The following is a 72089-nucleotide window of genomic DNA, read 5'->3' on the forward strand; positions in this document are numbered from 1 at the left end:
GCACCACCAAATTCAGCACATAGGCAAGGGATGTGCGTCAAACCGGCTAGTCCCAGAGCTGCAACGAGATTTCGCCCATTATCGCACACCGCCAGCGTATCTGTGGTTAGGTGGACCTTGCCACAGATGGCGTTGCGCAGTGCACACTTGATTTTATCGGACACTTGTTTGTGCAGGGAAGGCACGGCTCTCTTAGAGAAGTAGTGGCGGCTGGGAACAACATACTGTGGGACAGCAAGTGACATGAGCTGTTTGAAGCTGTGTGTGTCCACCAGCCTAAATGACAGCATTTCATAGGCCAGTAGTTTAGAAATGCTGGCATTCAGGGCCAGGGATCGAGGGTGGCTAGGTGGGAATTTATGCTTTCTCTCAAATGTTTGTGAGATGGAGAGCTGAACGCTGCCGTGTGACATGGTTGAGATGCTTGGTGACGCAGGTGGTGGTGTTGGTGGTACATCCCATGTTTGCTGGGCGGCAGGTGCCAACGTTCCTCCAGAGGCGGAGGAAGAGGCCGAGGCGGCGGCAGCAGCAGCAGAAGAGGCCGAGGCGGCAGCAGCAGAAGATGTAGCAGGGGGAGCCTGAGTGACTTCCTTGTTTTTAAGGTGTTTACTCCACTGCAGTTCATGCTTTGCATGCAGGTGCCTGGTCATGCAGGTTGTGCTAAGGTTCAGAACGTTAATGCCTCGCTTCAGGCTCTGATGGCACAGCGTGCAAACCACTCGGGTCTTGTCGTCAGCACATTGTTTGAAGAAGTGCCATGCCAGGGAACTCCTTGAAGCTGCCTTTGGGGTGCTTGGTCCCAGATGGCGGCGGTCAGTAGCAGGCGGAGTCTCTTGGCGGCGGGTGTTCTGATTTTTCCCACTGCTCCCTCTTTTGCTACGCTGTTGGCTCGGTCTCACCACTGCCTCTTCCTCCGAACTGTGAAAGTCAGTGGCACGACCTACATTCCATGTGGGGTCTAGGACCTCATCGTCCCCTGCATCGTCTTCCACCCAGTCTTGACCCCTGACCTCCTGTTCAGTCTGCACACTGCAGAAAGACGCAGCAGTTGGCACCTGTGTTTCGTCATCATCAGAGACGTGCTGAGGTGGTATTCCCATGTCCTCATCATCAGGAAAAATAAGTGGTTGTGCGTTAGTGCATTCTATCTCTTCCACCCCTGGGGAAGGGCTAGGTGGATGCCCTTGGGAAACCCTGGCAGCAGAGTCTTCAAACAGCATAAGAGACTGCTGCATAACTTGAGGCTCAGACAGTTTCCCTGATATGCATGGGGGTGATGTGACAGACCGATGGGCTTGGTTTTCATGCGCCATCTGTGCGCTTTCTGCAGAAGACTGGGTGGGAGATAATGTGAACGTGCTGGATCCACTGTCGGCCACCCAATTGACTAATGCCTGTACCTGCTCAGGCCTTACCATCCTTAGAACGGCATTGGGCCCCACCAAATATCGCTGTAAATTCTGCTGGCTACTGGGACCTGAGGTAGTTGGTTCACTAGGACGTGTGGCTGTGGCAGAACGGCCACGTCCTCTCCCAGCACCAGAGGGTCCACTAACACCACCACGACCATGTCCACGTCCGCATCCGCGTCCCTTATTAGATGTTTTCCTCATTGTTCCCGTTCACCACAATTTTGAGAATGGCAAATTTGGGAATGCTTTTTCAACCCAGAACAAAAGGTCTGCTTTGACGGTCACTTCAACCAACTTGACCAGCTAAAACTGTGCAGATTTGGTTGAATAGAGATGTGAGACCTGTTTTTTTTTTGCGCTGTGTGACAGTTATAGGTTTAATCACAGAATGACACTTCTATCAGCACGCTAGCGTGTGTCTTAGGTTTTTCTGAATGATACTATCAATAACTTCAATGTAAGATTTTCTTTTTGGGATAGATTTCAAGTAGGCCTGAAATACCTCAAACTAGTTATTTTCAGAATGGCAAATTTGGGAATGCTTTTTCAACCCAGAACAAAAAGTCTGCTTTGACGGTCACTACAAATAACTTGACCAGCTAAAACTGTGCAGATTTGGTTGAATAGAGATGTGAGACCTGTTTTTTTTTTTGCGCTGTGTGACAGTTATAGGTTTAATCACAGAATGACACTTCTATCAGCACGCTAGCGTGTGTCTTAGGTTTTTCTGAATGATACTATCAATAACTTCAATGTAAGATTTTCTTTTTGGGATAGATTTCAAGTAGGCCTGAAATACCACAAACTAGTTATTTTCAGAATGGCAAATTTGGGAATGCTTTTTCAACCCAGAACAAAAAGTCTGCTTTGACGGTCACTACAAATAACTTGACCAGCTAAAACTGTGCAGATTTGGTTGAATAGAGATGTGAGACCTTTTTTTTTTTTGCGCTGTGTGACAGTTATAGGTTTAATCACAGAATGACACTTCTATCAGCACGCTAGCGTGTGTCTTAGGTTTTTCTGAATGATACTATCAATAACTTCAATGTAAGATTTTCTTTTTGGGATAGATTTCAAGTAGGCCTGAAATACCACAAACTAGTTATTTTCAGAATGGCAAATTTGGGAATGCTTTTTCAACCCAGAACAAAAAGTCTGCTTTGACGGTCACTACAAATAACTTGACCAGCTAACACTGTGCAGATTTGGTTGAATAGAGATGTGAGACCTGTTTTTTTTTGCGCTGTGTGACAGTTATAGGTTTAATCACAGAATGACACTTCTATCAGCACGCTAGCGTGTGTCTTAGGTTTTTCTGAATAATACTATCAATAACTTCAATGTAAGATTTTCTTTTTGGGATAGATTTCAAGTAGGCCTGAAATACCACAAACTAGTTATTTTCAGAATGGCAAATTTGGGAATGCTTTTTTAACCCAGAACAAAAAGTCTGCTTTGACGGTCACTACAAATAACTTGACCAGCTAAAACTGTGCAGATTTGGTTGAATAGAGATGTGAGACCTGTTTTTTTTTGCGCTGTGTGACAGTTATAGGTTTAATCACAGAATGACACTTCTATCAGCACGCTAGCGTGTGTCTTAGGTTTTTCTGAATGATACTATCAATAACTTCAATGTAAGATTTTCTTTTTGGGATAGATTTCAAGTAGGCCTGAAATACCACAAACTAGTTATTTTCAGAATGGCAAATTTGGGAATGCTTTTTCAACCCAGAACAAAAAGTCTGCTTTGACGGTCACTACAAATAACTTGACCAGCTAAAACTGTGCAGATTTGGTTGAATAGAGATGTGAGACCTGTTTTTTTTTGCGCTGTGTGACAGTTATAGGTTTAATCACAGAATGACACTTCTATCAGCACGCTAGCGTGTGTCTTAGGTTTTTCTGAATGATACTATCAATAACTTCAATGTAAGATTTTCTTTTTGGGATAGATTTTAAGTAGGCCTGAAATACCACAAACTAGTTATTTTCAGAATGGCAAATTTGGGAATGCTTTTTTAACCCAGAACAAAAAGTCTGCTTTGACGGTCACTACAAATAACTTGACCAGCTAAAACTGTGCAGATTTGGTTGAATAGAGATGTGAGACCTGTTTTTTTTTGCGCTGTGTGACAGTTATAGGTTTAATCACAGAATGACACTTCTATCAGCACGCTAGCGTGTGTCTTAAGTTTTTCTGAATGATACTATCAATAACTTCAATGTAAGATTTTCTTTTTGGGATAGATTTCAAGTAGGCCTGAAATACCACAAACTAGTTATTTTCAGAATGGCAAATTTGGGAATGCTTTTTCAACCCAGAACAAAAAGTCTGCTTTGACGGTCACTACAAATAACTTGACCAGCTAAAACTGTGCAGATTTGGTTGAATAGAGATGTGAGACCTGTTTTTTTTTTGCGCTGTGTGACAGTTATAGGTTTAATCACAGAATGACACTTCTATCAGCACGCTAGCGTGTGTCTTAGGTTTTTCTGAATGATACTATCAATAACTTCAATGTAAGATTTTCTTTTTGGGATAGATTTCAAGTAGGCCTGAAATACCACAAACTAGTTATTTTCAGAATGGCAAATTTGGGAATGCTTTTTCAACCCAGAACAAAAAGTCTGCTTTGACGGTCACTACAAATAACTTGACCAGCTAAAACTGTGCAGATTTGGTTGAATAGAGATGTGAGACCTGTTTTTTTTTGCGCTGTGTGACAGTTATAGGTTTAATCACAGAATGACACTTCTATCAGCACGCTAGCGTGTGTCTTAGGTTTTTCTGAATGATACTATCAATAACTTCAATGTAAGATTTTCTTTTTGGGATAGATTTCAAGTAGGCCTAAAATACCACAAACTAGTTATTTTGAGAATGGCAAATTTGGGAATGCTTTTTCAACCCAGAACAAAAAGTCTGCTTTGACGGTCACTACAAATAACTTGACCAGCTAAAACTGTGCAGATTTGGTTGAATAGAAATGTCAGGTCTATTTTTTAGGCGCTGGGTGACAGGCTCAACTTGCCCCTGATGTAATATATGGCCAAAAAATAACCAGACTGTTGATGGTTAAATGCACTTTTGTGACACAGGCTCAGCCTGCAGCTGATGTAGTATATGGCCAAAAAATAATCAGACTGTTGATGGTTAAATGCACTTGGGTGAAACAGGCTCAGCCTGCAGCTGATGTAGTATATGGCCAAAAAATAACCAGACTGTTGATGGTTAAATGCACTTCGGTGACACAGGCTCAGCCTGCAGCTGATGTAGGATATAGCACAAAATAAACACACTATCGATGGTTAAATACACTTGGTGATAGCTCGTGCTGGCGCACCATAAGTCACAAAATGGCCGCCGATCACCCCAGAAAAAAAGTGATCTAAAAACGCTCTGGGCAGCCTCAAAAAAGTGAGCAAGTCAATAATAGCACTTCAATGATCCACAGCTGCAGATCGATCACAGAATGAAGTCTTTTGGAGGAGTTAATCTGCCTAATCTCGCCCTAACGTCGCAGCTGCAACCTCTCCCTATACTGATTATAGCAGAGTGACGTGCGGCGCTACGTGACTCCAGCTTAAATAGAGGCTGGGTCACATGGTGCACTGGCCAATCATAGCCATGCCAATAGTAGGCAAGGCTGTGTTGGCCTCTTGGGGCAAGTAGTATGACGCTTGTTGATTGGCTGCTTTGCAGCCTTTCAAAAAGCGCCAAGAAAGCGCCGAACACCGAACCCGAACCCGGACTTTTACGAAAATGTTCGGGTTCGGGTCCGTGTTACGGACACCCCAAAATTCGGTACGAACCCGAACTATACAGTTCGGGTTCGCTCATCCCTAATCACCAGTCACAATGCTGCACAATACAAATCCACTATAATATGCTTTCTATATTAGAAAGTATATTATAAGTGTATTATACTCCTATATACTGCACACCAATCAATATCACACCTATACCAGTCCTTTAAAGGACTTTTGTGGCCCTATTAGCTAGCGATTTGTGTCACTAACAGTCTGTCCCTGCTCCACACAGCAACCTCTCCCTACACTGACAAAAGTCAGAATGTAAAATGGCAGCCAGATCAGGTCTATTTATAAGGTAGGGGGTATGTCCATGTGCTGTAATGTCTCAATTGGCTGTCCTGTACCACTTGATGGATGTGTCATGCGTAAAAGTTCTTTACAATGTAAAAGAATATGGTGGGCGCGAATATCGCCATATGTTCGCATGTTCGGTGAACCGCGAACGAGCAAAGTTCGGCGCGAACTGACTGCCGGGCGAACCGCAAGGCCATCTCGATCCGTTAACATATAATTTTTTGTATACGTTAAATGGATGGCAAAAACATGATGTGAACTCTTCCTTATTCTTTATTTTATAATTGTGATGGCTCTGAATCTGTCATATACACATAATCCCTTATTGCAATATGAATCAGTCTGACAATATCAAGGGTAAAAACATAAGGAATTTGGTAGTTGAGATAGCAAATTAAGTTTATTACATTTTGTGCCGTACAGCACATAATTCAAGACCCCTATTACTGTATGTGTGTCAATGACATCATAAGACCAATCAAAGCTGCAAGATTTTACAAGCTTCAATGTGTATATATTCTGCATAGACAGCAATTCTGTTTTTCAATATACTGTGGCATAATGCATTTTCTTCAAAGTATATGAACTGTATAAAATTAGATTTTTTTTATGCAGTGAAGTAACTATTTTAATTTCCTACCTGCAATCCTAGGAGAAGAAAAATTAAGCGTACCATAGATCTAAATGGCAGTTCTAAATATAATTAGTGCATTGAGTTGGAACATAAATACCTGTGTATGCTATTTTTCCCTTTACTGTTTAGCTTGAATTTTAAATGAACCCGGCTTGTACAGTAGGCTATAAATGTGGCATAATTAAAGGTGTCATTTAAGCTTTAAGTTCTAAATGAAATCATATTACCTATCAACATTAGACAGTTGAACCTGATAAGGTTATGATCACAAAACTCTTCTCCAAATTTATTTATGTTAGTTGTCAAATATATAATTAATTCTCAAGGTTTAACATCTAAATCTGAGTTAACATTTTGTTAAAGCAAGTAGGTATGTTGTGTCTAACAAAGATAACTTGGAGTTGAGCTGCTATTTTACAGGGCAGTACAACTGTTTCTCCTCAAACATTACTGTCGTTTTTTCTATTCTGTTAAATCACATGACTTTATGGTAACTCCCTGTGTTTTACTGTGCATTCTTTAGCAGCTGGGGTTCAACATGATAACACAAGAGAGTGCACGGCTGCTATGAAGAAGATGAAGAAATAGAAAACTCAACATTGCTGCAGTGTCAACCATGATAAACATGAGGTAGTGGTAGGAATAAGGACTGTACTGAAATAATTCTAATGTATTATTAAACAGTGTAGGTTTTGTATAGAAAGACAATTGTGTATTCAATTCTTCTTTACACATGTGACATTCAGACACTCATATTACTAAAAATGTATTTTAATAATGCTCCTGATCTAATTCAGAAGAAAACATTGTCTTCATGACAAGAGTCTAAAACCCAGGGTTGTGCCATCCTTGAGGCGACTTGAGCCTCTCACATTGCGCAGTGCTTTTAAATTACTGCAGGCAACATAAATTAAGCCTCCAGTCCTTCACTCCTTCCCACCATAAATACAATACTGTACATTGTGGATTTGCTGTGACAAAAAGTGATGCACAAAGATTCTCAAAGACATAGATGTATGCAGCAGCTTCATGTCTGAAGTCTTGATATTCCTGTGATTGAGGACCTGAACAGAGGACACATTACATTATCAGATATCTGTTAGACATTCTTCTCTACCTCTTGCATGAGGTTCTTTGTTTTGGTTTCACTTTGTCATCTCCTTTCCTTCTCCCATCTGTCACCTATTTACACTAATTGTCTCCCTTTATATTCCCTCCCATACTGCCTCACTTTGCGGTTTATACTTCTTTCTGGATGAGTTGTTCACTGCTGGAGGCTCCTACTGCTGATTCCTCAGATAAGTCCTTTTCCTTTATTTGTGTTTCCTTACTGGCTTGATTCTAGGTGACCCTGACTCTGTCCGTATTAAGTGCAGGGAGACGGTGGTCGTGTCCCCTCACTATTATAGGGTTTTCAGGTGTCACACAGTATAAGGTACGTGGGCATGCAATTGTTTACCATAAAGACCTTTGCATGGGCATAGCAGTCAGGGAGAGCGCTAGGGGTTTTATAGGGTTCACCCATATGCTCCTTAGTTTGTGATCAAGCCAGTCGGATGTTTATTTATAAGTTCCAGCTTTCTGCATCACCATCCATGACATTATAAACCGCCATAACCGTCTTAAGAATGGATCCGGTTTCAGCCTTGATTGACCGCATGCAAGGTCTTTTGCTGGAGGTAGCAGATCTCCGTAAAACTGTCTCTCAGTTTTAGGTGACCGGTTCTGCTGGCGTTCATGGAGTTTGTTCCGAGCCTAAGATCTCGCTTCCGGATACGTTCTCCGGGGGTAGTGAGAATTTTGTTCGCTTTAGAGGGGCTTGCATACTCCATTTTCGCCTACTTCCCCATTCCTCTGGTGATAACGAGCAGAGGGTGGGGATCATCATCTCGCTGCTCAGGGATAAAGCTCAGTCTTGGGCCTTTTCGCTGCCGGTGGGGGCACGGCCCCTCTGATCGGTGGATGAATTTTTTGTAGCCCCGGGGCAGATATATGATGACCCAGATCGTATTGCTCTGGCTGAATCTAAACTGCGTCTTTTATGCCAGGGTAAACAGTCCGCAGAGATATATTGTTCAGAATTTCGGAGATGGGCAGCTGATACTGGTTGGAATGATGCTGCACTCCGAAGTCAATTTTGCCATGGTCTATCGGAAAGATTGAAAGATGCATTTGCTTTTCATGAGAGACCAGCTTTGTTAGAATCTGCCATGTCTCTAGCTGTTCGTATTGACAGGCGTCTTAGAGAGAGAGAGGAGACTACTCCTTCCTGTCATATTCAGTCCAAGGACAGTGGGGCTGTCTCATTCAGTGCGCAGGGGTCTCAGTCTCTCTCAATCCCCTCTGAGGAGGAGGCAGTGGCGTACTGCCAATATAGGCAGACCACGCCGTTGCTATGGGGCCCGCGGCACAGGGGGGCCCGGAGGGCATGAAAGACTCCGCCCCCTACTCTGCACAACAAGACAGTGACAGTTTATTCATAGTTTCAGGCGGCATTCTTGAACTTCTCCCTCCGGCTCCAACCCCACCCATTGTTCGGGCTGCATCTCCCTCCCAGGCAAGGATCCTGCTGCTGCTGATTGGCCAGTGTATTAGGCAGCAGGCGCAGCGCAGCCAGGCACACATAGAGACTAGGGTGGCCACTGGCTTCACGGATCTCGCCGGCCACGCCCCCAAAACGTACAAACCACGCCCACCTTCGCAAAGCCACGCCCCCATCGCCTGCCGGGAAACGGGTGAAGGAGAGGTAAGAACTTGTGGAGGGGTCATGGGTGTCGTGGAGGGACAGTAGTAGTTATTAACGGTAACCCCTTTCAGCAGTACCCTATTTACAGTATTTATTAACCCTTTTCAGCAGTCCCCTGAGGGCTTAATAAATACTGTGAATGGGGAACTGCTGAAAGAGGTTAATAAATACTGTGAAAGTGTGAAGGGCCTTCACATAAACCCTTTTCAGCAGTCCCTCATTTACAGTATTTAACCCCTTTCAGTCCCCTCTTCACACTTATTTATTTCCCCCTTTCAGCTGTTCCCAGGACCCACACAGTAGGTATTATTAACCCCTTTCAAAATTACCAGCGCCTGCCCTTCCCCCCTTTGAGCAATCCTCGACGGCCCACAGCACAGACCAGAGAGTACCTCAGCACAGCTGCGCTCCTCAGAGTCTGTTCCTCCACTTCCTGCGTGGCCGCGCCTGCACAAACCAGAATTTACTGGCGCGATGCAGGAGCTGCCGGACGTGCGACTGATGTCGGTGCGCTCTACGCCGTGATGTGAGTGATCCTTAAAGTGCCCCGTACTCGTCGAGTCTAGAGTCGCTGATGACCACAAAAAAGGAGGACTTCTGGTTGTCCGTCCTGGCCTTGTTCCGGACGGAGGACCAGGAGTCTAAAAAGCGGACGTCTGGTCACCCTAATAGAGGAGTGCACCCGGCGTGGCAGAGTTATCCTCTGCGCTCACGTGCTGCCCGCCATCTGCCGCCCGCCCTCAAGACAGTCATCAGCCAGTGAGTGCCCCACACCCCTGGCCCATACTGAAGGACTGGTCAGTGAACACAGAAGTGTGCCATAGTAAGAGGACAGCAGCAGACTTAATATAAAGCTCATATATGGTATTGGTTGGATATGGGTATTCTTGATAGGGGGAGGGCAGCAGCAAACAGTGGGGTTTGGGGGGAAGGGGGCCCTGTAGGATCATAGAGGACTCAGGAGGACAGTGTGCTTTCCTCCTACTCCCCCCCTCCTCACTCCCTGGGGAGAAGAGGGTGGAAGCACACTGTCCTCCCGAGTCCTCTATGATCCTACAGGGCCCCCCAGCATATCAGTCACCTTGCAGGGGCGGGGGGAGAATATGATTGGAGGCTATGTGCACACTTAGCATCAGCAGCAATGAGTTAAAGGGGTTATCCAACCCCTATAATGCCCCCCAAAATACTCGGGGCCAGGCACCTTACTTACCTCATTCCCCAGCACCCGCATTGCTCCTGATGCCCACACAGCCGCCACTGCCTCCCTCCCGTCACGCAGATTAATACATCCAGCGACATAGGGGGGAGCAGGCTAGCAGCCAATAACAGGCCACAATGGGAACGAGCCTCCCTAGCATCGCGGGTGACGCTAGGGAGGCTCATTTCCGACGCAGCCTGCTATTGTCTGCACCCCCCCAATGGGCATAAGTATTAACTGTATGCGGTGCCTGGGCAATTTGGGGGGCATAATAGGGATTAGATAGCCCCTTTAACCCTTAGGATACTAGAGGTTTTTTCATTTTTGCATTTTATTTTTCCTTCCCTATCTTCCTTGAGCCATAACTTTTTTTTGTGGGAAAACCCCACAATCTTTCCACGTTTTTAGAGGTTTTGTTCCTACAGCTTTACCTTTGTGGCAAAACTGACCTGTTCCCTTCATTCTCTGGGTCAGTACGATTACAACGATACCACATATGTATAGGTTTTTTATGTCTAAATAGTGTAAAAATACATTAACACTTTAATAAAATTAAAAAAAATTACTTTTTTACATCACCATATTCTGACCCCCATAACTTGTGGGGGTCATATTCTGACCCCCATAAGTTGTGTGGGGGCACATTTTATTAAATTTTTTGGGGTGAGAGAAGTGATGAAAAAATGGCACTGGTAACAAAGCTGTGTCAGGCTTTACCGCAGTGGGCACAGGCAGGAGGAGTGATATATATGTGGGCTCCTTCCCTGCACTCGTTCAGTTCTGCTCGCATACATATGGCGCCCTGTGCCCCCTCTGCTAAAGCCTGACATCGCCCATTTATGCCCGACTTTACCAAAGCAGACAGGCAGGAGCAGTGATGTGTGCTGTACATGGCTGAGATCCTTACTCCCATACAGAGAGAGTATGGATTATAAAGCGCTATAAGCACCTGAATTCAGCACCTATTTCTTAAAGGTTTCTAACGGTTTCAGTAGAACATGTATACATTTTTTTATTGGCAAATGGGGGTGTGGCAGGGGAGGAGCCAGGAGGTGGGATGGGCCAGCGGTGTGTAGTGGGCGGGGTTGGGGGCCCAATTCAGACTCTTGCTATGGGGCCCAGTGATTTCTGTGTACGCCCCTTGCCTCTGATAGTAGAGAATTCAGCTCTCAGAGGAGGGTTTGTTTCTGTTGTGAGGGTAATAAAAGAAAAACAAAAAGAAAAAAACCCTCTAAAAACTTTCCATTTGCTACTATTGGCAAGGTTGATGCGGAAATTGAAGCTTTGCCGTTTACTTGTAGTTCCTGTTTTCTCCTACCTGCCAGGGTGGCGCTAGACAGCAAGAACATTTTTTGTGAGATTTTTGTAGATAGTGGAACAGCTGTCAATCTTTGCAATAACGCATGGTTTCCAGGTATGCACTTTGGAAAAGGATATACCTGTTTTTGCTATTGATTCCGCTCCACTTTCTCAAAGATCATTAAAGGGCATAGATCACAATATCCGTTTGACTGTGGGTGACGATCATGTTGAGGATATGTCATGTTTCGTCTTAAGCGGATTACCTACTCCTCTAGTGTTGGGGCAACCCTGGCTCACTAAACATAACCCCACCATTGATTGGCAAGCAAGCAAATAAATGGTTGGAGTGAGTTTTGCAGAGAGAATTGCCTCACGGCGTCTCTTTCAGAGGTTTCTACCAAGATTGTGCCATCTTTTCTCTCTGAATTTTCGGATGTGTTTTCCGAGAGTGGTGTCCAGGAGTTGCCCCCGCACCGGGAGTACGACTGCCCTATTAATCTCATCCCAGGCGCCAAACTGCCAAAATCACTTTTATACAATCTCTCCCAACCTGAAAGAGTCGCTATGCGTACTTATATCTCTGAGAGCCTGAGAAAGGGACACATCCGACCCTCGAAGTCACCTGTTGCCGCTGTTTTTTTTTTTTTTTTTTTTAGAAAAAAGAAGGTTCTTTAGGACCTTGTCTGGATTTCAGGGAGCTGAACCGTATCACGATTCGTGACCAATATCCGCTTCCTCTGATCCCAGGCCTGTTTAACCAGATTGTTGGGGCTAAGGTTTTTTCTAAGTTGGATTTAAGAGGGGCATACAACCTGGTCAGGGTCAGGGAAGGGGACGAATGGAAGACGGCCTTCAATACCCCTGAGGGTCATTTCGAGAATTTGGTTATGCCCTTTGGTTTGATGAATGCTCCAGCCGTCTTCCAACATTTTGTGAACAGCATTTTTTATCTTTAATGGGGAAATTTGTACTGGTGTATCTAGATGACATTTTGATTTTTTCTCCTGATTTCAAGACTCATCGAGACCACCTACGTCAGGTCTTGCTGATTCTGCGGGATAATAAAATGTACGCTAAACTGGAAAAATGTGTGTTTGCAGTTCCGGAGATTCAATTTCTTGGTTTTCTTCTCTCCGCTTCTGGTTTTCGCATGGACCCTGAGAAGGTCAGCGCTGTGCTTGATTGGAGCTTCCTGAGAATCAGAAGGCGCTGATGCGGTTTTTGGGTTTTGCCAATTATTACAGAAAGTTCATTTTGAATTATTCCTCTGTTGTAAAGCCACTCACTGATATGACTAAAAAGGGGGTAGATTTTTCTTCGTGGTCGGTAGATGCGCTTAAAGCCTTTTCTACTATCAAAGAGAGTTTTGCTTCCGCTCCTATTTTGGTACAACCTGATGTCTCTCTACCATTTATTGTTGAGGTGGACGCTTCTGAGGTGGGTGTGGGTGCGGTCTTATCTCAGAGTCCCTCTCCTGCCAAATGGCAACCGTGTGCCTTTTTCTCCAGGAAACTCTCCTCTGCAGAGAGAAATTACGATGTGGGAGATAGGGAGTTGTTGGCCATCAAATTAGCTTTTGAGGAATGGCGCCATTGGTTAGAGGGAGCCAGACACCCTATTACCATGTTTACAGACCATAAGAATCTGGCCTACTTGGAATCGGCCAATCGTCTGAACCCGAGACAGGCCAGATGGTCTTTGTTCTTTTCTAGGTTTAATTTTGTTGTCACGTCCCGCCCTGTGGTTAAAAATGTGAAGGCGGATGCCCTGTCATGTTGTTTTCCGGGAGGAGGGAACTTTGAAGACCCGGGTCCCATTTTGGCTGAAGGGGTGGTCGTCTCTGCTCTTTATCCTGATTTGGAGGCAGAGGTTCAGGCAGCCCAGGCAGAGGCTCCTGATCTTTGTTCCCCTGGGAGGTTGTTTGTGCCTCTCGCTTTACGACAAAAGGTTTTTAAGGAGCACCACAATACTGTCCTTGCTGGGCACCCGGGGAGTAGAGCCTCAGTGGATCTCATTGCTCGGAGATTCTGGTGGCCGGCTCTTCGTAAGACGGTTGAGGGTTTTGTGGCAGCCTGCGAGACCTGCGCTCATGCCAAGGTCCCTCATTCACGGCCATCGGGTTCTCTCCTCCCGTTACCCATTCCTTTCCGTCCTTGGATGCATCTGTCCATGGACTTCATTATGGACCTGCCTCGTTCCTCGGGGAAGACTGTGATTCTGGTAGTAGTGGACCGTTTTAGCAAAATGGCGCATTTCATTCCCTTTCCTGGGTTACCCAATGCTAAGATGCTGGCGCAAGCGTTTGTTGATCACATTGTTAAATTGCATGGCATTCCTTCAGGCATCGTTTCTGATAGGGGCAAGCAATTTGTTTCCAGATTCTGGAAGGCCTTCTGTTCTCGCTTGGGGGTTCGGTTGTCGTTCTCTTCTGCTTCAATCAGAATCTGGAGACATATCTGCGCTGTTTTGTGGCGGAGAATCAGGAGGATTGGTGTTCTTTTTTGTCCCTTGCTGAGTTTGCTTTAAATAACCGTCGCCAGGAGTCCTCTGATAAGTCACCATTTTTTGTGCATATGGGTTTGGGACATTCTCTGGAGAGGGGTCTTCTGGTTTACCTGATGAGGAGAGATTTTCCTCGTCTTTGTCATTTATTTGGCAAAAGATTCAGGGTAATCTGAAGAGGATCAGTGAGAGATATATGTGTGTGGTGGATAAGAGACGTGTGCCTGGTCCGGACCTGAATGTGGGTGATCTGGTGTGGTTGTCTACAAAGAATATCAAACTGAAAGTTCCCTCCTGGAAGTTGGGTCCTAAGTTTATTGGGCCTTACAAGATCTTGTCTGTCATCAATCCCGTTGCCTTCCGTCTTGATCTTCCTCAGACTTGGAAGATCCATAATGTTTTTCACAGGTCCCTATTAAAACCTTATGTCCAACCCACTGTACCCTCCTCTTTGCCTCCTCCTCCGATTGTTGTTAATGGTAATCTTGAATTTCAGGTCTCTAGGATTGTGGATTCTCGCATTATCCGCGGTTCTCTCCAGTACCTCGTTCATTGGGAGGGTTATGGTCCTGAGGAGAGGATGTGGGTCCCAGTGGCGGACATTAAGGCCACTTGTCTCATCAGGGCTTTCCATAGGTCTCATCCTGAGAAGGTGGGCTATGGGTGTCCAGAGTCCACCCGTAGAGGGAGGGGTACTGTCACCGGCAGTTCTGTGAGAAGGTCTGTTAGACGTTCTTCTCTACCTCTTGCATGAGGTTCTTTGTTTTGGTTTCACTTTGTCATCTCCTTTCCTTCTCCCAGCTGTCACCTATTTACACTATTTGTCTCCCTTTATATTCCCTCCCATACTGCCTTACTTTTCGGTTTATACTTCTTCCTGGATGAGTTGTTCACTGCTGGAGGCTCCTACTTCTGATTCCTCAGATAAGTCCTGTTCCTTTATTTGTGTTTCCTTACTGGCTTGATTCTAGGTGACCCTGACTCCGTCCATATTAAGTGCAGGGAGCCGGTGGTCGTGTCCCCTCACTATTATAGGGTTTTTAGGTGTCACACAGTATAAGGTACGTGGGCATGCAATCGTCTACCATAAAGACCTTTGCATGGGCATAACAGTCAGGGAGAGCTCTAGGGGTTTTATAGGGCTCACCCATATGCTCCTTAGTTTGTGATCAAGCCAGTCGGATGTTTATTTATAAGTTCCAGCTTTCTGCATCACCATCCGTGACAGTTATTCAAGTCATAATGGACTTAGTATTAACCAATAGACCTGACAAAACAACAGACATGCAGGTTGAGGGACACCTGGGAAATAGTGATCATAATATAATAAACTTCCAATTGAGTATTTTTTTCAGGGAGTTTTGGCCATTTAAACAGTGATGCAGAGTTGTAGAGAGTGATGAAGAGAAGGCAAATATATTTTTTCTTTGTTGTATTCACTGAGTAAAATGAAATGTCAGATGAAATTTAGAGTGTCCCCATCAAATGTGGCCTGTCTTACTCAGGAAGAAGTGCAGTAAAAAAAGATTGAAACAGACAAATCACAGCCTCCATATGGCATACACCCTCAGATTCAAAATTCTAGATTCTAAAATTAAGTAATGTAATATACAGACCCTTTTTTCTGATATTTAAGTACTCTACAGTGACAGGGTCTTTTCCACAGGATTGGCAGTTAACAAATGTGGTGCCAGAGTTGAGTTGATTGTAAAAAGACATGTTTCGGCCCGCCCAGCCTTCGTCAGCTAACATCATAGTATGATTCACAAACTTAAATCCCATGTCTGTGCCATGTGTAGTGACGTCAGACGCCCAAATTGGGCGGTAACATTGAACATATCAATCAAATCCTCATCAGGTGAGTATGATGTACAAAAAGGAATATTACAAAACAAATAGAGAGAAAAACAAAATAGAACAATAATATCAAGATACCACTAACTTGCAGTGGATTCATATGTCATGTAATATCATCTTGAAGTTGCCATCTGTAAGAAGAATAACAGGGGTAAATATTGCAATAATAAATATGAGGCACTAAGACTTTATGCAAGATGTGCAACCTCATACTTCCTATTCAGTCCTTTGGGCTGTAATGTACCTAAAGTGCAGATCCAATAGGCTTCGCTGCGCGATAACTGTTTCTTCATATCACCACCTCTTCTCAGCCTTTTTATATGTTCCAGAACTTGGAATTTTAATTGAGATATGGAGTGGTGAAACCGATGAAAATGAGCTGGTAGTGGCAACAGTAAATTCCCCTTGCGTATAGTTGATTTATGTTTACAAATACGGTCTCTCACCGATCTATGCCAAATACATAGAAGAGGATTCTTTACCGTAAGAGCAATGAGACCATGGAACTCTCTGCCTGAGGAGGTGGTGATGGTGAATTCACTAAAAGACTTCAAGAGGGGCCTAGATGAATTTTCGGAGTGTAATAATATTATAGGTTATAGTTATTAGATTTCTGCAGAGGTTGTTGATCCAAGGAGTTATTCTGATTGGAGTTGGGATGGAACTTTTCCCCTAAAAATGGGGGAAATTGGCTTCTACCTCACCTTTTTTTTTGTTGCCTTCCTCTGGATCAACTTCCAGGATAACAGGCTGAACAGGATGGACAAATGTCTTTTTTCAGCTTTATAAGCTATGTTACTATGGCCAGCTTTCCTTTTTTTTTTTTTAAATGTGGCCACCATCGCAGCTGCTACTCCCTCTACTTCTACTACTATTAGCCCTACCCAGTCACCAGTACTACTAGTATTATTACCCCTACTCAGCCACACAAACATCTGCTGCCTTATCTTTTCCATGCTGTTACTGCTGCTGCTACTATTGCTGCCACATTACCCCTACACAACTTAGACCAAAACTTTTCCAAATCTACACTGTACTGCTGCTGCTCCCAAAACAAAAGGATACGTTTTTTTTCATAATAATCAACTGTTTCACTCAACATTACCATGTGGGCATATAAATACAGACGGGCATTTGTCCCCATTAAGAAATTATTTTAGGACGCTTGTCCCTAATAAGCTACTGTTTTGTGCATCTAAACACCATCTGCCCCAATAAGGTACAATTTTTGTAATATTTTTAATATTTAAAAGCATAACAAATGTGACAGTGTAGTGTGTTTTAAATTGTGCTGTTTCTTAACACTTTGAACCTTGCGTTTATTCATAACTATAAATGTCAGTGTCACTCTGAGATTATTTGGTATTGCTGTCATTGTATTAAACAGCTTAAGAGGAGGAGGATGTGAGGAGAGAGAACAAAAATGTAAAAAGAAAAAAAATACAAAAATACAAAAATATTAGTCCTATGAGACCTCAGATTTAAGGCAATTCGAAGCACTTTTAATTAGGGTAGATTTGTTTCTGACCTAAATCAAATTTTCAGAATGATGTGACGAATCAAATGGAAATTTTTTTTTTTTTTAAATCACTCATAATTGGAAAAATGAAACTTTTCATTTTCACAGCCAAGCATTTCTAATTTCTATGGAAAGCTTGTGGGGTCAAATACCATGGGTTCTCTTCAAATGCATCATTATTCCCAAAAAACATTCTACCAAAATCTGCCCTCAAAATATCAAATTTGAGCCCTGTAGAGTATCTATCTGTACAGCAGTTTATGATAATGTGTGTTGCCATATTTAAGAGAAAATGCACAACAAATTCGGAGGTGCTTTTACTCCTATTAATCTATGTGAAAATCAAACATTTTGTGCTAACCAACATTTTATTTGAATAAATAGAATTTTTCATTTTCACAGCCAAGTGTTTCTAAATTCTATAAAAACTAATGTTGAGCCAAGCATTCAAAGCAGAATTCGATCCGAAGTGTAGGAAAACTTTGATTTTAAACGAATCCGAATTTCCTTGAGCCTCGTGGAAACTAATCAGTTTAACCGAAATGGCAGCTGCATGTGTTAGAAAGTAAAAGTAAGTGTAGAGGAGAAAAGTCTGGAATGCAAGATCACCCATAATGCCGTGCAGCCAGCCAATCCGCAGGTAGCCATCCCCTGTGATCACGCACGGTCTCTGCCATTGTCTGTGAGCTGAACATAGGGATAGATGTAGCAAACGCTCATGCGCTAGGGACAGTGTTGCTGTAAACAATTTTCAAGAACAATATCTGAGAGAGGGTGCAGGTAGACTGTAGAGAGAGTGTATCACCATGTGCAGTGCACCAACATTCATAGTTAATCTGTTCTGTTTGGGATACATTTACTGTGCCACATTTTAAAAGGCAGGTGTAATACATTGTTGTGTGCATCCCTGTGAAGTGCACCTCCATACACAGTTAATCTGTTCTGTTAGGGATACAATTACTGTGCCTCAGTATTAAAGGTAGGTGTAATATATTGCATCACTAAGCAGTGCACTGACATTCATAGTAAATCTGCTCTGTTAGGGAAACATTGATTGTGTGTCAGTATTAAAGGTAGGTGTAATATACAACCATGTGCATCACTGTGCAGGGCACCAACATTCATAGTTAATCTATTCTGTTAAGGATACAGATACTGTGCCTCTGTATTAAAAGCAGGTGTAATAAATTGCTATTTGCATCACTGTCAATTGCACCGACATTCATAGTTAATCCATTTTGTTAGGTATACAGTTACTGTGCCTCAATATTTAAAGCAGGTATAATACATTGCCATGTGCATCACTGTGCAGTGGATCAACATTCCTAGTTAATCTGTTCTGATTGCAATACAGTTGTTATACACTATGGCCAAAAGACAGTTGCATGGGTCCTCAAAAGGAATGGCAGTGGAAAAAATGATTCTGTAGCCATCAGAAGTAGCAGCAGAAGAAGGGGTGGTGGAAGCAGCCGCAGCAACAGGCCAGAGGTTGTGTTTTGGACAACAATCCAGCTGTACTGGAATGGTTGACTCGCTCTTCAACGTTATCTCAAGTGATGACAGATACACACAGCCACCAATCGGTGGGTTCCTCTGACATCACACTTAGTTGGTATAGCCAAGGAACTGCCTCTGTGCCCTCACCTGTCCTGAACCTGCCTCTTGCTTTTGCTGCTCCTTCTGCTAGCAAAGTAATGGTAGCCACCGGCTCTGCTCTGCTTTTCAGCAAGGATGAGCTTTGTAAGGACAGTCAGCAGTGGTCAGCCAGCCCAGTCTTCGAGGAGAGGTCCACTGTGGAATCCTTTTTGGCATGCAACTACCAATTATGACAGTTGGATGGGAGCACATATTCCAAGAGGTCAGGGACATGTGCATGAGATAAGTGAGGGTGACACAAGTGACGATAAACATATCTAGATGATAATGTAGCCAATCCCACATGGGAGTCGGGTGAAAAGGGGGCATCATCATTATCAGGGGGCGAGGGTGGCCTGCCTGCCTGTGAGACAGCAGGGTGGAAGCAGCGAGAGATCTGGAGCCAAAAGTGGGAGAACTACATTGTCTGCTACTTGAGAGAATACCTGTGAGAAACACACTAGCAGTGCACGGGTTCATAAAAGCAACAGCAAGCAGGCATCATGCAGTGGTGGAGGTAAAATGCCATATTCGCTAGTGTGGGAATTTTTCACGAAGTCAATAAGGGAAGTTAGCGTAGCACTATGAAATATTTGTGGGCAGATAGTTAGGCAAGGCCAGGGTGCTAATGTTGGCACGACGGCCCCAAATCAACACATGGAGCGTCACCATAAAGCGGCAAGAGAAAACCAAGCCACTTATTTAGTGTTATAGCCTGACGCGGCAACTGCTGCATCTCCCACCGGCCCGCACCCCCGCTCTAGCAGTCAGGGCTTGTCAACATCAACAGAAGGAAACTGTTGTTCCTTCCCATCTAATTTAATATCTTCCATTGCTTCTGATGCTCCTCCCCCTCATTCTCCTTGTCACTTGTTTCAACAACAATCGATCACCAAGGCGATTGCAAAAAGACAGTATGCCTGCGCTCATCCAATGACACAGAAGCTCAACATGCACCTGGCCTAGTAGCTGGTATTACAATCCCTCTATTTTCATGTAGTTGACTCTGCACATTTCAGAGAAATGTGCTTGTGCCCACTCAAGGTGGAGAGTCCTAAGCGGACATTTCGTTTCCAAAAAAGCTGCACCAGCCCTGCACCCGTACTTTGAGCAGAAGGTGGGCCAGTCCTTGGTCCTCTCAGTGTCTAGTAGAGTTCAAGCCAGCACTGATGTATGAAGCTGTAACTGTGGTCAAGGACAATATATGTTGTTCACAGCCCACTGGGTAAATATGGTTCTAGACCAGGCACACCACCAACAGTTCACAGTGGTTCTCCATCATATTACCTATGCAAAGCTAGGCATTGTCATTGCATTCTGCCCCTCGTCAGCCTGGCTGAATGGAGCCACAATGGGGAGCAACTGCTATGTGTCATCAATAAAGAAATGGAACATTCACTGTCTCCTTGCCAACTGGAGATAGGAACAATGTGTACTAATAACTAGAGTTGAGAGGACACCTGGATGTTCGGGTTCGACGGGTTCGGCCGAACTTCAGAAAAAAGTTCAGTCCGGGACCCGAACTTGACCCCGAACCCGACCCCCCATTGAAGTCAATGGGGACACAAACTTTTGAGCACTAAAATGGCTGTAAAAATGTCATGGAAAGGGCTAGAGGGCTGCAAATGTCATCAAAATGTGGTTAAGAGCGTGGCAAGTACTCTGCAAACAAATGTTGATAGGGAAATTACTTTAAATAACATAAAATACGTAAAAATTAAAAATAATAATCTTGATCTAGGAGGACCAGGTCCATATGGAGTAGGAGGTTGAGGAGGCGGTGGATGTGGCGGTGTAGGTGGAAGTGGCGGTGGAGGAAGAGGAGGTAGCCTACACTGCTTTTTGTTTAAATTTTTTTAATTTTTTTTTAAATTAGGGTACACCCCAAAACATTGGGAAATATAACCCTCCAGTCGTGCTAAACACACGTTCAGACAATACACCGGCTGCAGGGCAGGCCAGCACCTCCAAGGCATAAAGGGCAAGCTTAGGCCATGTGCCCAATTTGTGACCCAGAAGTTGCAGGGGCTGACCCCTGTCAGTTAGTTTGTGTAGGCATGTGCATATTTACTGCCCCACCATGTCGCACGTCCCCGTGATGTTCACGATCCAATTTGATATCTGCTCTATCAACTTTCGATGTTCTTTTATGCGCCTACCATGGTGATCACGGGTGGCGGGGAATCAGGGTTTCAGGCCGGAGAGGGAGCTTAAGAGAGATAACTTTATAATAAAAAAATTGGGATCGAGCAGAAATGTGGGAAAAGCTATTGAGGCACAAATGTGGGACAAATTACAGAAGCCCAAATGTGGGCCAAAAGAGTCAAGCGGAATTGTGGGAAAAGCTATTGAGGCGCAAATGTTGGCCAAAAGAGTATAGCGGAAATGTGGGACAAAGTATTGAAGCTTAAATGTGGTACAACTTGTTTAAGTTTAAGCATTGAATCAAAGGAGGTGGTGCGCATCAATTAAAGAAGCATTTCAGAAATTTTATTCCCTGTTACCTATGCAGAGCGGGGGTTTATTCACATCTAAAATTGTATAATGTCAACCCAAGAATGTAACAGAAAAATTACAGAAATTAATTAACATGTCTACTTGGTAGAGCAGGGGTCTATGACAGAAAACAATTGTTTATTGTCACCCAAAAATGTAAAATAAAAATTATTGAAATTTATTAAGCTGTCAACTAGGTAGAGGAGGAGTATATTACAGCCAAAAATTGGTGAATTTGACCCTAAAATGTAACTGACAAATGTTATTTTTTTTTACCGGTCTAATAGGTATAGCATTGGTACATCACTCCAAAAAATTCACCAGAAAATGTAATAGACAATTTTTTTTTATTGTTTAACCTGTCTACTAGGTATAGCAGTGGTACTTCACACCCAAAAATGGTTGAATTTCAACTGAAAATGTAAGTGACAATTTTTTTTTTGTTAACCGGCCTACTAGGAGTAGCAGTGGTACTATACACCCAAAAATTGGTGAATTTCACCCGAAAATGTAAATGACAATTTTTTTATTTTTTAATCGGCCTACTAAGTATAGCAGTGGTACTATACACCAAAAAATTGGTTAATTTCACAATAAAATGTTAATGACAATTTTTTTTTTTTTTAACCGGCCTACTAGGTATAGCAGTGGTACTATACACCCAAAAATTGGTTAATTTCACCAGAAAATGTAACAGATATTTTTAATTTTTTTTTTACCCGGCCTACTAGGTATAGCAGTGGTACTATACACCCCAAAAAAATAAAAAATATTTATGAGGTGGAGTTCCATATGGAGTAGGAGTTTGAGGAGGCGGTGGACGTAGCGGAGGAGGCGGACGAGATAGCCAACACAGGTTTTTGGTTTTAATTTAATTTTTTTAAATTAAGGTACACTCCAAAAGAGTGTGAAATATCCAAAATACAAATATGAGCAATTGCGCTGCAGAATAACAATGGCTGGTTAGTGCCGGTATACATGTCTATTCTGGGCAAGGTACGGACAAGTCCTGAGGGATCCATGCCTGGTTCATTTTAATGAACGTGAGCTTGTCCACATTGGCTGTGGACAGGCGACTGCGCTTGTCTGTGATGACGCCCCCTGTCGTGCTAAACACTGGCTGCAGGGCAGGCCAGCACTTCCAAGGTGTAAAGGGCAAGCTCAGGCCATGTGCCAAATTTGGAGACCCAGAAGTTGAAGGGGGCAGACCCGTCATTCAGTACATGTAGGCGTGTGCACACATACTGCTCCACCATGTTGGTGAAATGCTGCCTCCTGCTAAAACATTCCATATCAGCTGGTGGTGCTGGTTGTTGTGGCGTTCTGACAAAGCTTTTCCACATTTCGGCCATGCTAACCCTGCCTTCTAAGGTGCTGGCGGTGCCCCAGCTGCGTTGGCGACCTCTGCCTTCGCCCTGTGCTTCCACTGTGCCCCCGCTGTCAGGTGGGAATGCCACCAGCAGCACGTCTACCAGTGTGCGCTTGTATTCGGGCATCTTACGATCACGCTCCAGTGACGGAATTAAGGATGGTACGTTGTCCTTGTAACAGGGATCTAGCAGCGTGGCCACCCAGTAATCAGCACAAGTTAGAATGTGGGCAACTCAGCGGTCGTTGCGGAGATACTGCAGCATGTAATCGCTCATGTGTGCCAGGTTGCCCAGAGGCAACGAAAATCTGTCCTCTGTAGGAGGTGTATCGTCTGTGTCCTCTGTATCCCCCCATCCACGCACCAGTGATGGCCATGAGCTGGTCTGGGTGCCACCCTGCTGTGAACATGGTTCCTCCTCCTGCATCTCCTCCTCCTCTTCCTCCTCATCATCCAGAACTGTGCCCTGGCTGGATAATTGTGTACCTTGGGTTTGTGAGTGCAGGAACCCACCCTCGGAGCCACTTGGGAATGACTGGCCGGAAACCCTACAAAATTATCCCTCTTCCTCCTCCTCCTCCTGTGCCACATCCTCTTCCATCATCGCCAGGAGCGTTTTTTCAAGGAGGCATAGAAGTGGGATAGTAACGATGAGAACGGCGTTATCAGCACTGGCCATGTTGGTGTAGTACTTGAAACAGAGCAACAAGGAACACAGGTATCGCATGGAGGCCCAGTCATTGGTGGTGAAGTGGTGCTGTTCCGCCGAGCGACTCACCCGTTCGTGATGCAGCTGAAACTCCACTATCGCCTGCTGCTGCTCGCACAGTCTGGCCAGCATGTGCAAGGTGGAGTTCCACCTTGTGGGCATGTCGCATATAAGGTGGTGAGCGGGAAAGCTGAAGTTATGCTGCAGCGCTGACAGGCGAGCAGCAGCAGGGTGAGAACGCTGAAAGCGTGCACAGATGGCCCGCACTTTTTACAGCAGCTCTGACATATCGGGATAATTTTTAAGGAATCTCTGCACCACCAAATTCAGCACATGCGCCAGGCAAGGGATGTGCGTCAAACCCCCTGTATGTAGAGGCTGTATCTCACACGGTCTGAACCAGTGTAGGCCTGAATTAAATAGTTCTTTGCCCAAAAAGGCTTTATTTCAAATGGCTGAATCAAACCCCTGTATGTAGAGGGTTGTGGCGAAACCAACCTCGCCACTGGGTTTTGGAGAGGACTGGCTGCTGGCCTCTTGCCCCTGGATTATGGGCCATATACTAACTTTTAAACCCCTGAACCTATTCAAGTGAATTTTGGATAGGTTTGTCCCCAAGTTATACTGTTTAAATTGATGTTAGTTATATGTATGGCCAATGTAAACTCACAAAGTTGTAACAATTTATAATAAGTGTAACTTGTCAGCTTGGGAGGAAATGCTGGGTGTGTTTCTATTGTGCCATTGTCCCATTGTGTGTTTAAAAGGGTGATGTCTGTCCTGTTGTCTGCGCATGTGTATTGGTGACTTCTCTTTGTCTTGAGAGATAATTGGATTACGCCTCGGTTGTCTCCGGGACAGAGAGGAGGGAACCATGATGCATTGTGGGGATGTATTGTCTCTGTGTATCCTACAGTGCTGCATATCTTGTCCTATGTCACAGTCTTCATTCTGGTCCTCTGGGGGTGTGAACGATTGGTTGCTGTAGTTACATTGTATGTGTTGCAAATTACTGATTGGTTGTATTTCAAACCCCTGTGGGCAGTACTATGTTTGTGGTTTATGAATAAAAGAGGCTGTACGTGAAGTACAGTCAGACCACTGCTTGACCCTAAACACGGAGCCTTGTCTCGTTATTGGGGGGATTCACTGTATGCTGTTAGAAGACCGATTGCCAGAAGTGTAAGCTGATCCCTGTTCGTCTGCTAGCAGCTATTCGTGAGGTTCCAGTTTGGAGCGCTATTTTGTATCCAGTTCGGGAGTTGGTGTTCTGCAGTAGCTGTGCCTGTCTCTCAGAAAGGGGCATATCGCCTAAACGGATTTTAACCCCTTGTCTGCTGAAACGGTCCGTTACATTGGTGGCAGCAGTGGGATCGTTCCTACAGCCAGAAGGACAGCTACAGGAGACACCATTTCTGTGGATTCTACAATTTAAGGACAACGCATGTCCCAGTACAGCGTCCCTGACAGCAGCAGGATGGAACCAGCAGTGTTATTACGAGGAGGAGGACCTGGATGGCCGGGATGCATTAAGGAAAGGCATCTGGTACCAGGCACTTGATAATCTACAATACCAGCGGGTTGAGAGTCTCCCCAGTGAAGAGCAGCGGTTGCAGAAGCAAGTGGCCCTGCGGATGCCCTTCCTGGGAGAGCAGCCCCTGGAGGAATGGGTGAAGGAACTAGAGCACCGGGTATGGCAGGAGCTATGGCTGGAGGATGCCTACCAGGTGCTTTGGTGGTATATGGCACAGTATATACCCTGGACAGCCGAACATGACAAGCCAGAGGGAGAGGAGTTTTATGGTCCTGGCTTGTTATGGGAGTCCTTTGCAGAGCCTGACTTCGGGAGCCCTGCACAGTCCAGACTTCAGGACATTTTCTATGAGAGGGAGGCTAGGCATGAGTGGGATGACCCCCATGAGGTAGAGCAAGACCTGGCTCACCTAGCAACCCTGGAGTGGGAACTGGAGCAGGACTACCGAGATCTCTTCCACTCCATTGAGCAGGCTAAGCAGGACGGTAAGGTGACAGACCCAGACCCATTCAGCTGGGCAGATATTGTAGAGTGTTACTGGGAAGGACCCCAGGTGGCCGGTAGAGATGGGACCGAGGTCTCTCCGCCGGTCCTGCAGGGAATTGGGAGCTCAGTCTCCATTCCCCAGCGGCAGTGTGAAGTGCAGGGAGAGGAGAGCAGTGTCCTCCCTCCCCAGCGGCAGGCTGAGTTACAGGGGGCAGAGGTAGTAGTTCCTGACCCCCAGCAGCAGAGTGATATGCCGAGAAGGCAGTGTGAAATGCAGGGAGAGGAGAGCAGCGTCCTCCCTCCCCAGCGGCAGGCTGAGTTACAGGGGGCAGAGGTAGTTGTTCCTGCCCCCCAGCAGCAGCATGATTTTTTGGGAATTGGGAGCCCAGTCTCCATTCCCCAGCGGCAGGCGGAGTTACAGGGGGCAGAGACAGTCTGTCCTGTCCCCCAGCGGCAGAGTGTCCAGCAGGGAATAGAGAGCCCAGTCTCCTTTCCCCAGCAGCAGGACACTGTATTGGGAGCGGAGACGGTCGGTCGCCCTCCCCAGCGGCTGGAAGTATGTATGGGAGAGGAGCTCGTTACCCCCTCTCCCCAGCGGCAGCTTAACGCACCAGGGGGAGACAGTAAGCCCCACAACAGTGCAGATGGGACCGTGGTCTCTGCACTTACAGCACAGGGGGTAGAGACAGTCGGTCTCCCCCTCCAACAACCAGGCTCCAACCAGGCTTCTTCCGTGGTAGCGCTGGCACCAGGGCAGAGTACCGCTGATACCTGCCCACAAAGCAACCTCCACTCCAAGCCAGGGAGCAACACAGAGACCGAGAGTACCAGCTTCCAACATAACCTTGGTGGACTCACTGGACAGAGACAGGCTACCCAATGCAACAGGTCCAGTATTGGGTTGTGGGTGGGCTGCCAGACTAACTCAGGTACCGACCGGCGTGAGGTCAGGTACCTGGTTAGTCTTCCCTGGGCGGGGGAGATGTGTGGCGAAACCAACCTCGCCACTGGGTTTTGGAGAGGACTGGCTGCTGGCCTCTTGCCCCTGGATTATGGGCCATATACTAACTTTTAAACCCCTGAACCTATTCAAGTGAATTTTGGATAGGTTTGTCCCCAAGTTATACTGTTTAAATTGATGTTAGTTATATGTATGGCCAATGTAAACTCACAAAGTTGTAACAATTTATAATAAGTGTAACTTGTCAGCTTGGGAGGAAATGCTGGGTGTGTTTCTATTGTGCCATTGTCCCATTGTGTGTTTAAAAGGGTGATGTCTGTCCTGTTGTCTGCGCATGTGTATTGGTGACTTCTCTTTGTCTTGAGAGATAATTGGATTACGCCTCGGTTGTCTCCGGGACAGAGAGGAGGGAACCATGATGCATTGTGGGGATGTATTGTCTCTGTGTATCCTACAGTGCTGCATATCTTGTCCTATGTCACAGTCTTCATTCTGGTCCTCTGGGGGTGTGAACGATTGGTTGCTGTAGTTACATTGTATGTGTTGCAAATTACTGATTGGTTGTATTTCAAACCCCTGTGGGCAGTACTATGTTTGTGGTTTATGAATAAAAGAGGCTGTACGTGAAGTACAGTCAGACCACTGCTTGACCCTAAACACGGAGCCTTGTCTCGTTATTGGGGGGATTCACTGTATGCTGTTAGAAGACCGATTGCCAGAAGTGTAAGCTGATCCCTGTTCGTCTGCTAGCAGCTATTCGTGAGGTTCCAGTTTGGAGCGCTATTTTGTATCCAGTTCGGGAGTTGGTGTTCTGCAGTAGCTGTGCCTGTCTCTCAGAAAGGGGCACATCGCCTGAACGGATTTTAACCCCTTGTCTGCTGAAACGGTCCGTTACAAGGGTGTATCTCACATGGCCTGAGCCAGTGTAGGCCTGAATTCAATATTGGTGCACCAAATGGCTGTATTTCAAATGCTTGAATCAAACCCCTGTATGTAGAGGGTGTATCTCACACGGTCTAAACCAGTGTAGGCCTGAATTAAATATTTCTTTGCCCAAAATGGCTGTATTTCAAATGGCTGTATTTCAAAAGCCTGAATCAAACCCCTGTATGTAGAGGGTGTATCTCAAATGGTCTGAACCAGTGTAGGCCTGAATTAAATATTTCTTTGCCCAAAATGGCTGTATTTCAAATGGCTGTATTTCAAATGCCTGAATCAACCCCTTGTATGTAGAGGGTGTATCTCACACGGTCTGAACCAGTGTAGGCCTGAATTAAATATTTCTTTGCCCAACAAGGCTGTATTTCAAATGGCTGACTCAAACCCCTGTATGTAGAAGGTGTATCTCACACGGCCTGAACCAGTGTAGGCCTGAATTCAATATTGGTGCACCAAATGGCGGTATTTCAAATGCCTGAATCAAACCCCTGTATGTAGAGGGTGTATCTCACACGGTCTGAACCAGTATAGGCCTGAATTAAATATTTATTTGTCCAACAAGGCTGTATTTCAAATGGCTGTATTTCAAATGCCTGAATCAAACCCCTGTATGTAGAGGGTTTATCTCACACAGTCTGAACCGGTGTAGGCCTGAATTAAATATTTTTTTGCCCATCAAGGCTGTATTTCAAATGGCTATATCAAACCCCTGTATGTAGAGGGTGTATCTCTCACGGCCTGAATCAGTGTAAGCCTAAATTAAATATTTCTTTGACCAAAATGGCTGTATTTTAAATGGATGTATTTAAAAAGCCTGAATCAAGCCCCTGTATGTAGAGAGTGTATCTCACACGGTCTGAATCAGGGTAGGCCTGAATTAAATATTTATTTGCCCAACAAGGCTATATTTCAAACGGCTGAATCAAACCCTTGTATGTAGAGGGTGTATCTCACACAGCCTGAATCAGTGTAAGCCTATATTAAATATTTCTTTGACCAAAATGGCAGTATTTCAAATGGCTGTATTTCAAATGCCTGAATCAACCCCCTGTATGTAGAGGGTGTATCTCACACGGCCTGAACCAGTGTAGGCCTGAATTCAATATTGGTGCACCAAATGGCTGTATTTCAAATGCCTGACTCAAACCCCTGTATGTAGAGGGTGTATCTCACACGGTCTGAACCAGTGTAGGCCTGAATTAAATATTTCTTTGCCCAACAAGGCTGTATTTCAAATGGCTGAATCAAGCTCCTGAATGTAGAGGGTGTATATCACACGGCCTAAACCAGTGTAGGCCTGAATTCAATATTGGTGCACCAAATGGCTGTATTTCAAATGCCTGAATCAAACCCCTGTATGTAGAGGGTGTATCTCACACGGCCTGAATCAGTGTAGACCTAAATTAAAAATGTCTTTGCCCTAAATGGCTGTATTTCAAATGGCTGTATTTCAAATGCCTGAATCAACCCCCTGTATGTAGAGGCTGTATCTCACACGGTCTGAACCAGTGTAGGCCTGAATTAAATAGTTCTTTGCCCAATAAGGCTTTATTTCAAATGGCTGAATCAAACCCCTGTATGTAGAGGGTGTATCTCATATGGCCTGAGCCAGTGTAGGCCTGAATTCAATATTGGTGCACCAAATGGCTGTATTTCAAATGCTTGAATCAAACCCCTGTATGTAGAGGGTGTATCTCACACGGTCTAAACCAGTGTAGGCCTCAATTAAATATTTCTTTGCCCAAAATGGCTGTATTTCAAATGGCTATATTTCAAATGCCTGAATCAAACCCCTGTATGTAGAGGGTGTATCTCAAATGGTCTGAACCAGTGTAGGCCTGAATTAAATATTTCTTTGCCCAAAATGGCTGTATTTCAAATGGCTGTATTTCAAATGCCTGAATCAACCCCCTGTATGTAGAGGGTGTATCTCACACGGTCTGAACCAGTGTAGGCCTGAATTAAATATTTCTTTGCCCAACAAGGCTGTATTTCAAATGGCTGACTCAAACCCCTGTATGTAGAAGGTGTATCTCACACGGCCTGAACCAGTGTAGGCCTGAATTCAATATTGGTGCACCAAATGGTGGTAATTCAAATGCCTGAATCAAACCCCTGTATGTAGAGGGTGTATCTCACACGGTCTGAACCAGTGTAGGCCTGAATTAAATATTATTTTGCCCAAAATGGCTGTATTTCAAATGGCTGTATTTCAAATGCCTGAATCAAACCTCTGTATGCAGAGGGTGTATCTCATACGGCCTGAACCATTGTAGGCCTGAATTCAATATTGGTGCACCAAATGGCGGTATTTCAAATGCCTGAATTAAACCCCTGTATGTAGATGGTGTATCTCACACAGCCTGAACCTGTGTAGGCCTAAATTAAATATTTCTTTGCCCAAAATGGCTGTATTTCAAATGCCTGAATCAAACCCCTGTATGTAGAGGGTGTATCTTAGACGGCCTGAACCAGTGTAGGCCTGAATTCAATATTGGTGCACCAAATGGCGGTATTTCAAATGCCTGAATCAAATCTCTGTATGTAGAGGGTGTATCTCACACGGCCTTAACCAGTGTAGGCCTGAATGAAATATTTCTTTGCCCAAAATGGCTGTATTTCAAATGGATGTATTTCAAATGCCTGAATCAAACCCCTGTATGCAGAGGGTGTATCTCACACGGTCTGAACCAGTGTAGGCCTGAATTAAATATTATTTTGCCCAAAATGGCTGTATTTCAAATGGATGTATTTCAAATGCCTGAATCAAACCCCTGTATGTAGAAGGTGTAAATCACACGGTCTGAACCAGTGTAGGCCTGAATTAAATATTTCTTTGCCCTAAATGGCTGTATTTCAAATGCCTGAATCAAACCCCTGTATGTAGAGGGTGTATCTCACAGGGCCTGAACCAGTGTAGGCCTGAATTCAATATTGGTGCACCAAATGGCGATATTTCAAATTTCTGAATCTAACCCAAATGTATTAAGGGTGTATCTTACAATGACATCTGCATCAAAGGCTGCCAACAATTTTTTTTTTGGCCCAAACGAGTGTTTGTTTAACAACTGAATTTGACAGCAGTATATAAGCCTGTAATTTCACACGTGCTGATGCTGCAAGGCCTGAAAATAGTGGTTTTTGTAAAAAAAAAGTGTGTTTTTAAAACCCCAGAAAATGATGGGTGTATTTCTAGCTTAAAATGCACACTGACTAATCCAGATGTAGTAGATTGCCCAAAAAGTGTTTTTTTTGGTAACAGAATATGAAAGCTGTACATATTAAACTTGAATTTAACACTTGCAGAACAGGAAGATACTGTTTTCTGACAAAAAAGTGTGTTGTTAAAACCCCAAAAGATGATTTGTGTATTTCTATTTAAATTGCACACTGACTAATCCAGATGTTGTATATTGCCAAAAAAGTGTTTTTTTTTTTTTGTAACAGAATATGAAAGCTATATATATTAAACTTGAATTAAACTCTTGCAGATCAGGAAAATACAGTTTTTTGGCAAAAAAGTGTGTTTTTAAAACCCCAGAAAATGATGGGTGTATTTCTAGCTTAAATTGCACACTGACTAATCCAGATGTTGTAGATTGCCAAAAAAGTGTTTTTTTGGTAACAGAATATGAAAGCTGTATATATTAAACTTGAATTTAACCACCTCAGCCTCCCTAGCTTAAACCCCCTTAATGACCAGACCACTTTTTACAATTCTGCACTACACTACTTTCACGGTTTATTGCTCGGTCATACAACTTACCACCCAAATGAATTTTACCTCCTTTTCTTCTCACAAATACAGCTTTCCTTTGGTGGTATTTGATTGCTGCTAAGATTTTTCGTTTTTCCGATATTAATCAAAATAGGCCGCAATTTTCTAAAAAAAAGTGTATTTTTAAATTTCTCCTGTTAAATTGTTCAAATATAATTACATTTCTATACAAGTTTGTGTCAGAATTTATTGTGCTATATGTCTTTGATAAAAAAAAAATCCAATAAGTGTATATTTATTGGTTTGCGCAAAAGTTATAGCATTTACAAACTATGGTACAAAAATGTGAATTTCCGCATTTTGAAGCAGCTCTGACTTTCTGAGCACCTGTCATGTTTCTTGAGGTGCTAGAATGCCAGGATAGTATAAATACCCCCCAAATGACCCCATTTTAGAAAGAAGACACCCCAAAGTATTCACAGAAGGGCATGGTGAGTTCATGTATGATTACATTTTTATCACAAGTTAGCGGAAAATGACACTTTCTGAGAAAAAAATTAAAATAATAAAGTTTCCATTTCTGCTAAATTTTGGCAAAAAAATAATAATAATCTCCCACAGACTCACTATGCCCCTTAGTAAATACCTTGGGGTGTCTACTTTCCGAAATGGGGTCATTTGTGGGGTGTGTTTGCTCTTCTGGCATTTTGGGCGGGGCTAAATTGTGAGCCTAAAGGTACTTGTTAAACTTTCGGCCCTTTTACGCACCTAGGCTGCAAAAAAGGGTCACACATGTGGTATCGCCGTACTCAGGAGAAGTAGGACAATGTGTTTTAAGGTGTATTTTTACATATACCCATGCTGGGTGAGAGAAATATCTCTGTAAATTGATAACTTTGTATAAAAAAAATAAAAAAGTTGTTATTTACAGAGATATTTCTCACACACAGTATGGGTATATGTAAAAATACTCCCCAAAACACATTGCCCTACTTCTCCTGAGTAGGGCGATACCACATGTGTGACACTTTTTTGCAGCCAAGATGCGCAAAGGGGCCAAAAGTCCAACGAGTACCTTTTAGGGGGGCATTTTTAGGCATTTGGATTCCAGACTTCTTCTCACGCTTTAGGGCCCCTAAAATTCCAGGGCAGTATAAATACCCCACATGTGACCCCATTTTTGAAAGAAGACGCCCCAAGATATTCTGTGAGGGCATGGCGAGTTCCTCAAAGATTTGTTTTTTTGGCACAAGTTTGTGGAAATTGATTTATTTATTTTTTTCTCACAAAGTCTCCCTTTCCGCTAACTTGTGACAAAAAGTTCAATCTTTCATGGACTCAATATGCCCCTCACGGAATACCTGGGGGTGTCTTCTTTCCAAAATGGGGTCATTTGTGGGGTGTTTGTACTGCCCTTTGCGGCATTTGAGGGTCTCCGCAATCATTACATGTATGGCCAGCATTAGGAGTTTCTGCTATTCTCCTTAGGCCTCATGCACACGACCGTTGTTTGGGTCCGCATCCGAGCCACCGTTTTGGCGGCCCGGATGTGGACCCATTTATTTCAATGGGGCTGCAAAAGATGCGGACAGCACTCCGTGTGCTGTCCGCATCCGTGGCTCCGTTCCGCGGCCCCGCTAAAAAAATATAACATGTCCTATTCTTGTCCGCGCTTTGCGGACAAGAATAGGCATTTATATTGCCGGCAAGTGTGCGCGCAAGATCAGGCCTGATCGGGCGAACACTGCGTTTTTTGTAGAGCCTAAGGTGATCCTAATGTACTGATATAGATCTGATTGCGATCAGTCTTGATCACTTACAGATACTATATAGTACTAGTGCTGATTAGCGACAGCGATGACGGTAATTAGCGACTAATCAGTGACTGCGGTGCGGTGGGCGCTAACTACCTAACAAGTGGCTAACTAACTGGCGGTGATAAGGGACCCTTAGGCCCCATTCGCACGTCCATAATTCTGTTCCGCATTTTGCGGAACAGAATTGCGTACCCATTCATTTCTATGGGGACAGACTATATTCCGCAAAAATATAGAACATGTCCTATTCTTGTCCGCAATTGCGGACAAGAAAAGGCATTTTCTATATAGTTCTGGCAATGTGCGGATCCGCAAAATGCGGAAAGCACATTGCCGGTGTCCGTGTTTTGCGGATCCGCGCATTCGTGGATCCGCGGATCTGCAAAACACATACGGACGTCTGAATGGAGCCTTACAGGGGGGTGATCAATGACAGGGGGGTGATCAGGGCATCTATATGGGGTGATCAGGGGTTAATAAGGGGTTAATAAGTGACAGGGGGGTGTGTAGTGTAGTGTGGTCATTGGTGCTACTTACAGAGCTGTCTGTGTCCTCTGGTGGTCGATCCAAGCAAAAGGGACCACCAGAGAACCAGGTAGCAAGTATATCAGGCGCTGTTAACAAAACAGCGTCTAATATACCTTTCTGAGGTTAAAAAAAATCGCATCTACAGCCTGCCAGCGAATGATCGCCGCTGGCAGGCTGTAGATCAACTCGTTTACCTTGCGATCCTGTGAACGCGCACGTTCACAGGAAATCTCTACTCACGCAAGATGACGCATCGATGCGTCCAGGAGGAATAACCCGGCCGCCTGCAGGACGCATCCCTGCTTTAGGCGGTCGGGAGGTGGTTAAAGGGATTCTGTCACCAAGTTTTAGGCTATATAGAAACAGACATGCACGGCTAGATCGCCACAATATACCTGTCCTATAGGGCTGTGTGCTTTTATTTCTTTAAAAAAGGATTTTAGAGATATGTAAATTAGTCTTGTAAGGTGTCCAAGGGGCTGTACGAACCTTCCTGGTGCCCAGCCACGCCCGCCTGTGAAGGAGCCCAGCACCGCCTATGTCCTCCGAATCTCCTCCTTTCGTCACCGATAGATAGCCGTAATCTCGCGATGCGCGAGCTCGCGCATGCGCAGTTCCTTCCCTGAGGCTGATGCCAGCACAGGGAAGGAACACTATACCGGCACTGCGCATGAGCGAGCTCGCGCATCGCGAAATTACGGCTATCTAACGGTGACGAAAGGAGGAGATTTGGAGGACATAGGCGGTGCTGGGCTCCTTCGCAGGCGGGCGTGGCTGGGCACCAGGAAGGTTCGTACAGCCCCTTGGTCACCTTACAAGACTAATTTACATATCTCTAAAATCCTTTTTTAAAGAAAATAAAAGCACACAGCCCTATAGGATAGGTGTATTGCGGACATGCTAGCGGCGATCTAGCCGTGCATGTCCGCAACTCTATAACCTAAAACTTGGTGACAGAAACCCTTTAACACTTGCAGATCAGGAAAATAGAGTTTTATGGCAAAAAAGTGTGTTTTTAAAACCCCAGAAAATGATGGGTGTATTTTTAGCTTAAATTGCACACTGACTAATCCAGATGTTGTAGATTGCCAAAAAAGTGTTTACTTTCGTAACAGAATATGAAAGCTATATATATTAAACTTGAATTTAACACTTGCAGTTCAAGAAAATACTGATTTTTGGCAAAAAAAAAAAGTGTGTTTTTAAAACCCCAGAAAATGATGGGTGTATTTCTACCTTAAATTGCCCACTGACTAATCCAGATGTTCTAGTTTGCCAAAAAAAATTGATTTGCAATGTCCCAAAAGCTCAGATGCAGTGCTGGTGCACTGAGCTTGCATAAAATGGTCGCCGCCGCCGCCCACCTAACTAACAGAATTATAAAAGTTATTTATTTTTTTGTCAATGAGCTCAGGGAAGGGTAAAACGAATCGGCCCTGCACCCACACAACTATTTCTCTGTAGATCGCTGAGTTAGATTCTTTCCTATTCTCTCCCTGAAATCACAAGTCCAGCAGCATCCTCTCCCTACACTTGTAACAGCAGAGTGACGTGCAGCACTATGTTCTATTATAACTATTGCACTATTATAGCTTGCTGCTTTTCCAAGACTGCTTACCAAGAGCTGATTTACAAGAGCATTGAGATATTCAGGAGACCAACTTAGTCTAAGGCCTCCTGCACACGACCGTTGTGTGCATCCGTGGCCGTTGTGCCGTTTTCCGTTTTTTTTCGCGGACCCATTGACTTTCAATGGGTCCGTGGAAAAAACGGAAAATGCACCGTTTGGCAGCCGCATCCGTGAGCCGTGTTTCCTGGCCGTGAAAAAAATATGACCTGTCCTATTTTTTTCACGGCCAACGGTTCACGGACCCATTCAAGTCAATGGGTCCGTGAAAGAACACGGATGCACACAAGATTGGCATCCGTGTCCGTGATCCGTGGCCGTAGGTTAGTTTTTATACAGACGGATCCGAAGATCCGTCTGCATAAAAGCTTTTTCAAAGCTGAGTTTTCACTTCGTGAAAACTCAGAACCGACAGTATATTCTAACACAGAAGCGTTCCCATGGTGATGGGGATGCTTCTAGTTAGAATACACTACAAACTGTGTACAAGACTGCCCCCTGCTGCCTGGCAGCATCCGATCTCTTACAGGGGGCCGTGATCAGCACAATTAACCCCTTCAGGTGCGGCACCTGAAGGGGTTAATTGTGCTGATCACGGCCCCCTGTAAGAGATCAGGGCTGCCAGGCAGCAGGGGGCAGACCCTCCCCCCCCCCTCCCCAGTTTGAATATCATTGATGGCCAGTGCGGCCCCCCCCCCTCTATTGTAATAATTCGTTGGTGGCACAGTGTGCGCCCCCCCCCCTCCCTCTATTGTAATAATTAGTTGGTGGCACAGTGTGCGCCCCCCATCGGCCCCCCCTCCCTCTATAGCATTAACAACATTGGTGGCCAGTGTGCGGCCTCCCATCCCCCCCCCCTCCCATCATTGGTGGCAGCGGAGTTCCGATCGGAGTCCCAGTTTAATCGCTGGGGCTCCGATCGGTAACCATGGCAACCGGGACGCTACTACAGTCCTGGTTGCCATGGTTACTTAGCAATAGTACAATAGTAGAAGATTCATACTTACCTGCTGCTGGCTGCTGCTGCGATGTTCGTGTCCGGCCGGGAGCTCCACCTACTGGTAAGTGACAGGTCTGTGCGGCGCATTGCTAAATGAACTGTCACTTACTAGTAGGAGGAGCTCCCGATCGGACACGAACATCGCAGCTCCCAGGTAAGTATGAATCTTTTACTATTGTACAATTGCTAGTAACCCGCTGCCACCAATGATCGGGGGGGGGGCGGGGAGATGGGAGGCCGCACACTGGCCACCAATGTTGTTAATGCTATAGAGGGAGGGGGGGCCAATGGGGGGCGCACACTGTGCCACCAACGATTTATTACAATAGAGGGAGGAAGGGGGGGGGGGCGCACACTGTGCCACCAACGAATTATTACAATAGAGGGAGGAAGGGGGGGGCACACTGTGCCACCAACGAATTATTACAATAGAGGGAGGAAGGGGGGGGGGGGCACACTGTGCCACCAACGAATTATTACAATAGAGGGAGGAAGGGGGGGGGGGGCCGCACTGGCCACCAATGATATTCAAACTGGGGAGGGGGGGGGGGGGTCTGCCCCCTGCTGCCTGGCAGCCCTGATCTCTTACAGGGGGATATGATAGTACAATTAACCCCTCAGGTGCGGCACCTGAGGGGTTAATTGTGCTGATCACGGCCCCCTGTAAGAGATCGGATGCTGCTAGGCAGCAGGGGGCAGTCATGTACACAGTTTGTAGTATATTCTAACTAGAAGCGTCCCCATCACCATGGGAACGCCTCTGTGTTAGAATATACTGTCGGAAATGAGGTTTCACGATCTAACTCATATCCGACAGTATATTCTAACATAGAGGCGTTCTCATGGTGATGGGGACGCTTCAAGTTAAAATATACCATCGGATTGGAGAAAACTCCGATCTGATGGTATAAAAGGGACTCCAGACTTTACATTGAAAGTCAATGGGGACGGATCCGTTTGAAATGGCACCATATTGTGTCAACGTCAAACGGATCCGTCCCCATTGACTTGCATTGTAATTCAGGACGGATCCGTTTGGCTCCGCACGGCCAGGCGGACACCAAAACGACTTTTTTTTTCATGTCCGTGGATCCTCCAAAAATCAAGGAAGACCCACGGACGAAAAAACGGTCACGGATCACGGTAAAACGGAACCCCGTTTTGCGGACCGCAAAAAAATACGGTCGTGTGCATGAGGCCTAACTCAGAGTTTTTCCACTGAAGCAGAACTTAAGTGGTGTTTCTGGTCAATACTCAGACACTGTGTTTCAAGAGAGCAGAACTTCAGTGGTGTTTCTGGTCAATACTCAGACACTGTGTTTCAAGAGAGCAGAACTTCAGTGGTGTTTCTGGTCAATACTCAGACACTGTGTTTCAAGAGAGCAGAACTTCAGTGGTGTTTCTGGTCAATACTCAGACACTGTGTTTCAAGAGAGGTAAGGAATTTGCTAGACACTCTATTGCGAGACTCTATTGTCTGATTGCAAATGAGCATAGGCAAGTAAGGTGTTAATTTGCTGTTGGGGGAGGAGCCTTTGTGGGAGGGTGTGTATATATACCCACACAGTATTAGCTTGCTAATTATAGCTTGCTGCTTTTCCAAGACTGCTTACCAAGAGCTGATTTACAAGAGCATTGAGATATTCAGGAGGTAATCTGGAGGTGGATACAATCTAAACAAGTAAGATTTGTTTGTTTAAAATCTTTCCCCTCTTTACAATGGCAGACCTGGTTATGTGCAGGAATTGTTGTGCTTTTATTTCAGGTTCCACTCTTCAGAGGTTTGGATACTGTCTGATCTGTAGACAGCTCTCCATAATGCAGCAGGAAATTAACTTTTTGAAATATGAGATTTTTAAATTAACCACTAAACAAACTCAGGCTGAGAACATTGCAATGCCACTGCCACAGAGGCCCCCTAGAATAGGGAGATGGGTTACTGTAGGTTCTGGTAGACTGAGAGTTGTGGATAGAAGGCATGTCCCACAGTCTGTGGCTCTCCATAATTCATTTGCAGCACTTTCAGAGTGCAAGAGCAACATGGAGGATGGCTCAAGCACAGTGGGTGAGAAACAATCATCTCCCATGCCTAAAGTATGTAAGACCGCAGCCAAAGACAAAAAGGAGAAGGTGAGGATTGATAGTAAGCAGCTGTTGGTGGGCGATTCCATCATAAGAGGTGTGAAGTTTGAGGAAATGGTGTTGTGCGATGTCTCCCTGGTGCTACCGCTAGCAGGGATAGACGACGGATCCTTAATATTGTTAGGCAAGCAAAGCAGGAAAGGGAAGTGGATGTTATTCTCCATCTTGGGACAAACGATCTGGCTTGCAATGAGGTTTCAAAGGTGAAAGAAGCTTTTCACACACTTGGAAAGGATATACGGGAGGTTTCATCAACTGTTTCATTCTCTGCAGTTTTGCCTGTGCATAACCTTCAGCATGACAGGAAGATGCGCATTAAGGAATTCAATGTATGGCTTGGTGAATGGTGTCTGAACCAAGGGTTTGGCTTTGTGTCTCATGTTAGCTCTTGTTGGAATGGAAAAGAACTGTACAAGAAAGATGGTTTGCATCATTCTCTCAAAGGAACGAATGTCCTCGGTGAACAGTTCCAGGTATTTGATAAGAAGCATTTAAACTAGGAAAGGGGGGCAAAAGAGTGATAATCCAGCAGTCCAACTGCCCCCCGGAACAAAGCCAGAAGAGGCCAGTAGCACAAAGGTTAAGGAATGACAAGCTCAGAGTCTTGTCTACAAATGCTCGCAGTCTAGGGAATAAGATCAATGAACTTGAGGCTATAATGGCATCTGAGAATATAGATGTAGTGGCTGTTACTGAGACGTGGTTCAAGGGGAGTAATGACTGGGATATATCAATACCAGGGTTCTCTCTATACAGGAAAGACAGAGAAGGCAAGAAGGGGGGAGGGGTGGCCCTGTATGTGAAAGATAACATAAAAGCTAATTTGATACAAGTTAGCGAGAACAATTTAGAGTCAGTTTGGGTTACCGTGCAGCTTGATAATCATAAGGTAACTCGTGTAGGTGTGATATATAGACCACCTAGCCAAGTCAAAGAATTAGATGATCTACTAGTTGAGGAAATAGCTAAAATGACATTGAAGGGGGAAGTTATCATTATGGGAGACTTCAATCTTCCAGATGTAAACTGGAAAACCAAAATAGCTAGTTCTGCCAGGAGTACAGATATTCTAAATTCCCTACTGGGATTATCTCTACAGCAAGTAGTGGAGGAGCCAACCTGGAAGGAGGCCATTTTAGATTTAGTATTCACAAATGGGAATTTGGTATCTGATATTACTGTAGGGGAAAGCTTGGGATCTAGTGATCACCAGTCAGTGTGGTTTACTATAAGTACAGTGACTGAGTCACACCACACAAAAACTAAAGTTTTAGATTTTAGAAAAACAGACTTTTCTAAAATTAGATTAGTGGTATACAAGTCCCTATCAGACTGGAACAGTTTCATTGGAGTCCAGGAGAAATGGGACTACTTAAAAGTGGCACTATTGAAGGCAACAGAAAATTGCATTAGGCTTGTCAGTAAAAGCAAAAAAAGGAAGAGACCACTGTGGTACTCAGCAGAAGTGGCCAAAATCATTAAAAACAAAAAGATAGCATTTAGGAATTATAAAAAATAAAAAAAAACGAGGATGACAGACAAATTTATAAGATTAGGCAGAGAGAGGCCAAACAAGTTATAAGAGCTTCCAAAGCACAGGCAGAAGAGAAATTAGCTCAGTCAGGGAAAAAAGGCGAGAAGGCATTCTTCAGATACCTAAATGAAAAAAGGAAACTAAAACAAGGAATTACCAAATTAAAAAAAAAAGAAGGAAGGTATATAGAAGAAGATAAAGAACTAGCTGACTGCCTCAATGAATATTTCTGTTCAGTTTTTACAAAGGAAAATGAAGGAGAAGGACCTCAGTTAGGAAAGAAGACTAATGAATCTTTTGATGCATGTGTCTTTACAGAGGAAGAGGTTCTAAGTCAGCTGTCTAAAATTAATAAAAATAAGTCACAGGGGCCTGATGGGATACACCCAAAGCTATTAAAAGAGCTCAGCGTTGAACTAGCAAAACCATTAACAGATTTATTTAACCAATCGCTGGCAACAGGAGTCGTCCCAGAAGATTGGAAATTAGCAAATGTTGTGCCCATTCACAAGAAAGGTAGTAGGGAGGAATCGGGCAACTATAGGCCAGTAAGCCTGACATCAATAGTGGGGAAATTAATGGAAACCATACTTAAGGAGAGGATTGTGGAACATCTAAAATCCCATGGATTGAAAGATGAAAAACAGCATGGGTTTACTTCAGGGAGATCATGTCAAACTAATCTTATTGATTTTTTTGATTGGGTGACTAAAATAATAGATGGAGGAGGTGCAGTAGACATCGCTTATCTAGACTTTAGTAAGGCTTTTGATACTGTCCCACATAGAAAGCTTATCAATAAAGTGCAGTCTTTGGGCTTGGACTCCCATATTGTTGAATGGATTAGGCAGTGGCTGAGGGACAGGCAACAGAGGGTTGTAGTCAATGGAGTATATTCAGACCAAGGTCTTGTTACCAGTGGGGTACCTCAGGGATCTGTTCTGGGACCCATATTGTTTAATATCTTTATCAGCGAAATTGCAGAAGGCCTCGATGGTAAGGTGTGTCTTTTTGCTGATGACACAAAGATTTGTAACAGGGTTGATGTTCCTGGAGGGATACACCAAATGGAAAAGGACTTAGGAAAACTAGAGGAATGGTCAAAAATATGGCAACTAAAATTTAATGTTGATAAGTGCAAGATAATGCACCTGGGACGTAAAAACCCAAGAGCAGAATATAAAATCAGTGATACAGTCCTAACCTCAGTATCTGAGGAAAGGGATTTAGGGGTCATTATTTCAGAAGACTTAAAGGTAGGCAGACAATGTCATAGAGCAGCAGGAAATGCTAGCAGGATGCTTGGGTGTATAGCAAGAGGAATTACCAGTAGAAAGAGGAAGGTGCTCATGCCGCTCTACAGAGCACTAGTGAGACCTCATTTGGAGTATTGTGCTCAGTACTGGAGACCATATCTCCAGAAGGATATTGATACTTTGGAGAGAGTTCAGAGAAGAGCTACTAAACTGGTACATGGATTGCAGGATAAAACTTACCAGGAAAGATTAAAGGACCTTAACATGTATAGCTTGGAAGAAAGACGAGACAGAGGGGATATGATAGAAACTTTTAAATACATAAAGGGAATCAACAAGGTAAAAGAGGAGAGAATATTTAAAAGACGAAAAACTGCTACAAGAGGACATAGTTTTAAATTAGAGGGGCAAAGGTTTAAAAGCAATATCAGGAAGTATTACTTTACTGAGAGAGTAGTGGATGCATGGAATAGCCTTCCTGCAGAAGTGGTAGCTGCAAATACAGTGGAGAAGTTTAAGCATGCATGGGATAGGCATAAGGCCATTCTTCATATAAGATAGAAGAGAGTACGCTGAACCTTAAGTGGAGCGTGTGGACTGCTGAGGGCGCACGAAACAACCGATCAAAGACAGTATTTTAGTTTCAGTAGTGTTCCATTTATTCGTAAGACAACGCATTTCGGGGGGTTAAAGTCCCCTTTATCAAGTCTAAAAGAAAAGTTAGGTAAGAAAGGAAAAACATATGTATGGAAACATAAATTTTGTGTTTCCCTGTGGAAATTCTGTATAAAAACTGAAATGAATGAATAAATAAATAATTAAATAAATAAATAAATGAATAGGTATGGATAGCTGTAAATATAGATTGATAAAATGGTGGCTCTCACAAAAAAAATAAAAAAATAAATAAATAAAATAATTAACATACCCAAGCAAAGAGGATTAAAAGTATATATAGAAATAAATTGGCAATAATGATCATGAATGATAAAATAAAATAGATACAAAATTAACAACATGTTTGATCTATGCTGTTATAATTATAATAAAATCTCGGTTATAAAAGCGGGCTTGATATTAAATTAGCCACAATACTAAAAGCAATTCCGGGGCCAGACTTTTGAATATAATTGTAGGTAACCTAAGGAGAAGGCATATAGTTGAAAGAGCGCTAGCAGATATGGTGTGTCTGCTTGCAGAGTGTTAGAGAATATATTGTCTATTAGCCGACAGTAGGTGTTGGTTATGTAGCTTGCACAAAAAGAGTAACATGTAGACTTTCAGCCTTAGGGCATCTTACCTGAGCCGGGAGACTAGGAGAGTGTCGCTGCTCGTCTGGAGAGGCGCGTGTTAGACGCTGACCTCTTCAGTGCCCGCGCTGCTGGAGAAATAGGGGAGGGGGTGGGAGGAGCTGGCCGGGTCCATAGGAGTGGCCTCCATGTGGGTGTGTGGTTGGGGAACGCGATCGGAGCCTGGGGAGGGCGGTGCAAAGGAGGTCTTGTCCTGGTGCACGGCGGGGCGCTCGTGTGGAGGCGTGGAGGAAGAGAGTGTCTGGAGAGGATCGGGGATGATGAAAGAAAGGGGCGGAGCTAGAGCGCTTGGTGAAGGGCCGGGGTTGCCTGCCGTCGGCTTGTGAGGGACGGAGCCAGAGGAGGGGCGTGTCGAACTGAGTCAGTGGACAGCAAGTTCATATGGGGGCGTGGGTATGTGTAGTGCTTGGGGAAAGGACTGAAAGCTGTTGGAAGGGATGGAGGCAGAATTACATTGCACGGGGGAATTAGGGGGCTGCAGTAAACATATCGGAGAAGGATGGGAGACTGAAATGTATATAAATGTATATATATGTAGATGTATATGACTCATGGTAATGATGTTTGAATGAATGTAGAGGTGATTGAGTATTATTGGCCTGAATAAGTGTGCAAGGAAAGTGAATTGCCTTTAGGAGTAAAGGGGACATCACTGATGTATATAGGGATATTGATGTGTACAGATGGATGGGCGCGGGAAAATTGGTTGTAGTGGGGAGGAGGGGGGGTCCTGCGAGGGGAACCATGAGAAGGAGTGGAGAGGGTCTCACAGGTGGAGAGAAAAAATATTATTATGATTTTTAAGAAGAAAATAAATAAATAAATAAATAAAATAAATAATGAATAGAATATGAGGGGAATAAATCTCCTTCCATCTGATAGCTTGGGGGATAGCTGTTCAGAAACATTTGCTCTCCAAGGACTCATTAAGTCCATGGGGTTCAAGGGTTTGTAATTTAAAAATCCAAAACATCTCTCTCTTCTGTAAGGTCCTAAATCTATCCGACGTTGTTTCTGCAATGGTTTCGATAGGTGTAATTGTCAATCCGGATGGGTCTTTATTATGAGAGGTAAGGAAATGGCGGGACACACTGTGTTTAAGGTAGCCCCGTGAGATGTTCCAGCGGTGTTGGTTTAGTCTTTCTCTAAGTGACTGGATGGTGCGGCCTACATATTGTAAACCACACTCGCACTCCATCACATAGATAACATAGGAGGATGAGCAATTCAAAAGGCTTTTGATTGGGTATTCCTCCCCCGTCACGTTGCTCTTAAATGACTGTCTCCGATTTGTGATGTTATTACAGCATTTGCATAGTTTATGATTACATTTGTAGGTGCCTGTGATTTTTAAAAGGCCTGTTGCCCCAGTTGGAATTATGTTAGCGCTCTTCTTCTTTTTCTTCAATTTGCTTGGTGCAAGCGTATTCTTCAGGGATTTTGCTTTCCTGAAGATGATGCGCGTTTTTTTAGGTATAGTATCTTTTAGATATGGATCACATTTGAGTATGTGCCAGTGCTTTGATAAAATCGTTCTTAAAATTTCGTGGTTAGGGTTAAAAGTTGTGATAAAAGAGGTCTTGTAATCCATATTTTTTGGTGTTTCGGCTATTTTATTCTTCTCCCTTACATTCAGGCATTCCTCTTGGCTCTGGTTCTTTGCCCGCATGAACGCACCATCTACGACTCCCTTCGGGTATCTCTTTTTCATGAATCTGGAGCGCAGTATCTCGCTTTGAATGAGGAAGTCGTCATCATCAGTACAGTTCCGTCTGATCCGTTTGAATTGGCTATATGGTATATTATCTTTCCACTTTTTGTGGTGAGCACTCCTATAGTCGAGATAGCTGTTCCCATCGACTGTTTTGAAGTGTGTCTTGGACTTAATGTTCTTATTCTCTGAATAGAGGAGTAGGTCTAGGTATTCGATAGATGAGGTAGTTATATTGGATGTGAACGAGAGGTTCCATGTGTTTTTATTGAGGTAGTTAACGAATGATTCCGCCTCTTCCTTGGGGCCATTCCAAATTATTATCAGGTCATCTATATAACGCTTGTAAAATATGATGTGTTTCTTCCAGTAGTGGCTTGAATAGATAAAATCATCTTCAAAACAGCCCATATATAAATTGGCAAAACTTGGCGCGAAACGCGTCCCCATTGCGGTCCCGTTTCGTTGCTTGTAAATCTTGCCCTCAAAGGTAAAAACATTATGTGTTAAAATAAAGTGGATTGCATCCAATATAAAATCCTTATGTTTGACGGAAAGACGATCGGCTGTTTCTAAAAGACGTTTTGTAGTTTCAATGCCTGCTGTATGTGGGATGTTGGAATAGAGCGCTGCAACATCCAATGTCAGCCAACAAAAATGCGGTTCCCATTCGAGATCTGTTAGTAAACTGATTAATTGTGTGGAATCTCTCAGATACGATCAGAGATTTCTAACATGGTTTTAAAGGAAAATATCAACGTAATGAGAAAGATTACTAGTAAGAGAGTTAATCCCCGAGATAATCGGTCTGCCTGGTGGATTCAAAGGGTCTTTATGGATTTTTGGTAGGTGATAAAATAGTGCCATATTCGGGTGTTCGACTACTATGTACTCTCTTTCTTTCTTCGTGATGACACCATCCTCTTCAGCCTGTCTCAACATAATATTCAATGTTTTTTGGTCCTCTATAAGCGGATTGGATGTGAGTAGTTCATAATAAAAGGCGTCATCCAGTATCCTGTTGGCTTCCTTTGTGTAATCCTCCTTGTTTTGTAAGATAATTCCACAGCCCTTGTCCGCGCTTCTAATGACAAGAAGGTCATTATTATTTAGTTCTGTTAGAGCATCTTTTTCTTCTTTTGATAGGTTATTCTTGACCTTGATGGTTTTGTTGATTTCTCTTGTTTCTTTGGATACTAAAGAGTAAAAGGTATTGATATGGTTTCCTCTATGGTATGTAGGATTAAATGTAGATTTTGGTTTCAAGTTAGTGTGGGGGGTACTTGTTTCTTCTTCCTTTTCTTCTTCCTTATTTGCCATAGTTTCCTCCTCCTTGTTTTTCACAGGCAATCTAGACTTAATGGCAAAATGCCTTTGGAGTGTGACATTCCTAATAAACGTGTTTAAATCCACAAAAAGGTCAAATTCATTATATTTTTCTGCTGGACAGAACGACAAGCCTCTCTGGAGGACTGACGTCTGTGCCGCAGAGAGGTCAAACCTAGATAAATTAAATATCTTTACCGTAGTGAGGTTTTGTTCCTCTTTGGGCTGTGGGGGTCCTGCTTTGTTTCTTCCATTTTTGTTGTTTTTTCTGATTCCAGGCTCTCGTATTCCTCCTCTTCTTCCTCTCCTGTATTTTTTCTTTTTAGGCCTTTTGGGGGGAGATTCATTTTGGGCTTGAAGAAATCCAGGATCAACTTCGCCCCGCCTGCTGGTCGTTTTAGGACATACGTTGCTTCCGGGGTCAGCGCCCCGGGTAGCGCTAAAAAATGTGATCCATATCTAAAAGATACTATACCTAAAAACCGCGCATCATCTTCAGGAAAGCAAAATCCCTGAAGAATACGCTTGCACCAAGCAAATTGAAGAAAAAGAAGAAGAGCGCTAACATAATTCCAACTGGGGCAACAGGCCTTTTAAAAATCGGAGACAGTCATTTAAGAGCAACGTGACGGGGGAGGAATACCCAATCAAAAGCCTTTTGAATTGCTCATCCTCCTATGTTATCTATGTGATGGAGTGCGAGTGTGGTTTACAATATGTAGGCCGCACCATCCAGTCACTTAGAGAAAGACTAAACCAACACCGCTGGAACATCTCACGGGGCTACCTTAAACACAGTGTGTCCCGCCATTTCCTTACCTCTCATAATAAAGACCCATCCGGATTGACAATTACACCTATCGAAACCATTGCAGAAACAATGTCGGATAGATTTAGGACCTTACAGAAGAGAGAGATGTTTTGGATTTTTAAATTACAAACCCTTGAACCCCATGGACTTAATGAGTCCTTGGAGAGCAAATGTTTCTGAACAGCTATCCCCCAAGCTATCAGATGGAAGGAGATTTATTCCCCTCATATTCTATTCATTATTTATTTTATTTATTTATTTATTTATTTATTTTCTTCTTAAAAATCATAATAATATTTTTTCTCTCCACCTGTGAGACCCTCTCCACTCCTTCTCATGGTTCCCCTCGCAGGACCCCCCCTCCTCCCCACTACAACCAATTTTCCCGCTCCCATCCATCTGTACACATCAATATCCCTATATACATCAGTGATGTCCCCTTTACTCCTAAAGGCAATTCACTTTCCTTGCACACTTATTCAGGCCAATAATACTCAATCACCTCTACATTCATTCAAACATCATTACCATGAGTCATATACATCTACATATATATACATTTATATACATTTCAGTCTCCCATCCTTCTCCGATATGTTTACTGCAGCCCCCTAATTCCCCCGTGCAATGTAATTCTGCCTCCATCCCTTCCAACAGCTTTCAGTCCTTTCCCCAAGCACTACACATACCCACGCCCCCATATGAACTTGCTGTCCACTGACTCAGTTCGACACGCCCCTCCTCTGGCTCCGTCCCTCACAAGCCGACGGCAGGCAACCCCGACCCTTCACCAAGCGCTCTAGCTCCGCCCCTTTCTTTCATCATCCCCGATCCTCTCCAGACACTCTCTTCCTCCACGCCTCCACACGAGCGCCCCGCCCGTGCACCAGGACAAGACCTCCTTTGCACCGCCCTCCCCAGGCTCCGATCGCGTTCCCCAACCACACACCCACATGGAGGCCACTCCTATGGACCCGGCCAGCTCCTCCCACCCCCTCCCCTATTTCTCCAGCAGCGCGGGCACTAAAGAGGTCAGCGTCTAACACGCGCCTCTCCAGACGAGCAGCGACACTCTCCTAGTCTCCCGGCTCAGGTAAGATGCCCTAAGGCTGAAAGTCTACATGTTACTCTTTTTGTGCAAGCTACATAACCAACACCTACTGTCGGCTAATAGACAATATATTCTCTAACACTCTGCAAGCAGACACACCATATCTGCTAGCGCTCTTTCAACTATATGCCTTCTCCTTAGGTTACCTACAATTATATTCAAAAGTCTGGCCCCGGAATTGCTTTTAGTATTGTGGCTAATTTAATATCAAGCCCGCTTTTATAACCGAGATTTTATTATAATTATAACAGCATAGATCAAACATGTTGTTAATTTTGTATCTATTTTATTTTATCCTTCATGATCATTATTGCCAATTTATTTCTATATATACTTTTAATCCTCTTTGCTTTGGTATGTTAATTTTTTTTTTTTTTATCAATCTATATTTACAGCTATCCATACCTATTCATTTATTTATTTATTTAATTATTTATTTATTTATTCATTTCAGTTTTTATACAGAATTTCCACAGGGAAACACAAAATTTATGTTTCCATACATATGTTTTTCCTTTCTTACCTAACTTTTCTTTTAGACTTGATAAAGGGGACTTTAACCCCCCGAAACGCGTTGTCTTACGAATAAATGGAACACTACTGAAACTAAAATACTGTCTTTGATCGGTTGTTTCGTGCGCCCTCAGCAGTCCACACGCTCCACTTAAGGTTCAGCGTACTCTCTTCAATTTCACTACCCTAGTGGCAGGGTGGCTCCTGCCCAAGGCGTTAGGACGAATCTTGGCTGCACCAACCGTCTCTTATCCATACTCGATCTCCATTGCCGTTGCATCCAATTGATGCAACCGCAATAGGTGAGCAAACCATTTCTTTTATTTGAAATTTGTTTTGTTGAATTTACTTACCCTATGAGCGCCTTCTCTATCCCATTGGCCATTATTTGTCATATAAGATAGGGCCAGGGGCTATCCATAGTATTTAGTATATTGGGCAGACTGGATGGGCCAAATGGTTCTTATCTGCCGACACATTCTATGTTTCTATGTTTCTATGTGACTCAAGCTTATATAGAGCCTGGGTCACATGCTGCTCTGGTCAATCACAGCCATGCCATTAGTAGGCATGGCTGTGATGGCTTCTAAGGTCAGACAGTTAACCGCTTGTTGATTGGCTGCTGTGCAGCCTTTCAAAAAGCGCCAAGAAAGCGCTGAACACCAAACCGGAACCCAAACTTTTACTGAAATGTTCGGGTTCGGGTCCGGGGTCCAAAAATCCTAAAGTTCGGTATAAACCCGAACTTTAGAGTTCGAGTTCGCTCAACCCTACTAATAACAAAAAGAACATTTTGTCTGCGCTGCGTCATGGAGCGCTCATGGACTGTCTAGCATAGTGCACATCTCCAATCAAGTTGTAACCCGGTTCCTGAAGTCTTCCACCCAACTGCAAGATGTCTTTAAAATGTCCAGTAAACTGTGCATGCACTTCAGCCACTCTTACCATGCAAAACATGCCCTTCTTGAGCTGCAAAGGCAAAGTGCTCTTCCCCAACATCACCTGATATGCAACGTGTCCACTGGTTGGAAATCCACGCTATGTACAGTCCTGCTCATCGTTATTGGCACCCATGAAGTTTAAATGCCTAATGTGGAATAAAAGATATGTATATATTTATAGAGGCTCTCCTTTGCTGTTGTTATGGAATTGGTGCTCTGTGTAACGTGACTCACCCAGTCACTAATGGCAAAAAAAAAAATATAAGACTGTAGGCATGTACTCACCATCTGGTTCACCATAGATACTCTAAACCATGGGTGTCAAACATGCGGCCCGCGGGCCGCATGCGGCCCGCAATGAATATCTTTGCGGCCCGGCAAAGATGCAGCATCGCAGACTGCTATGTATGAGCCGGGAGAGAGGAGGGGCTGGAGTCCGTAACTAGGGGCGGGGCCCGGTGCAGTCACTGTACTCTTACACCAGGCCCCGCCGCTCACCAAAGTATTTATAAACGTGAATCCTTATCCTGTTATTAAGTTGAACTAACGCTGCCCTCTCCCATGTTCCCATGTTCCCCTGTATCCCCATAGCACTTACTTAAGCTTCAATAGCAGGCAGAGCGGACGGCAGCAGTAACGTCACTCACTGACGTCGAGCAACTGCTCCGCCCACTTTATAAATGAAGCAGGCGGAGCAGACGCGCAACGTCAGTGAGTGACGTTACTGGTGCCGTCCGCTTTGCCTGCTATGGAAGCGTGTTCGTAAGTGCTGTGGGGATACAGGGGAACATGGGAGAGCGCAGCGTTAGTTCAACTTAATAACAGGATAAGGATTCACGTTTATAAATACTTCGGTGAGCAGAGGGCCGGTGTATTGGGGGACACTGTTATGAGGGGGATCTGTGGATGACATATAGCAGTGTCATCCACAGATCCCCCCCATAACAGTTCCATCCACAGATCCCCCCACCTCATAACAATGCCATCCACAGATATCCCACCCCATAGCAGTACCATCCACAGATATCCCACCCCATAACAGTTACATCCACAGATCCCCCACCTCATAACAATGCCATCCACAGATCCCCCATAACAGCACCATCCACAGATCCCCCACCCCATAACAATGCCATCCACAGATCCCCCCACCCCATAACAATGCCATCCACAGATATCCCACCCCATAGCAGTACCATCCACAGATCCCCATAACAGTGCCATCCACAGATCCCCCATAACAGTGCCATCCACAGATCCCCCATAACAGTGCCATCCACAGATCCCCATAACAGTGCCATCCACAGATCCCCCATAACAGCACCATCTACAGATCCCCCATAACAGCGCCATCCACAGATCCCCCATAACAGCGCCATCCACAGATCCCCCATAACAGTGCCATCCACAGATCCCCCATAACAGTGCCATCCACAGGTCCCCCATAACAGTGCCATCCACAGATCCCCCACATGACAGTGCGTCATCCACAGATCCCCCATAATAGTGTCATGCACAGACCACCATTAATTCAAAGCCCACCAAAAGCACAACTTTTGGTTAAAAATATTTTTTTCTTATTTTCCTCCTCAAAAACCTAGGTGCGTCTTATAGTGAAGTTTAATATTTGTATATATATATATATATATATATATATAGGTCTCACTTGTGTTATTGGGCAACGGGATGTTGGGGGTCAGCAGTCATGAAACAACAATGTTGTTCTATGAAAATGTACGATTTTTTATTTATTTTTTATGCGGCCCACATAAACTAAAATTTTGTTTTTTTGGCCCATGTTAGCCTTTGAGTTTGACATGCTTGCTCCAAACCATTGATTAAAATCCACATTTATTCTAAAACTTAAGTTGTATAAAATCTCAAATGCAATTACCATATTTAAAAATACACATAAAATGCAAATAAACAATGTAAAACGTTCAGAAAATTGCTAGAAAAACAAATACAAAGATATAAAAATTGCAGGTAAGGTAAAAATGAAGTAATATTGTGTTGGAAATTTCTTGCTATAGACATATTTGATTCCAAAGATTGATGTTGCTTTTTTTTAAGGTTAATATTTCAGCCTGCGTAGTGGGATAACTTGGGCTTTGTTTGCATTCAAGTGAATATAAAGAAGCAGTTAGGTATACAAGTCCTTATGCCTTTCAGTATATATATATATATATATATATATATATATATATATATATATATATATACAGTCGTGGCCAAAAGTTTTGAGAATGACACAAATATTAGTTTTCACAAAGTTTAACTGCTTTAGATCTTTGTTTCAGTTGTTTCTGTGATGTAGTGAAATATAATTACACGCACTTCATACATTTCAAAGGCTTTTATCGACAATTACATGACATTTATGCAAAGATTCAGTATTTGCAGTGTTGGCCCTTCTTTTTCAGGACCTCTGCAATTCGACTGGGCATGCTCTCAATCAACTTCTGGGCCAATTCCTGACTGATAGCAACCCATTCTTTCATAATCACTTCTTGGAGTTTGTCAGAATTATTGGGTTTTTGTTTGTCCACCCGCCTCTTGAGGATTGACCACAAGTTCTCAACGGGATTAAGATCTGGGGAGTTTCCAGGCCATGGACCCAAAATGTCAACGTTTTGGTCCCCAAGCCACTTAGTTATCACTTTTGCCTTATGGCACGGTGCTCAATCGCGCTGGAAAATGCATTGTTCTTCACCAAACTGTTGTTGGATTGTTGAAAGAAGTTGCTGTTGGAGGGTGTTTTGGTACCATTCTTTATTCATGGCTGTGTTTTTGGGCAAAATTGTGGGTGAGCCCACTCCCTTGGATGAGAAGCAACCCCACACATGAATGGTCTCAGGATGCTTTACTGTTGGCATGACACAGGACTGATGGTAGCGCTCACCTTTTCTTCTCTGGACAAGCCTTTTTCCAGATGCCCCAAACAATAGGAAAGAGGCTTCATTTTTTTGGAGAGAAGTTGCTTCTTTGCTGCCCTTCTTGACACCAGGCCATCTTCCAAAAGTCTTCGCCTCACTGTGCGTGCAGATGCGCTCACACCTGCCTGCTGCCATTCCTGAGCAAGCTCTGCACTGGTGGCACTCCGATCCCACAGCTGAATCCTCCTTAGGAGACGATCCTGGCGCTTGCTGGACTTTCTTGGACGCCCTGAAGCCTTCTTAACAAGAATTGAACCTCTTTCCTTGAAGTTCTTGATGATCCTATAAATTGTTGATTGAGGTGCAATCTTAGTAGCCACAATATCCTTGCCTGTGAAGCCATTTTTATGCAACGCAATGATGGCTGCACGTGTTTCTTTGCAGGTCACCATGGTTAACAATGGAAGAACAATGATTTCAAGAATCACCCTCCTTTTAACATGTCAAGTCTGCCATTTTAACCCAATCAGCCTGACATAATGATCTCCAGCCTTGTACTCGTCAATACACTGCGTGCAGAATTATTAGGCAAATGAGTATTTTGACCACATCATCCTCTTTATGCATGTTGTCCTACTCCAAGCTGTATAGGCTCGAAAGCCTACTACCAATTAAGCATATTAGGTGATGTGCATCTCTGTAATGAGAAGGGGTGTGGTCTAATGACATCAACACCCTATATTAGGTGTGCATAATTATTAGGCAACTTCCTTTCCTTTGGCAAAATGGGTCAAAAGAAGGACTTAACAGGCTCAGAAAAGTCAAAAATAGTGAGATATCTTGCAGAGGGATGCAGCACTCTTAAAATTGCAAAGCTTCTGAAGCGTGATCATCGAACTATCAAGCGTTTCATTCAAAATAGTCAACAGGGTCGCAAGAAGCGTGTGGAAAAACCAAGGCGCAAAATAACTGCCCATGAACTGAGAAAAGTCAAGCGTGCAGCTGCCAAGATGCCACTTGCCACCAGTTTGGCCATATTTCAGAGCTGCAACATCACTGGAGTGCCCAAAAGCACAAGGTGTGCAATACTCAGAGACATGGCCAAGGTAAGAAAGGCTGAAAGACGACCACCACTGAACAAGACACACAAGCTGAAACGTCAAGACTGGGCCAAGAAATATCTCAAGACTGATTTTTCTAAGGTTTTATGGACTGATGAAATGAGAGTGAGTCTTGATGGGCCAGATGGATGGGCCCGTGGCTGGATTGGTAAAGGGCAGAGAGCTCCAGTCCAACTCAGACGCCAGCAAGGTGGAGGTGGAGTACTGGTTTGGGCTGGTATCATCAAAGATGAGCTTGTGGGGCCTTTTCGGGTTGAGGATGGAGTCAAGCTCAACTCCCAGTCCTACTGCCAGTTTCTGGAAGACACCTTCTTCAAGCAGTGGTACAGGAAGAAGTCTGCATCCTTCAAGAAAAACATGATTTTCATGCAGGACAATGCTCCATCACACGCGTCCAAGTACTCCACAGCGTGGCTGGCAAGAAAGGGTATAAAAGAAGAAAATCTAATGACATGGCCTCCTTGTTCACCTGATCTGAACCCCATTGAGAACCTGTGGTCCATCATCAAATGTGAGATTTACAAGGAGGGAAAACAGTACACCTCTCTGAACAGTGTCTGGGAGGCTGTGGTTGCTGCTGCACGCAATGTTGATGGGGAACAGATCAAAACACTGACAGAATCCATGGATGGCAGGCTTTTGAGTGTCCTTGCAAAGAAAGGTGGCTATATTGGTCACTGATTTGTTTTTGTTTTGTTTTTGAATGTCAGAAATGTATATTTGTGAATGTTGAGATGTTATATTGGTTTCACTGGTAAAAATAAATAATTGAAATGGGTATATATTTGTTTTTTGTTAAGTTGCCTAATAATTATGCACAGTAATAGTCACCTGCGCACACAGATATCCCCCTAAAATAGCTAAAACTAAAAACAAACTAAAAACTACTTCCAAAAATATTCAGCTTTGATATTAATGAGTTTTTTGGGTTCATTGAGAACATGGTTGTTGTTCAATAATAAAATTAATCCTCAAAAATACAACTTGCCTAATAATTCTGCACTCCCTGTATTCTCACCTGAGTTAACAAGACAATTACTGAAATGATCTCAGCAGGTCCTTTAATGACAGCAATGAAATGCAGTGGAAAGTTTTTTTGGGGATTAAGTTAATTTTCATGGCAAAGAAGGACTATGCAATACATCTGATCACTCTTCATAACATTCTGGAGTATATGCAAATTGCTATTATAAAAACGTAAGCAGCAACTTTTCCAATTTCCAATATTTATGTAATTCTCAAAACTTTTGCCCACGACTGTATATATATATATATATATATATATATATATATATATAATCAAATAGAAAGCAGGACTGCACTCCAAAATGTGATGAAAAAATCAAAGCTGTTTATTCACCCATGTTATGGCAAAGTTTGCGACGTTTCAGCTCTTGCGAGCCTTTCTCAAGCATGGAGACAGTGAAAGTGAGCACATTTAAAGCATTACAAAAAGTGTTCCACCCATCAGGGTGTGGTTACAATCATCTTAAATTACAGACATGTGATACAATTATAAAGTGCATATTTAGCATAGTGACTAGTGTTATACGTTCTATCATACCAGGATACCATCCCTCTTTATATATATATAGAACAAAATATATGTAGAACTTGTGTTCCAATTAGAATCATAAAACAGTGCAGACATACTGAATGGGGATCCCAGGAGTGAAATTCGGAAAGCCATGGAGCCCACATATACCATCATGCTCCCTATGCGTCTCGATCTCCTCAATGCGCATGCCCAGAGTAACAACATCATGTGAATCACAATGTCAAAATAGTGCGCATGCGCTCTATAGGGTAACATCTACCAGCGCCATTTTGGTTCAGGGAAGAATGCCCTAGATGTCCGCTCTATGTTCGTCACGTGAATAATAACCATACAGAGTATATACTCAAAGTCGTGACCATAGAACGGAACACATAGAAAATGTGCAGCAGACCGCAGCAGGGATCTCCTACAGGTGCCAGCATCAGGACCGGGATCCCCACCTCTAGGGAGGGACACCAGACCTTGGGGCCGTGTACGTCGGAGGGGGACATCTCCATGAGCCCCACCGACCTACCTAACCCACTTGCTGGAAAAAGCGGTCATAGAGGGATTGTCCCTCAACATATACAGAAAACAGCATCGCACTGTAGCTTAATAATGTCTCTGGAATAGCGCATATACGATAGGACACTGTAGTTGGTACTGGGCTGCATCGCTTCCAACAAATTAAAGTCCAGGGATCCGCATCCAGCATCGTGAGGGTTAAAAATTCTAAAAGGCAAGAAAAAATATATATAAGTTTCCAACTTTATACTCTATTACGTTTGCAGTTGTACAGTCATGTGAAAAAATTAGGACACCCTTTGAAAGCATGTGGTTTTTTGTAACATTTTTAATAAATGGTTATTTCATCTCCGTTTCAACAATACAGAGAGATTAAAGTAATCCAACTAAACAAAGAAAACTGAAGAAAAGTCTTTTCAAGATCTTCTGTAAATGTCATTCTACAAAAATACCTATTCTAACTGAGGAAAAAGATAGGACACCCTCACATGTATTCCCTCTTAAATTGGCTCAGATCTCACACAGGTATATCACACCAGGTGCACATAATTAGTAGATCGTTACTCTGCATGTTGAATGAGGCTTGCCCTATTTAAACCTCAGACATTTAGTTCGGTGTGCTCCTGACTGTTGAAGTGAGAGTGAGCACCATGGTGAGAGCAAAAGAGCTGTCAGAGGACTTCAGAAAAAAGATTGTAGCAGCCTATGAGTCTGGGAAGGGATTTAAAAAGATCTCAAAAGATTTTGAAATCAGCCATTCCACTGTCCGGAAGATAGTCTACAAGTGGAGGGCTTTCAAAACAACTGCCAACATGCCCAGGACTGGTCGCCCCAGCAAGTTCACCCCAAGAGCAGACCGCAAGATGCTAAAAGAGGTATCCAAAAACCCTAAAGTGTCATCTCGAGAACTACAGCAGGCTCTGGCTACTGTTGATGTAGAAGTACATGCCTCTACAATCAGAAAGAGACTGTACAAGTTTAACTTGCATGGGAGGTGTGCAAGGAGGAAACCTTTGCTTTCCAAGAGAAACATCGAGGCCAGACTGACATTTGCCAGCGATAAAGTTGACAAAGACCAGGACTTCTGGAATAATGTTCTTTGGACAGATGAGTCCAAAATTGAATTATTTGGACACAACAGCAGAGGACATGTTTGGCGTAAACCAAACACAGCATTCCAAGAAAAGAACCTCATACCAACTGTGAAGCATGGAGGTGGAAGTGTCATGGTTTGGGGCTGCTTTGCTGCAGCAGGACCTGGTCAGCTCACCATCATAGAATCCACGATGAATTCTACTGTGTATCAGAAGGTGCTTGAAGAACATGTGAGACCATCAGTTAGAAAATTAAAGCTGAAGCGGAACTGGACCATGCAACATGACAATGACCCAAAACATACTAGTAAATCAACCAAAGATTGGCTGAAAAAGAAGAAATGGAGAGTCCTGGAATGGCCAAGTCAAAGTCCAGATTTGAATCCCATTGAGATGCTGTGGGGTGACTTGAAAAGGGCTGTACGTGCAAGAAACCCCTCAAACATCTCACAGCTGAAAAAGTTCTGCATTGAGGAGTGGGGTAAAATTTCCTCAGACCGATGTCGAAGACTGGTAGATGGCTACAAGAACCGTCTCACTGCAGTTATTTCAGCCAAAGGAGGTAACACTCGCTATTAGGGGCAAGGGTGTCCTATCTTTTTCCTCAGTTAGAATAGGCATTTTTGTAGAATGACATTTACAGAAGATCTTGAAAAGACTTTTCTTCAGTTTTCTTTGTTTAGTCGGATTACTTTAATCTCTCTGTATTGTTGAAACGGAGATGAAATAACCATTTATTAAAAATGTTACAAAAAACCACATGCTTTCAAAGGGTGTCCTAATTTTTTCACAAGACTGTATATAGTACTTTCACAATTCTCCGACACTATTACAAGTACGGGGAAAGTGTAACACATAAATGCATGGAAAAAGGGGTTTTTCCCAGCTTTGATTTTTTCATCACATTTTGGAGTGCAGTCCTGCTTTCTATTTGATTATACTATTGGGGATTGCCGTTGCCCCCTTTTGGACATTGCACCCGCTTGTCAGGTTGGTGCTCCCGTTGGACTTTCTTTTTTCATATACTCGGCACCGTGAGTGAGCACACCTTAAAGTATACAACATGTCTAATACGGAAACACCTTATGGCGGCACTTTTACTGTGGAGGAGGTCGACCGCATCATGCGTGGAATCGAGGGTGATGCTTCTTTTCTGCAGGCACCTACGGCCAAGGAACTTAAACGCAAGTATTTAACCATCTCTAAACGCCTTATTTCCATGAGACTACACATGGCTACACTGGGACAGTACTTTAAAGAGAAAAAGATTCCTAGAGGCATGCGCTCAAATTTATGCCCTAACCTCTTTCCCAGTAATGATTTGTTTTGCAAACGGTTTGAAGCATTATCAAATAGATACTCATTGGATTATATTTTACTCAACATTGAGTTTTTACAATTAGAGGTTGCTTCACTTACGGACGAACTGTTGGATGTTGAAAGGGCCTTGCAGGTGCAATCATCCGTGGATGAACTGGCGCAATATAAAGAGGAAATTAAAGACCAACTCAATAAATTACAGATGGAATTGGAGGAGGGCAAAAGGAGTAAATGGGTGCGTGACGCAGATGATTATAAACGAGGCGACATATATACATGGCAATCTGATATACCATCTATGGGCTCTAACCGCAACAATAAAAAAAGTAGGAGATTTATGCAATTACCCCCAGATGAGGAGAAATCTTTTTTAGGGGACAGTCTAGACACAAAAGGAAAGGATCAAGAACCAGGCGAGGAGGCCGCAGGTATAAACGAAAAGGGAAAGCAGCGATACAACCGGACCAGACAACAATCGACGAAAGTATTGCCCCAGAGAAAGAGACAATAGTGTTCAATCTATCTTCAGTTGAATTGACTGCAGCCCAACACAGTGTCCTCTCCAAAGGGCTTACATTTTGCCCAAACTCCAAGGTGAATTGGTTCGATCTAGAAATGGATCTAAATGATTTTTTTCGGTCAATTAAGTTGAAGGTGTTTTTTAAGGGTCATACTGCTGATACACTAACACACTCGAGTGAATTTTCGCTCAAGAAATTGGGTCTAATGAATAAAAGTACCTTTCTCCCCTATGTGGATGAACCTGCTATAGAGGCCTACATTTCCGCAGTTAAAAGGGATGTCAGAGAGCTAAAATCCCGTTTTGGTGATGCAGCGAGATTAAATAAACCCAATCTGACAACTGCTGAAATAGAGGCACTATCTGAACTCAGGAACAACCCCCAGTTAACCATTAAACCCGCTGATAAAGGGGGTGGAGTGGTTGTTCTTGATACATGTAATTATGTAAAAGAAATTGAACGCCAACTGTGTGATGTAGATGTGTATGGTGTACTGCAGAATGATCCTAAATTTCAGATTATGAATACCATCAAAAATATTTTGTCCGATGCGGTGGCCGGGGGCATCATTGATGAAGGGCTAAGGGAGTATTTAACGGTTACTTCTCCCGTTACTCCAGTTTTATATATATTGCCCAAAGTCCACAAAACCCTTGTGGACCCCCCCGGTCGCCCCATCGTTTCTGGTACTGATTCTGTGTTTAGTAGAATCTCTATGTTTCTTGATAGGATCCTGCGAGAATTTTCGACGGCTGGAAAGTCATATATTCAGGACACTGGGCATTTTTTGCAACAATTGAGATCTGTTGATGCTGCAGATGTACAGACTGCTACTCTCGTGTCCTTTGACGTTGTATCTTTGTACACGTCAATAGGACATGAGAAGGGCATTTCTGCTGTCAACAAATATCTGGATGGGTCGTCCATCACACAACATTCAAAATATTTTATTAATATCCTGCTGAAGCTTATTCTGGAAAATAATTATTTTCTTTTCCAGGACACCTTTTTCAGTCAAAAACGTGGCGTTGCGATGGGGTCCAATGTGGCCCCAACGTACGCAAATATCTACATGCGGCACATGGAGGAGGACTTCATCTATGTATCCCACCACTTCCAATATGTCATTGGGTGGTGGCGGTACATAGATGACGTCTTCCTCCTGTGGTCAGGTACAGAAACACAATTGGTTGAGTTCCATACATATCTGAATAGTATCGATCCTGACCTCCAATATACTGTGTCTTATTCCAAGACAGAATTATCCTTTCTTGACACCAATGTCAGATTGGTTGATGGTTTGATTAATACAGGCCTATACATCAAGCCAACTGACAGGAACACTATCCTACGATATGAAAGTAGTCATCCTCGTAGTTTAATCAAACACTTACCGCACTCACAATTCTTACGTGCTAAACGCATTATATCACAACAGACTGAGTTAGTATCTACATTGGATATGATGACAGGTAGATTTAGGGAACGGGGTTACCCCCACCGATTGCTGGATGATCAAAAAAATGAGATTTTACTCAATAGCCCCAAAAAAACTTCATCTGCCTCACAGAAAATCCGGAGGATACCTTTCATGTCCACATACTCTGAGTGTAGTGTGGAGATGGGACGTATCCTCAAGGACAATTGGAGCATCCTCGGCAGGTCTATCAAAGATGTACCTGAACTGAAGTCTCCTCCCCTCTTATCATATCGAAAAAGTAAAAACATCAAGGACCACTTGGTTAGAGCGGATGTAGGCCCTAAGAAAATTAGCGTACAGCGAACATTGTCTAAATCGGGACATGGCTGCTATACGTGTCTCAATTGCGTCAACTGTCGCTATATATGCAAAGCTAGATCCTTCATACATCCCTCTACACATAAAGAATATCCCATCAAGTTCCATTTAAATTGTTCATCTTCTTATGTAATATATGTGCTAGCATGCCCGTGTAACCTAATATATATTGGGGAAACGTCCACAGAATTAAAACTAAGACTGAACAATCACAGGAATTCAATAAGAAAAAAACGTGCTGATCTTCCGGTCTCCAGGCATTTTGGATCCCTTGGGCACACTGAGCGGGATCTAAGATGCTGGATACTGGACCATGTCGAACTTCCTAGGAGAGGTGGAGACCGTCTAGCTATTCTCAAGAAAAGGGAATTGCGGTGGATTTATGATTTAGATAGCTTGCACCCCAGAGGATTAAATGTAGAGTTCAGATAGGTGCCTAGTGATCTGTTACTTGCCCCCTTTTTCCATGCATTTATGTGTTACACTTTCCCCGTACTTGTAATAGTGTCGGAGAATTGTGAAAGTACTATATACAACTGCAAACGTAATAGAGTATAAAGTTGGAAACTTATATATATTTTTTCTTGCCTTTTAGAATTTTTAACCCTCACGATGCTGGATGCGGATCCCTGGACTTTAATTTGTTGGAAGCGATGCAGCCCAGTACCAACTACAGTGTCCTATCGTATATGCGCTATTCCAGAGACATTATTAAGCTACAGTGCGATGCTGTTTTCTGTATATGTTGAGGGACAATCCCTCTATGACCGCTTTTTCCAGCAAGTGGGTTAGGTAGGTCGGTGGGGCTCATGGAGATGTCCCCCTCCGACGTACACGGCCCCAAGGTCTGGTGTCCCTCCCGAGAGGTGGGGATCCCGGTCCTGATGCTGGCACCTGTAGGAGATCCCTGCTGCGGTCTGCTGCACATTTTCTATGTGTTCCGTTCTATGGTCACGACTTTGAGTATATACTCTGTATGGTTATTATTCACATGACGAACATAGAGCGGACATCTAGGGCATTCTTCCCTGAACCAAAATGGCGCTGGTAGATGTTACCCTATAGAGCGCATGCGCACTATTTTGACATTGTGATTCACATGATGTTGTTACTCTGGGCATGCGCATTGAGGAGATCGAGACGCATAGGGAGCATGATGGTATATGTGGGCTCCATGGCTTTCCGAATTTCACTCCTGGGATCCCCATTCAGTATGTCTGCACTGTTTTATGATTCTAATTGAAACACAAGTTCTACATATATTTTGTTCTATATAAGAGGGATGGTATCCTGGTATGATAGAACGTATAACACTAGTCACTATGCTAAATATGCACTTTATAATTGTATCACATGTCTGTAATTTAAGATGATTGTAACCACACCCTGATGGGTGGAACACTTTTTGTAATGCTTTAAATGTGCTCACTTTCACTGTCTCCATGCTTGAGAAAGGCTCGCAAGAGCTGAAACGTCGCAAACTTTGCCATAACATGGGTGAATAAACAGCTTTGATTTTTTCATCACATTTTGGAGTGCAGTCCTGCTTTCTATTTGATTATACTATTGGGGATTGCCGTTGCCCCCTTTTGGACATTGCACCCGCTTGTCAGGTTGGTGCTCCCGTTGGACTTTCTTTTTTTTATATATATATATATATATAAAAAAGGAAAGATAGCGGCGGCACTGGAGACAAGCAATGTGGGTGCTATGTCCAGGGATATTGCTGCTTACCCCAGATGAACAAAAACGAAGAAAGGACAGCACTCCAAGTAAAATATACTGGTCTTTAATCACCCATGCAGATGGCAACGTTTCAGCTCAAACTAGAGCCTTTTTCAAGCCTTGAAAAAGGCTCTTGTTTGAGCTGAAACGTTGCCATCTGCATGGGTGATTAAAGACCAGTATATTTTACTTGGAGTGCTGTCCTTTCTTCGTTTTTATATATATATATATATATATATATATATACGAATAGTGAAAAAGGGGCAGCACTCCAATAGATAAAAATGAAAAATAACTTTATTTACCCATAAGGCTGTTGCGACGTTTCGGCTCTTACACAGGAGCCTTCCTCAAGCTCCTGTGTAAGAGCCGAAACGTCACAACAGCCTTATGGGTAAATAAAGTTATTTTTCATTTTTATCTATTGGAGTGCTGCCCCTTTTTTACTATTCGTATTTAATTGGATTGGCTTATATCCACATTGGGCTTTTGCACCCTTCATCCATTTTTTTCAACTGTGACGGTGCTGCCATTTTTTTCCATATATATATATATATATATATATATATATATATAAAAATCACTTTGTTAGTTTTGGATGATTCATCCACATGTATATCACCCTGATTTATGTATATATCGTCTTGGTTTAGTTGGTTAATCCACGGAGGTAAGTGAATGGTTAATATTTAAAGACTTATTAGTATATCCACACATGTGATTGGCGTTTTTAAATGGTGAATAAATAATTTATTCAAGAAGTCTGATGTTGCAATTAGTTATTCATACTGTTCATCATGGAGAACTTATTATTTGCCGTTATGTTGATATTAGATGGTAAGTTTGTTAGTATATTACTCACTGTTGGGTGGCCTAATGTTGGCTGATGCCGGTGGTGTCCCACTTGGCAAAGAGCTTCACTCACCATGCTTGCTGACACCTGCAGTCTCCTATCCTCCGTCTATGTAGGTGGTACACTGCGGCTTTGCAGACAGCTTCACTTACCCCGCTTATTCTACTTCCCGGCCTCCTGCGGTCTTCGGTTCTCCGGCCACTTAGATAATGCACCGCGGCTGATTCCCCAAGTGGGATGTTTGGTAGTTTTTGCTGTATAAGCTATGCGCTGGAGTTGGCATCTCACGTGTTACACTCTGCATCACGTGCTTCTTGGATAGATATGATATATTTGTGTGGTTGTTCCACTGTTTCTGCCATCAAAGACTTGATTCCTTGAAAATTATACCAACAATAGTTGTACAACTCAAGCAAAGTGGGTCTTGGTGGGTAGTCTTAGTATTGCCAAACGCGTTTCGAGGTGATCTGACCTCTTCCTCAGTGGCCATATTTTTATATACATGACCTCCCTCTTATATACCAACTTAGAGAAAGCGCAACCAAAGACCAACAATATGATAAAGAGTGCAGGAAACAACAACAACATTTACAGTTTTCTACTGCATCCCAAAAATCCATAATGACCTAGTGAACCCCCCTGATAGACCGATCATATCGGGTATAGGGTCCCTTACATCCAATTTGTCCCAGCACATACGGTAGATCAAACATTACAGCCAATAGTGAAGCAGACTTTTTCATATATCAAGGACACAACTCAAATAATTGAAATAATTTAAAATTTACAATACGAACAACATTGGATTCTTGGTACCCTGGATGTAAGTGCATTATATACAGTAATAGACCATAAACAAGGAATAGATGCTTTGAGAAAACGATTAGAGAAAATGGCCATTTACAGGAAGAACAAATTCAATATATAGCCGAGGGAGTCCAATATATCTTAACACATAACTATTTTGCATATGAGTCCGAATACTACCTCCAAACAAGAGGGACAGCCATGGGCACTAGGTTCGCCCCCAGCTAAGCCAATCTTTCTATGGTGCAGTGGGAGCAGGTATACATTGCGCCTAAGCTGGGGGTGGATCTAGTGCTCTGGCATAGATTATATAGATGACATTTTATTCATATGGCAAAAAGCTGAAAATAAATAGAAAATATTTCTGGATGAAATTAATCAGAACCATAACAACTTGAAATTTACATCAAATATCAGTACAAACCAAATAGAATTTCTCGATTTAATCATAAAAACACAAGGCAATCGTCTAAAAAGGAATTGCACCACTGAAAACGACTTTGAAAAGGAGGCACTCCTTTTGGACAAATCCTTGTCCAAGGTTATGGACATGAAAAGGGACCTCTTTTTCAAATCAGAACAGAACAGTATAAATGTATATCAAAAAGAAAAAGACCCTTTAAATAGCATCCTACCTCACCAAAAAGAAAAAGACCCATAAGAATTATCCCAAAATGAAGAGAAAGACGGTCCAGCTTCACTGAAAATACTTGAGGCTTTATTTAATCCCGTGCAGATAAAAACCAACGTACAGCAATGCAGGAAATCGACCGGTTTCAGATCACTAAGGGTGTGGATCCTTAGTCACCGCTCGATTTCTTGCATTGCTGTACGTTGGTTTTTATCTGCACGGGATTAAATAAAGCCTCAAGTATTTTCAGTGAAGCTGGACCGTCTTTCTCTTTATTTTGGGATTTGTTGTGCGCCTAAGGTTGAGGGCGAGGTCCGGGCTCCTGGCTTCCTGCGACATTCTCCAGTGTTGGTTCATAAGAATTATCCTACCATATAATGCTCAGTATAATCAAGTAGAAACAATTATTAAGAAACATTGGCGTTATATTTTAAAAGATAAAATAGTGGGCCCCCTTTTAACCAATATACCCCAGATCACATATACTAAAGCACCGAACTTGGCACTCAAAGTAGAAGCCACAGTAAAAAAATAAAATAAAATTATCTAATACTGAAACTTCTCACAACTGGTTCAATCTGTAAGGTTTTTACAGATGTGGTCAATGCAGCAACTGTAAAAATACAACATTTCCAAGAAAAACAACCAAAATCTCCTCAACAGCCAACTCTTTTACTTATAAAATCAGGGACTTCTTATCATGTAATTCATCTAATGTATTATATATGATTGAGTGCCCCTGCAAAAAAAACTGTATCTAGGGAGAACCAAGAGATTGTTGAAGAATATAATATCTGAACACATGAATAACATCAAAAATGGATATGAGAAACATTCTCTATCAAAAGCTGTGGGATGTGACTAAGAAATTTTCAGGAAAGACCAACTAGAGCAGCTGAACTTTATTTGGGGTTAATAAGAGGCACTTTAAATGATGGCAGGTGTATGCTGACTCCTATTTAACATAATTTTGAATGTGATTGCTTAATTCTGAACACAGCTAAAATCCCAGTTAAAAAAGGGTGTGCACACTTATGCAACCACATTATTTTAGATTTTTTTGTTTTCTTCCCTCCACCTAAAAGATTTCAGTTTGTTTTTCAATTGAGTGGTAAAGTTTATAGGTCACATTAAAGGTGAAAAAAGTTCTGAAATGATTTATCTTTGTCTCATTTTTTTTACATCACAGAAACCTGACATTTTAACAGGGATGTGTAGACTTTTTATATCTATTGTATGTATATATATATATATATATATATATACTGAAAGGCATAAGGACTCATATACCTACCAGTTTCTTTATATTCACTTGAATGCGAACAAAGCCCAATTTATCCCACTACGCAGGCTGAAATATTAACCTTGAAAACTGCAACATCAACATTTGGAATCAAATAAGTCTATAGCAAGAAATTTATTTTTTATATTACCTGCAATTTTTATAACTTTGTACGGTATTTGTTTTTCTAGCAATTTACTGGAAGTTTTACATTTTTTATTTGCATTTTATATGTATTTTTGAATAATTGCATTTGAGATTTTATACAACTTAAGTATAGAATAAATGTGGATTTTAATCACTTCAGCCCCCCTAGCTTAAACACCCTTAACGACCAGGCCACTTTTTACACTTCTGCACTACACTACTTTCACCGTTTATTGCTCGGTCATGCAACTTACCACCCAAATGAATTTTACCTCCTTTTCTTCTCACTAATAGAGCTTTCATTTGGTGGTATTTCATTGCTGCTGACATTTTTACATTCAGTTCATTTTTACATTCAGTTTGCAAAAGAATGAGATTTTTCACATTCAGTTGTAAAATATTTTTAAAAAAACGACATCCATATATAAATTTTTCTCTAAATTTATTGTTCTACATGTCTTTGATAAAAAAAAAAAATGTTTGGATAAAAAAAATGGTTTGGGTAAAAGTTATAGCGTTTACAAACTATGGTACAAAAATTTGAATTTCCGCTTTTTGAAGCAGCTCTGACTTTCTGAGCACCTGTCATGTTTCCTGAGGTTCTACAATGCCCAGACAATATAAAAACCCCACAAATGACCCCATTTCGAAAAGTAGACACCCTAAGGTATTCGCTGATGGGCATAGTGAGTTCATAGAACTTTTTATTTTTTGTCACAAGTTAGCTGAAAATGATGATTTTTTATTTTTTTTTCCTTACAAAGTCTCATATTCCACTAACTTTTGACAAAAAATAAAAACTTCCATGAACTCACTATGCCCATCAAGAAATACCTTGGGGTGTATTCTATCCAAAATGGGGTCACTTGTGGGGTAGTTATACTGCCCTGGCCTTTTAGGGGCCCTAATGCGTGAGAAGTAGTTTGAAATCAAAATCTGTAAAAAATGCCCTGTGAAATCCGAAAGGTGCTCTTTGGAATGTGGGCCCCTTTGCCCACCTAGGCTGCAAAAAAGTGTCACACATCTGGTATCGCCGTACTCAGGAGAAGTTGGGCAATGTGTTTTGGGGTGTCATTTTACCTATACCCATGCTGGGTGAGATAAATATCTCGGTCAAATGCCAACTTTGTATAAAAAAATGGGAAAAGTTGTCTTTTGCCGAGATATTTCTCTCACCCAGCATGGGTATAGGTAAAAAGACACCCCAAAACACATTGCCCAACTTTTTCTGAGTACGTGTTTTGGGGTGTCTTTTTTTACATATACCCATGCTGGGTGAGAGAAATATCTCGTCAAAAGACAACTTTTCCCATTTTTTTATACAAAGTTGGCATTTGACCAAGATATTTATCTCACCCAGTATGGGTATATGTAAAATGACACCGCAAAACACATTGCCCAACTTTTAGACATTTATATTCCAGACTTCTTCTCACGCTTTAGGGCCCCTAAAATTCCAGGGCAGTATAAATACCCCACATGTCACCCCATTTTGGAAAGAAGACACCCCAAGGTATTCAATGAGGGGCATGGCGAGTTCATAGAATTTTTTTTTTTTGGCACAAATTAGCGGAAATTGTTTTTTTTTTTTTTTCTCACAAAGTCTCCCTTTTTACGCGAACTTGGGACAAAAATGTCAATCTTTCATGGACTCAATATGCCCCTCACGGAATACCTTGGGGTGTCTTCTTTCTGAAATGGGGTCACATGTGGGGTATTTATACTGCCCTGGCATTTTAGGGGCCCTAAAGCGTGAGAAGAAGTCTGGAATATAAATGTCTAAAAATTTTTACGCATTTTGATTCCGTGAGGGGTATGGGGAGTTCATGTGAGATTTTATTTTTGGACACAAGTTAGTGGAATATGAGACTTTGTAAGAAAAAAAAAATAATAATAATATTTCCGCTAACTTGTGCCAAAAAAATGTCTGAATGGAGCCTTACAGGGGGGTGATCAATGACAGGGGGGGTGATCAGGGAGTCTATATGGGGTGATCACCCCCCTGTCATTGATCACCCCCCTGTAAGGCTCCATTCAGACGTCCGTATGTGTTTTGCGGATCCGATCTATGTATCAGTGGATCCGTAAAAAACATACGTACATCTGAATGGAGCCTTACAGGAGGGTGATCAATGACAGGGGGGTGATCAGGGAGTCTATATGAGGTGATCACCCCCCTGTAAGGCTCCATTCAGATGTCTGTATGTGTTTTGCGGATCCGATCCATGTATCCGTGGATCCGTAAAAAACATACGGACGTCTGAATGGAGCCTTACAGGGGGGTGATCAATGACAGGGGGGTGATCAATGACAGGGGGGTGATCAGGGAGTCTATATGGGGTGATCACCCCCCTGTCATTGATCACCCCCCTGTAAGGCTCCATTCAGACGTCTGTATGTGTTTTGCGGATCCGATCCATGTATCCGTGGATCCGTAAAAAACATACGGACGTCTGAATGGAGCCTTACAGGGGGTTGATCAATGACAGGGGGGTGATCAATGACAGGGGGGTGATCAGGGAGTCTATATGGAGTGATCAGGGGTTAATAAGTGACAGGGGGGTGTAGTGTAGTGTGGTGCTTGGTGCTACTTATTACAGAGCTGCCTGTGTCCTCTGGTGGTCGATCCAAGCAAAAGGGACCAACAGAGGACCAGGTAGCAGGTATATTAGACACTGTTATCAAAACAGCGTCTAATATACCTATTAGGGGTTGAAAAAATCGCATCTACAGCCTGCCAGCGAACGATCGCCGCTGGCAGGCTGCAGATCCACTCGCTTATCTTCCGATCATGTGAACGCACGCGCCTGTGTGCGCGTGTTCACAGGAAATCTCGTGTCTCGCAAGATGACGCACGGATGCGTCCAGGAGGAATGAATCGACCACCTCCAGGACGCATCCTTGCGTTAGGCGGTCCGGAGGCGGTTAATCAATGGTTTAGAGTATCTATGGTGAACCAGATGGTGATTGCCTGCCTTCAGTCTTATATTTAATAATGTTGAATATCTCCTGAAAAAAAAATGAATCAAGTGAAATAGCTTTTTTGTATAGAGCATGTTAAATACAAAATAAAAAATGATAAATAACAATTTAAAACAAAAATAAATGGGAGGGAAAAAATAGAAAAACCTAAAGTTTGATGTGACACTGGTATTGACACCCTTTATTTTTAATTAGCATGGAAACTAATTTTAACTCTACTGTGGTAAATCACAAATGAGAATCACCTATCATAAATTGTCGGTGCCCATGTGACATGAATTAGCCAATAAAGGATGACTTCAGTGTTTAAAAAAGCCACATGTTAGACCCTGTTCCTTTGTCACAATGGTGAAGACAAAGGAGCTGCCTGAGTATATCAGAGCTGCTATTATTAACAAACACAACACTTCCAAAGGGTATAAGGCCATCTCCAAAAAACTTGGTATCCCAGTTTCAACAGTGCGCAATTTTATTAAGAAGGTAGTGAGACTCAGATTTCTACACATTTTCATAAGCAGTAATGTCATTTACTTTTAATAATTCATCTAAACCCTATTTAAAACTGTCCACTGTTCCTGCTTTGACCATGTACTGAGGAAGTCTATTCCACAGATTCACAGTTCTTACAGTAAAGAAGTCAGAGGCAGTGCCCCCTTGTCTTTTGAGGGCATTTGACTTGAAAGTTTTTCACAATATTTTTTGTATGGCACATTTATACACTGCTCAAAAAAATAAAGGGAACACAAAAATAACACATCCTAGATCTGAGTTAATTAAATATTCTTATGAAATACTTTGTTCTTTACATAGTTGAATGTGCTGACAACAAAATCACACAAAAATAAAAAAATGGAAATCAAATTTTTCAACCCATGGAGGTCTGGATTTGGAGTCACACTCAAAATTAAAGTGGAAAAACACACTACAGGCTGATCCAACTTTGATGTAATGTCCTTAAAACAAGTCAAAATGAGGCTCAGTAGTGTGTGTGGCCTCCACGTGCCTGTATGACCTCCCTACAACGCCTGTGCATGCTCCTGATGAGGTGGCGGATGGTCTCCTGAGGGATCTCCTCCCAGACCTGGACTAAAGCATCTGCCAACTTCTGGACAGTCTGTGGTGCAACGTGACGTTGGTGGATAGAGCGAGACATAATGTCCCAGATGTGCTCAATTGGATTCAGGTCTGGGGAACGGGCGGGCCAGTCCATAGCATCAATGCCTTCGTCTTGCAGGAACTGCTGACACACTCCAGCCACATGAGGTCTAGCATTGTCTTGCATTAGGAGGAACCCAGGGCCAACCGCACCAGCATATGGTCTCACAAGGGGTCTGAGGATCTCATCTCGGTACCTAATGGCAGTCAGGCTACCTCTGGTGAGCACATGGAGGGCTGTGCGGCCCTCCAAAGAAATGCCACCCCACACCATTACTGACCCAATGCCAAACCGGTCATGCTGGAGGATGTTGCAGGCAGCAGAACGTTCTCCACGGCGTCTCCAGACTCTGTCACGTCTGTCACATGTGCTCAGTGTGAACCTGCTTTCATCTGTAAAGAGCACAGGGCGCCAGTGGTGAATTTGCCAATCTTGGTGTTCTCTGGCAAATGCCAAACGTCCTGCACGGTGTTGGGCTCTAAGCACAACCCCCACCTGTGGACGTCGGGCCCTCATATCACCCTCATGGAGTCTTTTTCTGACCGTTTGAGCAGACACATGCACATTTGTGGCCTGCTGGAGGTCATTTTGCAGGGCTCTGGCAGTGCTCCTCCTGTTCCTCCTTACACAAATGCGGAGGTAGCGGTCCTGCTGCTGGGTTGTTGCCCTCCTACGGCCTCCTCCACGTCTCCTGATGTACTGGCCTGTCTCCTGGTAGCGCCTCCATGCTCTGGACACTACGCTGACAGACACAGCAAACCTTCTTGCCACAGCTCGCATTGATGTGCCATCCTGGATAAGCTGCACTACCTGAGCCACTTGTGTGGGTTGTAGACTCCGTCTCATGCTACCACTAGAGTGAAAGCACCGCCAGCATTCAAAAGTGACCAAAACATCAGCCAGGAAGCATAGGAACTGAGAAGTAATCTGTGGTCACCACCTGCAGAACCACTCCTTTATTGGGGGTGTCTTGATAATTGCCCATAATTTCCACCTGTTGTCTATCCCATTTGCACAACAGCATGTGAAATTGATTGTCACTCAGTGTTGCTTCCTAAGTGGACAGTTTGATTTCACAGAAGTGTGATTGACTTGAAGTTACATTGTGTTGTTTAAGTGTTCCCTTTATTTTTTTGAGCAGTGTATATTTGTATAGGTTAATCATGTCCCTATTAGACGTCTCTTCTCAATTCTTTCAATCCTTCTTCATAACTAAGACCCTCCATGCCCCTTATCAGTTTAGTCGCTCTCCTCTGTATTTTTTCCAGCTGCAGAGCGTCCTATCTAAGGACTAGTGCACAGAATGAGGATGCACCAACGCTTTGTAAAGTGGTAGTATTACATCCCTGCCCATCAAGTCCATGCCTCATTTAATGCATGACAATATCCTGATATCATTAATAAATAAATTAAATAATAGAGGACCCAGCACTAAACCTGGAGGCAGTCGATTCAAAAATTGTCGGTGCCCATGTGACATGAATTAGCCAATAAAGAATGACTTCAGTGTTTAAAAAAGCCACATGTTAGGCCCTGTTCCTTTGTCACAATGGTGAAGACAAAGGAGCTGCCTGAGTATATCAGAGCTGCTATTATTAACAAACACAACACTTCCAAAGGGTATAAGGCCATCTCCAAAAAACTTGGTATCCCAGTTTCAACAGTGCGCAAAATATTATTAAGAAGTTTGCCAAGCATGGAACCTTCAAGAATCTCCCTGGACATGGGGGAAATAAGAAAAAAAAAATAGAGGTCTTCGAAGGTTGGTGCGAATGTTGGAAAAAACATCCAAAGACCTGAAGGCTAACCTGGAACAGTCTGGGGTCATGGTTTCAACAAGTACCATGCGCCGCACACTAAATCAAGCAGAGCATTATGGGCGAAGGACAAGGAAGAAACTATTGCTCAAGAAAAGACATAAAAATGAACAACTGATCTTTGCCAAAGAGAACCTTACATAGTTACATAGTTAATACGGTTGAAAAAAGACATAAGTTTATCAAGTTCAACCAAGGGATAGGTGGGGACACAAATCCCAGAAGGTAGTGAGACTCAGATTTCTACACATTTTCATAAGCAGTAATGTCATTTACTTTTAATAATTCATCTAAACCCTATTTAAAACTGTCCACTGTTCCTGCTTTGACCATGTACTGAGGAAGTCTATTCCACAGATTCACAGTTCTTACAGTAAAGAAGTCAGAGGCAGTGCCCCCTTGTCTTTTGAGGGCATTTGACTTGAAAGTTTTTCACAATATTTTTTGTATGGCACATTTATACACTGCTCAAAAAAATAAAGGGAACACAAAAATAACACATCCTAGATCTGAGTTAATTAAATATTCTTCTGAAATACTTTGTTCTTTACATAGTTGAATGTGCTGACAACAAAATCACACAAAAATAAAAAAATGGAAATCAAATTTTTCAACCCATGGAGGTCTGGATTTGGAGTCACACTCAAAATTAAAGTGGAAAAACACACTACAGGCTGATCCAACTTTGATGTAATGTCCTTAAAACAAGTCAAAATGAGGCTCAGTAGTGTGTGTGGCCTCCACGTGCCTGTATGACCTCCCTACAACGCCTGTGCATGCTCCTGATGAGGTGGCGGATGGTCTCCTGAGGGATCTCCTCCCAGACCTGGACTAAAGCATCTGCCAACTTCTGGACAGTCTGTGGTGCAACGTGACGTTGGTGGATAGAGCGAGACATAATGTCCCAGATGTGCTCAATTGGATTCAGGTCTGGGGAACGGGCGGGCCAGTCCATAGCATCAATGCCTTCGTCTTGCAGGAACTGCTGACACACTCCAGCCACATGAGGTCTAGCATTGTCTTGCATTAGGAGGAACCCAGGGCCAACCGCACCAGCATATGGTCTCACAAGGGGTCTGAGGATCTCATCTCGGTACCTAATGGCAGTCAGGCTACCTCTGGTGAGCACATGGAGGGCTG

This window comes from Bufo bufo, chromosome 5 (assembly GCF_905171765.1).
Source record: "Bufo bufo chromosome 5, aBufBuf1.1, whole genome shotgun sequence".
NCBI classification, from domain to species: Eukaryota; Metazoa; Chordata; class Amphibia; order Anura; family Bufonidae; genus Bufo; species Bufo bufo.